Source organism: Megalobrama amblycephala, linkage group LG1 (assembly GCF_018812025.1).
Source record: "Megalobrama amblycephala isolate DHTTF-2021 linkage group LG1, ASM1881202v1, whole genome shotgun sequence".
Taxonomy (NCBI): domain Eukaryota; kingdom Metazoa; phylum Chordata; class Actinopteri; order Cypriniformes; family Xenocyprididae; genus Megalobrama; species Megalobrama amblycephala.
The window spans coordinates 49220269-49292357 of NC_063044.1; the positions used below are offsets into that span (position 1 = coordinate 49220269).

General features: G+C 36.0%; 4 protein-coding genes and 1 long non-coding RNA gene across 8 annotated transcripts; 2 read left to right on the forward strand and 3 right to left on the reverse strand.

Annotated features, from left to right (window-relative positions):
- Positions 1-695: 695 nt before the first annotated feature.
- Positions 696-9229, reverse strand: ube2z (ubiquitin-conjugating enzyme E2Z). The gene is made up of 7 exons (XM_048198259.1): positions 8492-9229; positions 6832-6904; positions 5708-5895; positions 5027-5138; positions 4795-4907; positions 3437-3527; positions 696-2503 (listed from the first exon to the last, which is right to left on the reverse strand). Exons 1-7 carry the CDS (start codon positions 8878-8880, stop codon positions 2327-2329), a joined length of 1143 nt encoding a protein of 380 aa, XP_048054216.1. The 5' UTR covers positions 8881-9229; the 3' UTR covers positions 696-2326.
- Positions 9230-10514: 1285 nt separating this feature from the next.
- Positions 10515-14751, reverse strand: atp5mc1 (ATP synthase membrane subunit c locus 1). Its single transcript, XM_048198272.1, has 5 exons — positions 14619-14751; positions 13218-13265; positions 11202-11276; positions 10920-11107; positions 10515-10834 (listed from the first exon to the last, which is right to left on the reverse strand). Exons 2-5 carry the CDS (start codon positions 13254-13256, stop codon positions 10720-10722), a joined length of 417 nt encoding a protein of 138 aa, XP_048054229.1. The 5' UTR covers positions 13257-13265; positions 14619-14751; the 3' UTR covers positions 10515-10719.
- Positions 14752-14754: 3 nt separating this feature from the next.
- LOC125273035 lies at positions 14755-50998 on the forward strand. 4 transcript variants are annotated; one of them, XR_007185994.1, is made up of 4 exons: positions 14755-15181; positions 17257-17313; positions 44262-44387; positions 50886-50998. It is a non-coding gene; the product is annotated as an uncharacterized LOC125273035 (long non-coding RNA). The 4 variants fall into 4 exon arrangements; XR_007185989.1 differs by lacking the exon at positions 50886-50998 and adding an exon at positions 44628-45223 and having other exon boundaries at positions 14763-15181; XR_007185992.1 differs by lacking the exons at positions 44262-44387; positions 50886-50998 and adding an exon at positions 28492-29305 and having other exon boundaries at positions 14775-15181.
- A 3202-nt stretch (positions 50999-54200) lies between these two features.
- eve1 (even-skipped-like1) lies at positions 54201-56373 on the reverse strand. Its single transcript, XM_048162434.1, has 3 exons — positions 55854-56373; positions 55362-55603; positions 54201-55014 (listed from the first exon to the last, which is right to left on the reverse strand). The coding sequence occupies exons 1-3, from the start codon at positions 55855-55857 to the stop codon at positions 54586-54588; spliced, it is 675 nt and encodes a 224-aa protein (XP_048018391.1). The 5' UTR covers positions 55858-56373; the 3' UTR covers positions 54201-54585.
- Positions 56374-65193: 8820 nt separating this feature from the next.
- On the forward strand, positions 65194-67193 carry hoxb13a (homeobox B13a). The gene is made up of 2 exons (XM_048162447.1): positions 65194-66051; positions 66519-67193. The coding sequence occupies exons 1-2, from the start codon at positions 65388-65390 to the stop codon at positions 66764-66766; spliced, it is 912 nt and encodes a 303-aa protein (XP_048018404.1). The 5' UTR covers positions 65194-65387; the 3' UTR covers positions 66767-67193.
- Positions 67194-72089: the final 4896 nt, after the last annotated feature.

Consider the following 72089-nt stretch of genomic DNA (forward strand, 5'->3'; position numbering starts at 1 on the left):
TAAATTAAATTAACATTCTTGTGCGCTGAAACTAAAATGCAACTATTATTTTGTCTTGATCTGATGTGCACTGAACATTTCAACTCAAGCAAGGCATTTTAATTAAAATCCTAATTGTCCAAATCAGTCACAGTTCAACATGTTTTAGAAATATATGAATATGTGAATTGTGTTTTCACAAACTCTGCATAAAACTGATTGAAAGACAAGGAATGGCAAGGGATATTTCAATGTGTCATATGACCTAAAAACACTGAAACCTGATGACATTTTGAAATATATGCACTGAATTACTAAAATTAAGCATGATTTTTATACACTACCTTTCAAAAGTTTGGGGTCACAAGTCTCTTATGTTCACCAAGGCTGCATTTATTTAACCAGAAATACAGTAAAAAGATATATTAAATATTAGTTTAAAATGTTTTCTATGCTAATATATTTTAAAATGTAATTTATTCCTGTGACAGCAAAGCTGAATTTTCAGCATCAGTCTTCAGTGTCACATGATCCTTAAGAAATCATTCTAATATGATTTGCTGCTCAAGAAACATTTCCTGTTATTATCAATATTGAAACAGTTGTGCTGCTTAATATTTTTGTGGAAACCATGATACTTTTTTTTAGTGATCCCAAAAAACTCACAGTGAAAACAGTGCATCAATGAAACAAATGTAATCAAACAGAGGCACAAGTAATCAGAATCAGTTTTATATATATTTTTTCTTATAGTTGCAATTGATACATTAATTATTTACATAATTCATTCTCATTTCGCTAACAAGGGAAAAGCATTAGTACATCACAAAGTCAAACTCACAGTTAAGGAACTGTTTCCTGTTGCAGGGCGTTCTAGAAGACACATAGACTTAATAGTCAAACGATCAAGCAACCTAACAAGTGCTGTCTTATCAAAATATGATGCCCTAGACCAGAATATATTCTCTATTGCTTAAGAGAAATCAACTGCATCAAAATGATAGCACATGCAAAAACCTCAGAACTGTACTTGGGCCCATTTGAGAAAATAAAACTTTGCTAAAGGATTTTTGTGTGTGTGTGGTTAATCACTCAAAAGAGAACCAAGAGTATCTGCTTTTCCATGGATAAAATGCATTATAAGTGTACATGTATACAGAATAGTAAAGGCTGCCAGTTTGGTTGGTTCATCATGCTGTGGGAAACTATATTTAAAGGGATGGATTGCAATAGATAGTTGTAAAATATGTAGGTGCACTCTCATGAAAACTATAATTGGAGCATAGATAGAACCATGGTGTCAAGAAATGGTTAAATATTATCCCATTCCTCTTCTCCAAATCTGTACTACGCAGCCTAATCCTGTTGCATATGAGGACACCAGTGACCACAGTATCCCCGGTAAAGAGAAGGACATTTGTAGCAGTATCGAGGCTGGTGTGGAACTGCTGTCTAAGCAACAAAAAGCATGTAAAAGTATGTTTCTGCATTGTTGAAAATTCAGGATTATTCCCAGAACAACAACAGAAGAACAGATGTCTCTTTTGACACTCAACAGCTTCACGATTAGAGACAGACTTAAGATCACCAAACGAAACTGTATTTCCAACGAGTCGACGACACTCAAAAGGCAACCTTTCCCATTAGTGCTTGGCAGGCTGCTGATACTTTCACCAGTTCAATAGCATTTTAAGAACATTGAACATTAAAATAAAACTTCTCTATATAATTATATGTACATTTCTTTAAAGTTGCATCCGTTTTTCTTGCTCTTAAAGTGTGGTGTTCAATTCATTGTGAATTTGTATCTCTGATTTCATTAGTGAAAAACAAACGTTCTGATTAGACTAAACAGTGGAACAAAAAGAAATGTGTGCATTTGCAAGTAAACAGGTTTGTTTTAGGAGTGATTTTATTATCTTTATGAATTATTTGACTTCATATGTCTTCTTTTTTCTGTTTAGCTCTACAATGGATGCAGCAAGAGACAGAGAAACATGGACTCAAAAGGTAGAGGCTGTGGTGACCTGCTGAGGAGCCGGCGTATACATCTCTGTCACTTACAAATGTACACACGCACACATACATCTATATGCAAGGCCCTCATTCCCCCTCCTGCCTGAACCTCTTCTCCATCAAGGAAAAAAATAAACAGCAAAACAAAAGGCAGTCATTGGCCAGCACACAAGAGCAAAAAAAAAAAAAATTAACTCTGTTCTCCATGAGCGGATTCTCCAGGGGTTTTTTTTCCAGCTCTTCTTGCATCTGTGCTCGCTTGAGGAGTCCGGAGCTGCAGGTAAAGGGAAACGATCTAACCTTTGTTTGCTTCACACCCCTAGAGGGCACTCTAAGGCTGTGAGCTACCCTGACTGTCCGGATCGGTGCCGGACGAGCTGGTATCCGAGTCAGAGTCGCCGTCGTTGTCCTCTGGCGGGCACTTTTCCCGCAGTCGCCTCTGGATGGCTCTGAGACGAGTCAACAGACCTTGGTAGTCAAAACGACCTCTCTTCTCCCCAAAAGGATCCTGCAAGACATGCATCAAAATACACACATTTGACAGGGATCAAAAAGGACAGAATAAAATGTTTAAGATATTTAACTACTTTAAGGTAACGATTGTAAAGTTGTAAAACACCAAAAAAAAAAAAAAAACTATTTACGTTAAACTATATAATACACTACCATACAAAAGTTTGGGGTCAGTACTTTATTTTTTGGGTAAGAAATTAATACTTTTATTTAGCAAGGAATGCATTAGATTGATCAAGAGTGACAATAAAGAATTATTATTTTACAAAAACATTCCATTTCAAATAAATGCTGTTTTTTTTTTTTTTTTTTTTTTTAACTTTCTATTCATCAAAGAATCCTGAAAAAAATCCACAAAAATATTAAGCATGATAATAATAAGAACTGTTTCTTGAGCAGCAAATCAGCATGTGAGTAATTAAGCTGAAAAGCTTTGGCATCAAAGCTTTGACAACCAAAATACCCCCAAAAATTATATATATTTTACAACACAAAATCATACCACTATAGAAAAAGTAAGCACAAATTAAACAAAAACAATACAATTCAACCACAGTCTGTGCAACAGTTCCACTTAACTACATGTGACACGACTACAAAATGCCTGAAAACTGATTCATAGCAGGACTTGAGAACAATAACAACTCTGAAAATCCCACAGAAATGGCTGCAGGCGAATGGAGGCTGTACTCAGTGATTCAGCTCAACTCAAGTTCTCTTGACTACGAGGTGTGATTGAACGTCACATTCTTTGTTCTTTTTGGTCTTCTGTAAATGCTGACATGAATGACTCACCACAGCTAATAGGAACATTTGTAAAATCACAATGCTAAATGTTTGCATAAGGTTGTATTTCTAATGTTATGACGACAATTGAAATGACATCACATGGCACAACATGAAATGTAGCAAAGTACGTTTGCATTACCTGCATGTTCTGCCCTTGGAGATGCAGACGTTCTTTGCAGACCCCCTCATAGAAATCATAGTACTCCAGGAAGGATTTCTCCATCACGCTCCTAGGAACAGAAAAACAATGCTCTTAAAAGGGTGTGTTGGCCATTTAAAAACCTATACAAGTATTAAAAAATTCTAATGGATTCAAGGTTGACGATTTACAAATTCTTGTTTTTGATAACTAATATAATTTCCAAAGAAAACTTTAACCATTTAATAATTGGCAATACTAATTCACATTTATTTGTATAGCGCTTTTCACAATACATATCGTTTCAAAGCAGCTTTACAGAGAATGCATGTCAAAATTACAATTTAAGAAGAATGCAGTTAGCTAATAATGTAATAATCTGGGCAATTAAAAGTGCTAAAGAGGTTCTTTTTGTCGACTGAGTTTTTGAAATGAGCGCATGGGTAAGAACAACCCCCCTCCTTCACAGCTCATTTAGAGGGAACGCCTCCCAAAACTCGTGCACGAGTATCGGAACACGAGTGTTTACCACCGGCATTCGCTGTGTTATTAAGCCGGGCACACTTAACGACTAGCTAAAACATTCTGACTATGCTCAACATACAGCGATTGTTTCCTGCTCCTGAAGCAGATTTATATACTTTCACATGGAATTTGAACACCAAGTGTAATCGCAGACTGAAAGCAACTGGCTCTGACTGGACGCGTTTGAGCGCGATCAGTCATAAGTATCAATTTACATTCATAATCGGCCTAACAATCGTTAAGTGTGTGCGCGACTTAAAGCCGTGGATTCATTATGTCGGACTCACCGCAGGTAACTCATAATCTGCAGTTGTTACTCCTGTCTCCTGACAAAAACATTGCATGCAGCGCCTGTGGAGTGTGGAAAGTACTGGAGCGCGCAGCCGCGCGTCTCTCACATGGATCGTCATGTCAGTGATTGACAAGCCAGAGGGTCAATCCGCGCACGTCTCTCACAAGGAACGTCACGGCAGTGATTGACAAGCCAGAGGGCCAATCGTTTACGCGATGATCTCGTAAACGATTGGCTGATGTTTTTAAGGCCCTACCACGTGCACAGATGATGTATATTAATATTATTACTTTCAGTGCACCTAATAAATAGTCTTTTATCAGTTAGTAAAGACCGTTTCAAGTAATATTGCAAAAATGTATAAAACAAAACATCCTCTTTAGCACCTTTAATTTACAAACACTGTTAGCATTTAAAGGTAGAAGCAATGAGCTCCTGGAAAAATGAATAAATAGTAATAAATAATAAATAGTTTAGTTCGGGCTACAAGCCTTTAAAACGGACCCAGATTATGCGAAATGGCGAAGGGATCATCACTCACCACAAAGCCTCAGGACACGGCACTTTACCCTCTAGCATATCGCACACAGCTACTCGCATGGTTTCGTGGCGGATACACTCGTTGTAGTTTTTGCTGTCACCTGGATGCCTTTCCTAGCAAATAGATGACATTGCAGAATAAACTATAGCTTTCACTGTGAACCAAATAAAACACAGATTACAGGAGGACCGCATAGGGACCTTCTAAAGCAAGAATGTGGGAGAAGTAGTACCTGCTCAAAGCCTGGCTCATTGTGGTAAGGGTTCTCTGTCATTAGGGACTGTATGGATATGAGAACAGAGGAGATGCTCTGGGCGGGACTCCACGCTGGACCAGTCCAAGTGCTGTAGAAAGAAACAGCTGGGATCTGAGTAAAAGCTCATTCATACCAAGAATGATAACTATAAATCTAACTCTATTAGCATCTACTATGGATAACAATAGATTGATACATCGAAATAAATAATATATATATATATATATATATATATATATAAAAATAAAATGTGTGTGTGTATCAGTAAGATTTTTTAATGTTTTTGAAACAGAAGTTTTTGGTGTACATTTAAAAATGTTTTGCTGATTAAGATAAATTATATCAGGTTGTATTGTGCTGAAGCGTTTAATTGTTTTTTTTTTATCATCAGAAATTGATTCCAACAATTCTGATTTTATTGTTTTTATCATTTATCAGCTGGAAAAAAAATAACTCAAAGTGATTCCAACGATATTGATCCTCTGTGTCATTATTGTTACAGTTGTGGTGTGACAACCTACTCTCAAAGAATTAGAATGATTAAAACTTTATAGTTATCGTCCTTGGTGTGAACAGGCCTTAACTCTGGAACTAAAAGTGGCTAAGTAAAATATCTGTGAGAATCCAATAAAAGCCTAAACAAGAAATGTGTCTTACCCGAGGATGCTCAGGCAAACTTTGCCGTTGCGGTAGAAGTTGGGGTTGAAACGAACAGTATTGTGCCCTGTAGTGATTAGTTTGACGCGTGGAGGGTGGATGGGATAGTCAGGGGGACAGCGGAACAGGAAGAGGAAGAAGCCACCCTCATATGGTGTGTCGAAGGGGCCGGTGATGAGGGCATGAATCTGTGGAGACAAGAGGAGGAAGAGGGTTTATTTGAAGGGTTTCACCTTTCTAGGCCACAACAGAAAAAAAATAACCTGATACATTCATACACTACAGCAATTTTCATGACTTTTTAAAACACTTTTACAGCATTTCTTAATTTAGTATAGTGTTAAAATATACTATTGTTCATTAATTGATGCTTGAACATGATACTTTAACACATAATATACACAATATTAAAATATACAACTTGTTTAAATATTAATACAAAGTGTTAAAAATATATTTTAATGTTTTTTTTTTTTTAAAGAAGTCTCTCTCATGCTCATCAAAGCTGTATTTGTTAGAAATATTACAATTTAAAATAACAGTTTTTACTATGTTTTAAAATATAATTTAATCCTGTGATGGTAAAGCTGAATTTTCAGCATCATTACTCCAGTCTTCAGTGTCACATGATCCTTCAGAAATCATTCTAATATGCTGATTTACTGCTCAAGAATCATTTATTATTATTATCAATGTTGAAAACATTTGTGCTGCTTAACATTTTTGTGGACACGATAATGCATTTTTTCCAAGATTCTTTGATGAATATAAAGTTCAAAAGAACAGCATTTATTTGGAATAGATTTTTTTAACATTGTAAACGTATTAAGTGTCAATTTAATGCATCCTTGCTGAATAAAAGTATTTGTTTTAAAAACCCAAACCTTTGAACACTAGTGTATATGTAGAAATGAACATTAACCTAGAATAATAAATGCTGTAAAAGTATTGTTCATTGTTAGTTCATGAAACCTAATGCATTAACTTTGCATGTGCAATCAAAGCATTCATTGTATAGTAAGAATATAACAATACAAGGAAGGATTGAGGGAGGGAACACAGGAGAGCGAGCGAAATGCTCAAATATCATCATAATTGTGAGGGAAATGTCTGCTGATGCTTACCTTGGTCATGTCGTGAGGATCAGGAACCACAAACATACCCGGAGGAGGTTCTTTATAGATGGACATAATGTCTCTAAAAAGAGGAAAGAAGAGGAGAATATGTTCACAGAATCATTAAAAACAAACAGGCATCACTCACATGAAGAAATATCAGTGGCAGCGTGCACCATTTTTCTCAAAGCACGAGAAGGAAGCAGAAGCCACATACAGACCCTGCCAAGAAAATCATCAGATCACTGAATGCCTGTAATACAAAGCCAAACTACACAAACATAACTGACTCATTGTAACCGAGTGCTTTCATTTTCGTGTCCACATTTCCATTATTAGTCCTCTGGGGAAGTCTGATCAAATTATGCCCAGGCCAAAGTCACTGCCAAGTGATAATTTCCTTAGAGTGTCAACATTGTACCTTATAAATGCGGTCGCCTATAACAGATTAATCTGCGGGCACGCTTGTAACATTTGGCTGGAAAATGTTTCAGAATGCCAGGCTAGTAGAGATTGACAGGTCATTAGTTTGAGCAATATTTTTATTGAGAACTACTTAAAAGGTTCATGCCATTATTTGGTAGATGTCTAAAGAATGATACCTAACTGCACAATTACAGCACTGTGCATTCATCAGAAAATAATAATGCTCACAGGTGAATAAAGTGCATAATTTGAACATAAATTACTCAAATTTGTATGCATCATTCTCAAGCAAGAAATGCATACCTAAGATGAAAATAAATTAGAATGAAACAACTTTGCATTAATGTAATAAAGATAATGAATTCTATAGGCTCTAATTACACTTGAGCAATAGCCAGAAATTGGCTCTCTTAAACCTAAATGGGATGGAAAAGGACTGGAAGGCCAAGAAAACTTTCAAAATCTGATGAGAAGGTTCTCAGATTTTCTTCTTTGAGAAACTGGAAGAAGACCAGGAGGTCACACTTAAAGAAGCCATTTTGTTCTGGTATTTTTTATTTTTTACATTTTGTATACATATTTCTTGTTTGTATCACAATAAAGACCAAAAAATAAATATGGATGGTCATTAAAACGCAACAAAGTTGGTGGTGGCTTAAGACATATTTTATTATATGTGAAGACTTCAGATGCAAAGCCTCTAAGTGCCGTCTGAAATTTTCTTCTAACTTAAGCATTTTTTAATCAAGCTCCTATGTTTAGGTTCAGTAATTCCACTTTAATGGCAATTAATAGGTCCTTTTCATTGCAATTAAAGTGAGATAACTGAAAATAAACATACAAGCTTGATAAAAATGCTCATTTTAGAAGATAATTCCAGACGGCACTTAGAGGCTTTTGCATCTGAAGTCTTCATATATAAAAAAATATAATACTTATGCTTATATGCATGATATGATACACACACACACACATATATATATATATATATATATATATATATACATGTATATATATTTCATAGATTTATAATATTTATATTTTTGTAGTGTGATATTTATTATTGTGCCAAAAGGAAACAATTACCAGTTAAATGTAAATGTGTTATCTGAAGTTCATTCAGCATTCTGACATATGTTTGGATGGGACAGTAAATTAACAATGCAGCACGCAGGCGAACTTAAAAAAGTTGTCTTACACTTCCTAAAACAAACACAGACCATATAGGATAGTCCATCATTACCTTTTTATCCGGAGAATACACTGCTGAGACGCCTTTTCGTTGTCCCAGTCGGTGCTTAACGTGGGATCCCAGGAGGTGGCGTGAATTTGGGACAGGAGGCCCGCTCCGGCCGGGACTCCTGATCCGATACCGGGCGGCAGGGATGGAGGAACGGCCACGGGGACCGTGGAGTCGAGCGCATGGGTCAGAACACCGAGTCCGCTCTCCACGGCCGGAGTGATGGTATGCGCGATCCCGGGAGCGACCACAGACAGGCCGGTCTCTGCCGGAGGCGAGGAGGCTGATGAATGCCCCGGTATAGAATTACCCAAACTCGCGGAGAACTGCGCTCCGTGGTCCTGCGCCATCCCCACCGATCCGTTGGCCTCCTCCCCAACGCTATCCGCCATCGTCGACGAGACAGAAGAAGCCACAAACTGTCTGAACAGCTGTCAAATCAATCAGTTTCTTCTGCAGTTTCTGTTTCTCCTCGCTCGGAGGCAAGTAGAGGAGGGCAGGAAGAGAGAAATGACTCCTACATGTTCTCCCTTTCCCCTCTTCTGACCTCAACTATAACAACCTATGTCGAAAGCAGCGCTGAATTTAGTGTATTACCCGAATTAGCTGAGCATTTAACATTCGCATCAATGAGCAGCTGAGTTTAAGGTCCAAACGCACGTAAACGTAGTTGCCCCTCGTTCGGCCTGGCCTGTTTATCAGTGTTGTTTCATTTCTCTCCACTTCCTCCTCATTCAGAAGGAAATAGTGCCATCTAGCTGTGCACTCCTGGAGGAGGTTCAAGCCGAATGGGAGTTGTGAGGAAACGATTCTGGTTCCATTAAAGATTCTTTTAGAATATTTGGATAACAGAAATGCAGTTCCACTCAAAATGTGTTTTAAAAGTACAGTAAGCGAATTATTAGTGTTTGATTCACTAAAAATAACTGGGAATCAGAAATTTTTGGTCGCGCTGCATGTTTTTGATTCACTAAAAAAGAACCGGCTCATAAGAGTCAATATTCGCTCAGAGGTCGACCAAGCGGTGCTCACTGCAGAGCCAAATGACGTCCAGCTCACACCTCTCTGGACGTCCTGGGTTGAGCCTGACCTAGTCGAGCTACACCTCTGTGGATCTCATGGGTGGAGGGATAGTTTTGGGTAGGGTTAGGGTGTGATTGGACTTTCTACATCTAGAGAGACTTCACACTCCACTCATGACTCTGCAGTGAGCAACCTGGACTTCACTGGCCTCCCAATTAAACCACCTGCGCACCAGCTTGACCAATCAGCAGCTGGTTCTGAAAAAGTTTAAATCAACCCACCAAGGCTGGTTTAAGCTTCTTTTTTTTTTCCTCTCCAGCAGAGTTAGTGGGGCTGAGATAAGAGAAATATATAATTTTTGTCATTTTGTTCTGTAAGATGAAGTCAGGAACTCACTGCACCTTCAAACTAGTTGAAATGAGGTGCATAGACAAAAATTGCAAATTTGTCATTGACAAAGGTCACGTTTGCCCTTTTTTCAGTCAAGTATTGATTTAATTTCACACTTTGATGACTACTTAGAGCATGCAGACTCTTGAAGTGTTTCACATTCTGTAAGATGAACCATGAATGCAGTCACATTCTTGTGTGAACTTTTTAGTACTACTTGCTTCTGCACTGCCCTAATTTTAAAAGAGGTTTCATAGCAAGCTAGTAAATGATAGGTGAATAAATGGGAAGACAAATCAAAAGCAAGAAATATTTTTAAATCTGTTAGATTTCAATACAAATCTCTACAATGAGTCTTAGAACATTTAGATTGACTTTGGGCAGCCTAAAGAGGTTTTGAATAAAAGTTAGTCAATCCAAATCCAATATATAGTAGTCAACATTTGAAGTGGATCAAAAAAAAGGTTCAAAGTTGTCCTAAAAAGAAGGTTTTAGGACAACTTTGAAAGGTTTTGATCCACTTCAAATGTAGTTTTCAAAAACACCAGGCTAGTCTGCATTCCCTCAACAGACTCTACATTCTTATAGCATAAACAACAAACACAAAAGCAAACAGATTTCAACCATTTATTCAGATGGTCTTATGTGAATTGAGTTCTTACATAAAACGTTCAGAGAGAAAAACGGTACAGGGGAACATAAAAAGGGAGAGTTTCTTGTAGTTTTGTTGGAATGGCGGTGCCACGGCCTAAGCTGCGCATCAGAGTTCCAATCTCCGGATCAAGGGAGTCGAACTGCTTGAAGAAAAGACATCCAAGTTACATGGCGAACAGGATGAGGAACGCCACCATCAGACAGAACAGACCCATGGCCTCAGACAAAGCGAAGCCCAAAATGGCGTAGGAAAACAGCTGCTGTTTCAGGGAGGGATTCCTGTAAATGAAGAAAAAGCGATTAGGCATAAGCTACATACAAGAAATAAACCAAGTTTAAGAGCCTAATTTTAAAGACTGATTACCTGGCATAGCCAATAATAAGGCTGCCGAACACTGTCCCGATTCCAGCTCCGGATCCGGCCACACCCACCGTGGCAGCACCAGCACCAATGAACTTGGCCGCTGTGTCGATATCTCTGGATACAGCGCTGGTCTGGAAGCCCCGGGTTACATTAAGAAGGGTCGCTTCACTGACTGGCAACAGAGCTGCCTGAAAGAGAGGGAAAGACATTTGAGCATGTGCAAGAGAAGCTGCAAAGTATTTCAGGGCATTCACATGGAAGTGCCTTTTTTTTTTTTTTTACCTGTTCAGTTCTTGCTTCAGGTCTATTGAACAGGACTGAAACAGGCCGGGCCAAAACCCTGGATCCTCCGCGGACCTGATGGGAAGAAAGAAACTTTCAGAATGAGAAAAATGCTTTTCGATTACCTAATCTTAACATTAAGCATATTTCTGATTGAAACATTTTATGAGAGTGCAAAGATCCAGGGTACATCAATTTAATTTCAACTAATAATCTTAAAACAAATGAACACTATACTATGGATATTGCTGGCTCCGTGAGGAATTGACCTGTCGCTGGGAGTTTGATTGGCAAGCGATCTTACCAGTCATAACCAGTCATAACCAGTCATAACCAGTCATAACCAGTCATAACCAGTCATAACCAGTCATAACGTCTGCGAATCTGCCATTTTGTCTGACAAAGCAGTCAGGAGTTAGAAGATTAACCTCGGTGGACTTGAACTTGAAAAATGGTATGTACAGTCGGGCTGTGACGGTTGTCATGGGTTTTTTTTAGCAGTGACGGAAAAAATCTGCAGCCCTTCCTTCATTTTGACAGATTATGTAGCTTGTGACTGTAATTCCCACCCCTGTCCAGTTGGTGGTGAGTGCACTCCAGTGTGGCAGCAGAGGACGAGTTCAGTCTCCAGAATAAAATGAAAATGCGCTTGATTACTCACAGACGAGCACCCTAGTTTGTCAGTTTTATAATAATAAAAAGTTACTTATGCTTACATAATTTTTTTAAAGTTATTTTTCTTGGTGACTATGAGTTTATGGTCAACGAATGGCTTTTCTGAAGTATAATGTTATGTGACATTGTTTGCAACACTGTTGACTGACGTGATACAGATTTTGGTAAGCTACTGTATCTTTCAACTTATTTTATATTTTCATACATGTTTATTTCGTTCTGTACAGTAGTAAAGAGGCAAGGATGATCGCATTCACTCACGATCCGTGACAAGTGTTCAAGATGAAAAGTGACGCAGTCTTTGTACAACTTTCTTCTCATAATATAAATAAATGCATAGCCTATGCCTATTTGCTTATCCTGTAAGTTCGTGAATAAAAATGAAAATGTGGACGAAATCAGAAGCTATTAAATGTCTTATTAAAATATAAAGATTAAAATGACAGGTAATTACTGATGATGGATTTTTTTTTTTTTAAGATCCTGTCCATCAAAATGACGGCGAAACGCAAGTCTAACGCAACCTCTGATTTTTATATATATATATATATATATATATATATATATATATATATATATATATATATATATATATATATATATATATATATATATATATATATATATATATATATATATATATATATATATATATATATATATATATATATATAGCACCCTAGTTTGAATAAAAACCAAACCCCACCCCCTTTCGGACCCCACCACCGCAACACCGGCGGTTGTTGCCGATTTACCACCGCAGTAGTAAAAATTTGCCACCGTCACAGCCCTAATGTACTGACAACATTCCTTCTGATGTTCATTCATGTTTATTTGATGCTATAAATTAACTAGTATGAAGAGATGATCGGTTCACGAGCCGCTTGAGCTGAGGTGCTACAGCAATGTCACGACATTACAGAGCCACAAAATTGTTTTTAATGTTCGAATTTCTTAAAATTACACAATTTGAAAGCTGGGACTTTAATATCAGAAGTAACCCGCTCTGTCTTGTCTGTCGACATGTCAGTGACCTCTTTGCTCCCCGATGTATTTTTCACTTGTCGGACAACGCAACAGTAACTAAGGGCCGTGGGTCTTTGCGAAGGGTCAGTTGCTTATTATCCTCTTTTATAAGTTGTTTTGGATAAACACTTATGCTTTTAGCAGATGCTTAAGTTTAAAAGCAGCATTTAAATGCATGATTATAAACATGGTTAGAACTATATGTAGACAATTTCCATAGACACTAGAAAATACAATACACTAAAAAGAATGGCATTAAGGTAATTTTCTGAAACGGTCAATGGAATGTGACAGTATTTGAGCCTGAATACATACCACAGCAGGTGAGGTGACGAACTTAGCACATGCGTACATGTTTGAAGCCTGTGGAGAAGAAAGATGTTAGACAGGTGTAAGAAAAGGGCACCAGTGTCATCAACATAGGATGTCATTCCCTTACACATAGTGAAGCAATGTCGGCAACAAAACGTGTTTTGTGCCATAACACTTAAGTTATCAATTAAAGATGACTACAACTCAATGGCAACTGAAGGGACTTTCAATTTAAATCAAGTCAAGCCATCAGTACATTTCAAAAACCCCACAAACAGTTCAAAGAAAGCTAATATTAAGTGTTCCAAAATTTCTGTAGCATCCAAAGCAAATGACAGATGGTCTGTATATATAAAGGACCTAGACCTGCTTTGACAAGGGAACCTCCAACCAAAACTTTCTTAGGCCGAGGGCACATCCCCTCTAAGTCAGTGGTCAAACATATGGCAGCATAAAGGTCATTATGTACTACTGTACTCAAAACACCCAACACAAGGTTTCACCCACTCAAGACACAGAGACTTAAGAGATAGAGATGGAGTCAGCCATCAAACCTGAGGTTATTAGAGCCTGTTAAAACAGCATTGAGACACTGACACCAGCAGTAACTAAGTCCATCAAAAAAATAAATTCTGTACCCAATTTGCAAAGTGAGAGAAAGGTTATGCAAGTTTTTCATATATTATAAATATATATTTGTTACATTGACTTCACTCATTTCAGGTCACCCTTTGGACAACCTTTTGAACAGCCTGAGCATAATGCCCGTGCTTCTTGCCTTAAACACATTATTAAGCAGAAAATGACAGTAATAATCGGTTCTAAGGTTAATTTGAGTCTTAAGCTTGAGGCGTTTAACTTACCAGCAAAACGAGCGCGCGGATAGTCTGGAGACTGAAGGTCACCAACAGCTTTGAATGGTACTTACGTAAAACATAAACGCATATGAACTGCCTTATAACATGCATACAACAGACATAAAATATATGTAAATGTCATTACAGTATTAAAACACTTGCACTTGAAGGTGCAAGCGCAGCGCGAGCTTTCAGGCTGATGCGGGCCCAGTCAGACATCTTGCAAGTGTCACGAGCAATACGAGAATAAAACGTCCGTGCATTTAAAATGCACTAATAAATCGTGAATCTGAGGAGCTTTGGCGTTATTTACCGGTTGCTCTTCGGGTTGAGGTCTCGAGACCTAATCGCAAAGGGACTCATTCATTCATTCGAGATGACTTTGACAAGCAGCTAGCGGAGCTTTAGCAACGCGCTTCTCTGAATGGCACCGGAAAACTGCAGTTATTTTAGCCGGATCAGAAACGTCCGCACATTTCCATAGCTTTAAAAAGCGAGGTTCCCCTACTATGTGTATTTATATGAATGCAGAGAATACCTGACTCACCGATTAGATACAGCACACAAGGGCCCGGGGTTACAGGGACAAGCTTGCAGCTAGAGGCAATGAGTACACCGTGAAAACTGTCACCTTGTCATTTATAAGCTTCGGAAGTACGTCCTCGTTTGTGATTGGGCAGAGGGTCACGCTTTCCCCCTCTGATTTGCTACGAGGTATGTCAATACATGAAACATACCCAAAGATGTGCTTTGTCAAGAAGGCGGGATCTCTTTGATTGGTTTAAACGATTTAAGGAAGAACGCCGGGAAAGTCAGGAATCGCATCCCGTGTCCCCTGTTTCTATTGGATGCTTTGGGTGGAAATCCCGCCTTATAGATTTTAGAGGACGGGGTGACTGCAATTGAATTGCAATGGCTGTTGGATATCTCCAGAGGGCGACCTGTGCTTTCTTTCCTGAGTGAATTGTGAGGATAAGTAGCATAAGTCTGTGGTTATGATGGCCTGAACTTATTAGATTTTACCACCCGTAATCACAGCTTCAAAACCCACTGGATTAAAGCACAACAATATCTATCTTGAATATTATATCTCACTTTATCTTTCCACAGGTTGGTGGTTTTCAGTTCCTTTTGCTCTGTGACTACATCATTACCAAACTTCCTTTTAAACTATTTAATTTTCAAAAAAAGAGATGCTTTTTTTCTTGGAATCTATAAACTCAAATACTCACCAAACAAGTGTTTTATCTAGAATAATAAGCATATTTTATATGATTTAAGTTTTTATTTCTTGAGAAATAGTATTGTAATGATGATATAGTTGCAGGACTGACCTATTCTGAATTTCTCTCTAAATATATAATTCCAGTCACTCCTTAAGATTATGCTGTAGTTATGGATGCTGCCCCCTCTGGTGTAAAAATGCTTCTTAAAAATACACCCATCAGGCATAACATTATGACCCCTGTGAAGTGAATAACACTGATTATCTCTTCATCACGGCACCTGTTAGTGGGTGGGATATATTAGGCAGCAAGTGAACATTTTGTCCTGAAAGTTGATGTGTTAGAAGCAGGAAAAATGGGCAAGCGTAAAGATTTGAGCGAGTTTGACAAGGGCCAAATTGTGATGGCTAAACGAATGGGTCAGAGCATCTCCAAAACTGCAGCTCTTGTGGGGTGTTCCCGGTCTGCAGCGGTCAGTATCTATCAAAAGTGGTCCAAGGAAGGAACAGTGGTGAACCGGCGACAGGGTCATGAGTGGTCAAGGCTCATTGATGCACGTGGGGAGCGAAGGCTGGCCCGTGTGGTCCGATCCAACAGATGAGCTACTATAGCTCAAACTGCTCAAGAAGTTAATGCTGGTTCTGATAGAAAGGTGTCAGAATACACAGTGCATCACAGTTTGTTGCATATATTCGGCTGCATAACCACAGACAGGTCAGGGTGCCCGTGCTGACCCCTGTCCACCGCCGAAAGCACCAACAGTGGGCACGTGAGCATCAGAACTGGACCACGGAGCAATGGAAGAAAGTGGCCTGGTGATGAATCACGTTTTCTTTTACATCACATGGATGGCTGGGTACGTGTGTGTCGCTTACCTGGGAAACACATGGCACCACAATGCACTATGGGAAGAAGACAAGCCAGCCGAAGCAGTGTGATGCTTTGGGCAATGTTCTGCTGGGAATCCTTGGGTCCTGACATCCATGTGGATGTTACTTTGACACGTACCACCTACCTAAGCATTGTTGCAGACCATGTACACCCTTTCATGGAAACAGTATTCCCTGGTGGCTGTGGCCTCTTTTAGCAGGATAATGGACCCTGCCATTGGTTTGAGAAACACAACAATGAGTTTGAGGTGTTGACTTGGCCTCCAAATTCACTCAATCCAATCGAGCATCTGTGGGATTTGCTGAACAAACAAGTCCGATCCATGGAGGCTCCAACTCGCAACTTACAGGACTTAAAGGATCTGCTGCTAACATCTTGGTGCAGATACCACTGCACACCTTCAGGGGTCTAGAGGAGTCCATGACTCGACGGGTCAGGGCTGTTTTGGCAGCAAAAGCGGGACCAATGCAATATTAGGAAGGTGGTCATAATGTTATGCTTGATCAGTGTACCTGTCCTCAGCTCTCTCTACATTCATACTGGATCCTGCTGATACTCTAGTTGGTTTTCCCCCATTAGGTATAATAATCGTTGTGTTATGTTCTTTGTTTTTAAAGGGATATTAATATTGTCTCCAGTCCTATCATTTTGGAATGGCTGTGTTGATGTTCTTTTGTGGAGTAAAATTGGGAATTTCCTCAATATTTCCTCACACATAAAATTACTATCATGTAAACAGATATAATTGTGATATATTTTGTACATTTTGTGGTTTACATGCAGAAACATGCTTTCATTTATTTTGTAGTTGTCCTCATTCAGCTTGTTTTTGGTCAGATCCTGTTCCTTTATCATGCCCAGCCTTAACTGTGTTTTGAAAACATCTTATTTGGTTATGTCTCCTATGACATGCCTTATCATAAGGAATATTATCTAATTAATCTACTTCTTTTAACCAAATTTAGTATTCATACATGTAAATTTGTCAGTCAAGGTAAAAATGAATTATTAGTTAATTAGATTGACTAATCTATAGTCTGTGTTTTCTTCATGTACCGGTTTCTGCAGAACATGCACAGGACACACATTGCCACTGGTCTAAAGGAAGCGGTTACATTTGTTCAGGTAGGAACAATGCAGATTTTTCTGAATATTGGTACTACATTGGGCTCAGAAACCCCTCCCCAAAAATCATATTCAAGTTTTGAAAGATATATAACTGCTTAAAATAATGTATTTAATCTTGTGACAACTCTAAAACATTTCAAAATAAAAACAACGATATTTGCATTCAGCAATATACAGTCAATATCTACTTAACTTATTAAGGTTCAAATGAATTAAATCCTATTTTTACATGAAATTTATATTGACAAATTCACTCGTGTAATAGAATGTATTCTATTACAGTTCACTAGAGAAAGATTCAGATATAACCTGGCCATGCCCCATACGTTTGTTTCTTTCTCCATTCATGTGATGTGCAGTATATATCTGACAGCTTCTTTTAGTGGTTGAGACTTGCATACCTTTGTCTGGTGTGAACTTCACCTTTCTCTATATAACTTTCCTTTATCCTCTACCTGTGCGTCTATATCATTTTAACTGCCTGTCTGAACAAGACCTTTTATGGATTATGGGCATTATAAATCAAATCAAAATCTTTCGCTAAACCCCATCTCAAAGTTGGAAAAGAAAACAAAAAATATTCTCCTAACATTTTTCACCTGGTCTCTGTATATGAATTGTGAATTCTTGGAAACCTGCCTTCAGAAACATGTTTATGGTACACAATAACATAAACTGATTTATGATGATGAATGAATGATGATGAAAATGAATATGCGGTTTATTAGCCTATTTGATATCTAAATCTTTAATGCATAGATGTTCATGCATATAAAAATTTAATTTTTGCTTTACTGCAGTCATTTATTTCAGTTTTAGTTATAGCTGACAAGTTATATCAAATTTCTCGGATTTCCATTATGTGCCTGTGTTGTGAATTATGTTAATAACCAAAATAGCCTTACACACTCACACAATGTAGCCCTTGTGTCACTGATTAAGCAGAAAATGAGGCAGAACACATCCCTCTAATATATGTGTTTCACTGCACAATAATTCATCCAAAGCTTCCACAGATTTTTACCATACTTTGAAGACATTAGATTCAGTTCGCAGTTCATCAAAGTTGTGTAGCGTACAGACCCTAAAAGGATTTAAACAGAAGGGTTATTTCATAAAAGTCTTAATTACATACAATTTGCACTGAAACTCATTTAATGTTGTAAATGAGTAATTTATTTTTCCTGTTTGAATTTAAACATGAGTCTATACTATTGAATATATTTGTTGAGAAAAAATATAAATGAAAGAAGTCGTCTAATAGAATATTCCAGAAACAGACCCTTTCTAAGAGTTTAGCCGCTCTCTCTCAGCAGGAGGTAGATTTGATAAGTTTTACAGATGACAGGAGGAATAAATTACAGAACTTTACAAGCTAAAGCTGGCAAGGTTTTCCACAAAGAGTAGCAACTGAAGCACAGGCATAGAGTTATGTTCAAGATCTGCCACTGGGCACATTCAGAATGACATCCATAAGTGATTGTAATTACACACTTCACTTATTTCAAGTGCTTTACAAACAAACAAACAAACATAACAATACATGTACAAAATGAAAAAAAATGAAAAAAATCTCACTATGTGAATAAGCTTTATACTATACTTTGCCTAGCTAATACACTTGCTAAATCAACAAAATATTGTAACTGATTATTATATTGACAAACAAAACAAAACAACTAAACAGCCAAAAAACAGTTATTTTGTACTGGTAAATACTATGGCTCTTGTGATTAATCTCATGATTTTTGACCAGTTTTTAGAGAGAAGAATGAAATGTTAATAATATTAAATTCAGCAAACGTTAAAAATATGTAAACAACAGTTAGTTCTGGTTCTCGAATCTGATTGGCTGAGAGGCTTTTCCAGCCATGCAATATTACTAACATCACACAGACTGCTTCACAATTTGTATTACTCTGTTTTGTTCTGTTGGATCTATGGCAGCATTTCTCACAGCATTTCTCTTATACACTCTTAGGCAAAATGATTGTAAACAGTAACAAATTAGGGTTCTTCTGCTTGTGCAATAGCAGAACCCTTTTTGGTGATAAATAGAACAATTTGGCTTTGAAAGAGATTGGACCTTAATGGTATTATAAATAACTTTTTTAATAATAGTTGATTTTCATTAATATTAGTATTATTAATTAAAATTGTTTTTTTACCCCTCTATCTGACTGCTCTTATAATATGTAGTCTTTGGGTTTAACATAAAAACAACAAAACAGCACATTGTCAATTAGGTACTTTTATTTTTATAAATAAATGCTTTATATTTATCTCTAACAACAGTTATTAGCTGAATACATTAATAAATAACAATTGACATTGAATGTGGAAGGGGCAGCATCTGAAATACACAACTGAGTTTAAAGTTACAGTGTGTCTTTTCCATTTGTTTATGTAAAAACAATTATATTTATGAAGCCCAAAATGAGAAAAAAATGGACAGTATGTGAGCCCTTTACAATGTTAAAAGGAAAAAGTGAAAAAGTTCATAGATGTGAGCTCCATATCTTCCTGATATCTTCCTGAGCCATATGGCACCCCTCCTACTCATGTGTTATTGCTCATACTGGGCTGTTATATGCTTGATTTTGATTTGTTGACGATCGTTCTAAGACGTGCAATTTTGTTTTCAGGAAACACACAGCTAAAAGTATTTTCAAATGTCCTTACAAATGTCCCAAAGTTATGTCAGATGTCCTTTCAGCCTACACTGTAAAAAAATGACCGTGATTTTAACAGTAAAAGACTGTAAAAATGCTGCGGTGAAAAACTGTCAATTGGTTTACAGAAAGTTTCCGTACTATATACGGTGAATAACTGTAATAGATCTAACGGTACATTTAATGTAATTTTACGGTAAAATACCGTTAAATTCACAGTTTTTGGAAGTGAAAAATAACAATTCATTGTAAAATTTACAGTGAAAAACCGTAAATTGACATTCCCACAATTCCCTGCATGACACTTCACATTTGATATATTTTTGTTGAAATAACTCTGTTTCTTCTTAGTTTTTCTCATTTTTTTCTAATCAGTTATGTACATTAGGGTTTTATGTTACATCTAATGTTGTTAAATTAATGTTTATTGCATTTTTAAAATGTCATGCATGTTACCATGATGGTGTTTAGTGTGTGTGTGAATGACACTGTGTGCACCTTCTATATATTAGTGTTGTCCTTCTCAGCTTGTGGAAAAGCTGCTTGTGATGAACTTTGATTAATCATGTGACTCTTATCACCACTGTGTTTGGTGACTGTCAGTGTATTATAAAGGTACAAAACAGATATTAGTACTTCATTAGGTTGGTAAATTAACATTATATCAGTTAATGAAATACGTTATTTTACCGTAAATTTAACAGATTTTTTTTTTACGTTGCTACTGTATTTTTTACGGTAAAGTTCTGGCAACCACAGCTGCCGTTTTTTTACCGTAAATTTTACTGGGATTTTTTTTACAGTGTACAGCAAAAGAAGCAAAACTAACAAAGACATTGACCATATATAAATATAAATATATTTATTTACATTTATAATAAATATAACAAACCATTTCCATGTTTTTCCCATTAAGCTCTATCTATGGAAAAGTATGCTCTCTCTCGCTCTCTCGCTCTCTCTCACACACTCACACTGTGAATTGTGGGGACTCTCCATAGGCGTAATGTTTTTTATACTGTACAAACCGTATTTTCTATCGCCCTACACTACCCCTACCCCTAAACCTACCCATCACAGGAAACTGTGCACATTTTTACTTTCTCAAAAAAACTCATTCTGTGTGATTTATAAGCCTTTTGAAAAATGGGGACATGGGGTAATGTCCTTATAAGTCACCCTCTCCTTGTAATACCTATGTCATACCCATGTCATTATACACATTTGTGTCCTGATATCACACACAGACACACACATTTGATTGCTTTTATTTGGATCTGAAAGACATTACAATGAAAACAAGATCCAATACTCTGGGAAGGGTCTTTGGCAAGGTGACAGATCTACAATTCATGGATCACATACTTGTACAGGTTTTTCCATTTATAATTCTCAACACATTAAGGATAAACAAAACATCTCCGTCTCCATATTTGCATGCTCCTTATGATGGCTGAAACAGAGCAGAATTTTGCAAGCCTTTTTGCTTCCTTTTTTTTTTGCAGCCCCCCTAACTGCATCCCCCTGATCACATTCTTATGGACATGACCTAAACTTCCAAATACCAGAATTATTAATAAACAATATCCAAGTTGGTAAATGACATCTACCAGTGGATGATATTTCAATAGTTTAGAATGGAAACAAGTATCCATATACAGGTCAAAACAGCAGCCCACCTCAAAGATACATATAGATTTCATAACCTCATTTACTATTACAATGTCAAGAGTATTTGGAATATTTTTAAAGTAATCACTGTCAGATGTGTTATGATGAAACCAGTTAGATCGCACAGTGCTATGCTTGTAAATCATACTATCATGTCCACAGATACACAGACACACACACACACACACACACACACACACACACACACACACACACACACACACACACACACACACACACACACACACAGAGTGAACAGTGACAGCTAGAATCCTTGATCTGGATCAGTTCCCTACTTCTGCCAGTAAGGGGCGCCTCTGTAATACTATATGATTGTTTAGTGACATGCTTTGCTATAGGCTCGAAAACCATTTAAAAGCAGCTTGGAGGCCTAAACATTTTCATGTGGTATTTTCATAGGCTGTTGTCCACATATGTAGATATCTAGAACAATGTGGGTAAAAAGCTTGATTTTGAAGAGGTGCTAGACACAAACATTAAAGAATTTATTTATCTCAGAAGGGGGAGTTACTGAGATCAGAGACCTCACCATTTTGTCCTTGAGGACGGTACTCAATCCCTGTTTGCAGTACCTGGATTAAACTAAATCACTTTGATCAGAAAGCTTCACTAATTAAATATAATATGCACACAGCATGTTAATGAGTTTGCATATGACTACATTCTTGCGGATCTGTTTCTGAATGACTGACAGCTGACACAAACAGGACATTCCGGTGAACCAAAAGGTGTGCCATCTTGGTCAAGGGGTGTTAGGTTCCCTTCAGCCCACCCTGACAGTAATTCATATGGAACAGCAGAGTTAAAGAGGCTCTTGCTGAACACTTTTGTTGAAGAGCAACTGGAGCAGCACACATGCATGAAATATACCATATAAAGGATATTCTTATTTTATTGAGTACTTAACTTTGTCACATAATTATTACACTTCTCCCATGCATCATCTTGAACATGATAAATAGCAAGACTGATTCACCCGTGTGTGACTTATTTAAAAATGAGCAAAACAAACAGTACACATGCAGAATGGCTCATATAAAAACAAATATTTCCATATAAATTATCTATATTGTATATAGACGTTAAAATATATTTATATAGACTAGAATTAAAAAAAAAAAAAGTTGCCTGTTTCACTACAGAAAATTACTTTAAATGTACTTTGTACCTGTTTTGGCATGGGCTTTTTGTAAGTTTTGAAAAAAGCTTAAAAATCCTTTAGATGGATGGATGGCAAACTTCATTCTTCTTTTTGTTTTACTGCTCTGGCAAATTCATCACTTTATAAAGTACAAGGTAAAAGTAAGTGAAAAACACTTACATTCAAGATGTAAACAATCAAAACAAGTCTTAATGTGTTATGCATTGTTGCTTCTCAAGTACATTTATCATACTTTAAGGTCTTTTGAAAACTGGAAAAGAAGACTTTTTTTTTTTTTTTTTTTTGCAGTGTTGGGATAAATACATTCTATGTGTCTATGGGCATGTGCATATTGCTATAATTCACATCCCAAATAAGAAACAGAGTGAATATAATTATATGAGGAAGTAAATAGTTACAATAGAAGATTGGGATAGTGAAAAATTAGCACCGCAAGGTCAAAGGGCAGTTTTTTTCAAGGCACAGATGGATTGTGGTGACCATAGAAAGATGATGTGGTGAACTGATTGGGTGGTACTAAGTGTGAAGTGGGTGTGGTTCATCTATGCAGTATGTCATGCCTATTAATTGCAAAACATATATTTTATTTTACAAAAAAATAATTAAAAGCAATGTTATTCTTGCCTGATGCTGTAGACACCTCCCATATATTACTTTTTTAAAATATCACTGACAGTATGACAGTTATTGGACTTTTTGCAAGTTTCAATTTTGTGTTAATTTTTGACCAGCAGTACTTTTACACTCAATCGTTTGTCACAAAACTGGTCTCAAATCTGCTGCAAATGCTACACTGTTAGACACTGTACGTTCTGCTCTTGCACTAGTATCCTCTGACTGTAGGCAGTGTAAAATCAATAGGCTCTTAACAGGCCAGCTAGGCTTATTTCCCAGCCTCAACCTTGACAAAAGAGGCAGTGTGCTAATTGATTGGCACAGCCTTCCCAATGTTCTCTGTGTGATACGATGTGAAAACTATCCTTTAACACGGCCCGTGAGTATGTAGGGTTGATCACTACATCTGCAGCACTGAGCCAGCTCTTAGCACATCAAATCATGTCCATGAATCATCTTCATGAGACAAACTGTCGATACTGAAGATGGTAAATGGGAGGCAGATCATTATGACAGAGTAGTTGGTGATGGAGAGATGCACAGGCTAATTTTAGTACAAGTCTCAGCTAGTCACGTGAATCTTTTACTGTAACACGGACATGTTGCATGACAAAGGAATTGTGACTGAGTGGATGAGGTCTATATAAAGTTTGCTAAGGTTTTATGAAGAACCACCAGTCATTTGAGTTCCCTGACTTAATTTACCATCATATTGTGTAATATATAACTAACGTCCATAAACAACATCAAAAGTAAATGAAAGAGAGCAGATTTTACTTGAATCACTTTCCATATAATGTTAGCAAACAGCAGGGTTGTGCTACATTCAGAAGTGGTCACCTTTTCCCATCCATCCATCCATCCATCCATCCTCAAGGATTTTTAAACATTTTTCAAAACTTACAAAAAAAAAAACATTCCAAAATAAATTAGAAGTTTTGCTGTTTTAGTTTTTTTTTTTTTTTTTTTTTTTTTTTAATTCACTTTGGTACTATTCAGTAAGGTGTATATTTTCAAAACTCTTAGTACAAAACTCCAAAATGAACACACTTTTAACGCAGCTAGTCATTCTTTCACATCCTGATCTCATGCTTTCATTCTAGTTGTACAAATTTGTATTCTACATAATTACTGTTTCAAAACACAAGATCATTCTGATATGTAATGAGAACATTTAATCACCGAAACAACAGTATGGTCTTCTTTCAGTTTAGTACTTTTAACAATCAGTTAATTCAATAGCAAACACTGCAAGATACATGTTTCAAATCACCCTTGTTGCTGAAATAATAACAGTTACACAGGCTACAGATGCCACATTAGAAAATACACTTATTAACTAAATCATATAATTGACATAAAATCCATAATGTTTGTAATAGTATCTATTCAGTGTTATCAAAAGGTGTGATGAAGTATGACACAGTCATGAGGTTTTGTGTAGTTTTGTTGCCAATACAGTAATTGTTCTCACTGTACCATATGACTGAATCTATACTGTAGTAAACCTTTACAGATAAAGAGTGAGTTACAATAATGTATCAGTCTCTATACCATAATAATGCCTCTGTTTGCCTCTGTTGGTATGTGGTTTACGGGGACTCACCATAGGTGTAATGGTTTTTATACTGTACAAACTGTATATTCTATCCCCTACAACTAAACCTACCCATCACAAGAAACTTTCTGCATTTTTACATTTTATAAAAATATAATTTCATATGATTTATGAGCTGTTTTTTTTTTTTTTTTTGCAAATAATTTCTATAGAAACTATATCAGTGTCTATAGAAATCTATAGGTGTACCAAATGATTCGTTGATTAACCATTAAGTTCAGTTGCATTAAATAATAGACAGATGTATTAAACTGAATGAGAAAAGATGCAAATCAAAGGTTTGATAGTAATAGCATTATGGAAGGCAGTTACTGTGAATGAAACATTTATATAGATGAAACACTTATTCTGTGTATTGAAAAGGATACTTTGATTTTGTGTATTGTACTAACACAATTGAAAGTATGCTGAAATGTTTGAAAAAAGTGCACTTTTGATGATCTGTTGTGATATTAGTACTAAGAGTTTTGAAAAATTACCAGTTGCTTGTGAAAATTGCACCAAAGCAATTAAAAAAAAATGTATGAAATTGCCACGAGGTTTTGTGCGAGGAGAGAGTTTGCCGCCAATACAGTAAATGTTCTCACTGTGTGTCTCAGTGTTGGGTTTCCATGTTTTATGGAGACATTCCATAGACCTAATGGTTTTTATACTGTACAAACTGTATATTCCATCACCTTACACCAACCCTACCCATCACAGAAAACTTTCTGATATTTTAGATTTTCAAAAAAGATCATTCTGTATGATTTATAAGCTTGTCTTCTCATGAGCACCAAAAAAATGTCCCCGCAAGGTCAGAATTTACTGGTATTACTATACTGGTGGGGACATTTGTTCCCCATAACATAGGGAATACCATGACCACACACACACACACACACACACACACACACACACACACACACACACACACACACACACACACACACACACACACACATACATACTTTGAACCTATAGTTGTTATAATCAAAGATAAATCGCTTATAATGTAAAATAAAAATTCAGTACTTTGGATTTTCTGTATCGGAACAAAGTAGAAACTTTATCTATACAGTCTGTATCTATAGAAATCTAGAGATGTACCAAATGATTAATTGATTAACCATTAAGATCATTTGGATTAAATAATAGACAAATGTATTAAATTGAACAAAAAGAGATGCAAATGAAAACTTTGATAGTAAGAACTTTATGGAAGGCACCTACTGTGAATGAAACATTTATATAGATGAAACATTTATTTTGCATAGTGAAAAGGATACTTTGTGATTTTGTGTATTGTACTAACACAATTGAAAATATGCAGAAATGTTTGAAAAAAGTGCACTTTTGATGATCTGATATTAGTACTAAGAGTTTTGAAAAATTACCAATTGCTTGTGAAAATTGCACCAAAGCAATTAAAAATCAACAACTGTAAACTGTTACATGAATTTCTGCTTCCTTAAACATTCAAATTGCAATTCTGCATCTTGCATCAATACACTGTAAAAAAAATCCCGTTGTTTCTACGGAAAAATACCGGCAGCTGTGGTTACCAGAACAATACTGTAAAAATGACATCAAACCGTAAACATACTTACGGAGTTACATGTGAATTTTACATTTTAAATCTGTTAAATTTACGGTAAAATAACGTATTTCATTAACTGATATAATGTTAATTTACCAACCTAATGAAGTACTAATATCTGTTTTGTACCTTTATAATACACTGACAGTCACCAAACACAGTGGTGATGAAAGTCACATGATGAATCAAAGTTCATTACAAGCAGCTTTTCCACAAGCTGAGAAGCACAATACTAATATATACACTGTAAAAAAAATCCCGTTGTTTCTACGGAAAAATACCGGCAGCTGTGGTTACCAGAACAATACTGTAAAAATGACATCAAACCGTAAACATACTTACGGAGTTACATGTGAATTTTACATTTTAAATCTGTTAAATTTACGGTAAAATAACGTATTTCATTAACTGATATAATGTTAATTTACCAACCTAATGAAGTACTAATATCTGTTTTGTACCTTTATAATACACTGACAGTCACCAAACACAGTGGTGATGAAAGTCACATGATGAATCAAAGTTCATTACAAGCAGCTTTTCCACAAGCTGAGAAGCACAATACTAATATATAGAAGGTGCACACAGTGTCATTCACACACACACTAAACACCATCGTGGTAACATGCATGAAATTTTAAAAATGCAATAAACATTAATTTAACAACATTAGATGTAACATAAAACCCTAATGTACATAACTGATTAGAAAAAAATGAGAAAAACTAAGAAGAAACAGAGTTATTTCAACGAAAATATATCAAATGTGAAGTATCACGCAGGGAATTGTGGGAATGTCAATATACGGTTTTTCACTGTAAATTTTACAATGAATTGTTATTTTTCACTTCCAAAAACTGTCAATTTAACGGTATTTTACCGTAAAATTACATTAAATGTACCATTAGATCTATTACAGTTATTCACCGTATATAGTACGGAAACTTTCTGTAAACCAATCAACAGTTTTTCACCGCAGCATTTTTACAGTCTTTTACTGTTAAAATCACGGTCATTTTTTACAGTGTAGCATCAAATATCTATGCAAACATTACAATTTAAAAGCCATTCTCAATTAAATTCAGAATAGTGTATACTTATATCATATTCTTTCATCTTAGCAGGTATCTGCACTTTGTGATACCCAAAAAGCACTTAAATTTTCCCATATTATGAATGAAGAGGTCTTTATATTATATCCTTGGAGGAACAATGAAAGTGTTATGTTTCCATACAGATGTGGGATACATTCCTATTTGTCGTACTTCTAGTAATAGACTTGTAGACAGGTTTGATTTGATGGATCAGATTTATGATTGTTCTGTTGTTGTACCTCTCCTTATAGATAACAGAGCAGACAATGACTAGCTCTGAGTATGTGTGTGTGTGTGTGTGTGTGTGTGTGTGTGTGTGTGTGTGTGTGTGTGTGTGTGTGTGTGTGTGTGTGTGTTTTGGCTTTAGAAAAAGAAAACCTTTTGAGTCCACAGACCAGCTGCTCATTTTTGGCTCGAGATGGAGAGAGAAAAAGAGACAGATGGGGGAGGGAAACACTTGGTTACAGCTTCTTGTAAATAAGGCTCATCCCGTCCTTTTGATGTTGCACATTCACACACGCACGGACACACAGACATATGAACATTAGATACACTCACTTACATGAACGAATCTCTAATGCTGGACCCAAGTGACAGCAGCTTAAAACCTCCCAACTGCTGCATTCAGGAAGTATTCAGCCACTCCATAATAGCACAATAATAATACAGAAAAGCCACATAATCAATAGAACTAATGCCTCTGATTCTTTTCTCAACCATCCCCCACAAACCTTTTCTCACAGACATCAGCTTCATCCACGTCAGAGCAGTGAGCAAGTGCTTTCCCGAGGAGCTGCTGCTGTTTTTTTAATGGGCTGAGAGGGATGTGAAGAGCCCGAGCAGTCATTCAAAGTATTATTACACTCCTGGGCTGCGCACTGCCTGCTTGGCCCCTTGCTGAGGTCGTGGAAGATGGATGGCTCGCTGGAGCAGCAATTAATAATGTTTTTACAAGAGCAATGGAGGCGTGCGCAAGCCACGGACGGATTGGGCAGAGTATTGAAATGTGCAGGTGAATTGATTGGCCCTTCGGATTTCCTGTAGAAATCATTTGGATTAATTGAAAGCACTGGGAGGGAGGAGGGAAGGTGCAGGGCGTGTATTGATTTATAGGTCTCACTCAGAAGAAAAAGAAGAAAAGAAAATGGCCACCTTGCTCATGGAGACGTGATGAGGTGGTTTCAGGTTGGCTGCCACTCAGCAATCATTGGACTATAGTATTGTTAGTATGGACAAGCAAAACTCATCTATTGCAATATAGATTCAATATAGATTAAAAAAAAATACTGCTAGGAAAAAATTACTGTAAGGATGGTCCACTCAAATGCTGCATAAACATAAAGTTTGCTCCTTATTTTCATAATCTTTTCAATTCCCATCATTTGCACACACATTTGCACACTGAGGCCAATGCTGACCTTCTGAATGTACCATCTGAAAACACAAGAGAGCTGTTTTGGACAATTTTTTTGTTAGTTACTCAATACTGCCCCCTGTGGTGTCTGTGTTACTAAGAGTCTCATACTGTATGTTGGCAAATGTCAATGTGTAATTTATTTAATGCCTTAATTGCATTACCTTTACATTTTATAATATAGACAAATAAAAAAGATATTAAAAATGTAAATAATATACTGTAATAAAATATTTTATTTCTAGTAAATAAGTAAAGAAAAAAAAAAACAATTTTTTTTTTTAATCATATGGGGTATACATATTAATAGAACTTTTAAAAATACTTAACTTCATGATTTGTACAAGATTAATCCATCAAAGTGGGTTTTATTGAATTCCACTATATATACAAAACCAGATTGTTTTGTTGTTGTTCATCTGGAAAACACAACTGCAAAAAAAAATCTCTTGCCGACGAATAAAGGTTTTGATCTGCTGATAACATTTACTTCTACTCTGTACAGCAAACATGAGTGAATCTTTATTGCCATCTCTAGCTGTCTGATTGCAGACAATGTGATGAGGCAAGTTAAAGAATAAACTACAGTGGCACCAGCTTTTGTTATTACATGTGTCGAATGTTTGCTCATTAAGATGAATGCAAAGAGGGATCTGCCTATTCATCCTGTTCTTTTGGAGATAAGAATGTTCCATTTAGGTCCTGAAAATCAACAAACATCAAACAAGTCTATTTTTTATAGATGTTATAAATATGTTATTATAAGTATGTTTAAGGCTTTGCTTGTTTCCATTTCTCAGCTTTGGAAATGAGAGACCTCTTGATCCAGGGGGCAGCATTGCCTCCTAAATAAACCAACAACAAACCCTCTTTTTAGGCTCATCACAATTCATAACAACATAAAACTAAGTGCAACTGGTTTTTGAAATAAAGAATGCACATATGTGAAATTTTGTTTTATCATATTTATTATAAGTTTAATTATTAAAAGATTAAATTAATTTTGAGTTTATTTAATTATGAGTTTATTTTTGTAGGGAGAGTATAAAAAACACCAAGAAAACACCAATCTAAAACACCAAGAAAAGATTACATATAGCGAAGGTCCCTAGAAAGGCTTTAAAGATAGAAAATAATAATAGAAAATAATATTCTTAAGGAAAATTAATACTTTTATTCATCAAGGAATGCATTCAATTGATTGAAAATTACAATACAGACATTTATATTTCGACAAAATGTTTAAAAACGTATCATGGTTTCCACAAAAAGTATTAAGCACAACCATTTTCAGTGATAATAATAAAATATTTGATGAAATAAATGCAGCATTGGTGAGCAGAAGAGACGTTTTTCAAAATACTTTAAAAAAAATATTACCTACCCCAAAATACTGTGCATTGCAATTTATTAAATCATTTTCTTTTACTATGCAGTAACTTTTTTTTTTCATCACTCAAGGCCTAGGCAAGCTCTCATCTTCACGGGGTGCTACTGACTGGGCTGGGCTGATCTCAATTAGATTTTAGAAAACTATGGGAAAGATGTAATTTAAGTAACTTAGAAGTATTTATTGAAACTGATCATGGTTTGTTTTGATTATTCAGAATGTATTTGGATTTGTCTGTGATAAGTCACTAGACTTTTATACATGCCTTTGTGTTGTCCTCATTTTTCTGAAAAATATATCAACACACAAACTATATACACTGTAAACCCTAACGCTCAAAATAATTAATTCGTTTGAGTAGGGCAAACTTAAATTAGCTGAATGAACTTGTTTCTTTTAATTTAGAGGAACTTCAAAAACTGGGCTGGGGATTTCTGTTGTGTTTGCCAGCATATAAGTCTAAGTGAAATATATAAGTGTTACATAATGTTTTGTGCAAGATTAATGGTCAGTGGTAATTCCAGTAGTGTTTAATGTTTTGTGAAGCACTTTTCACAATACATATTTCAAAGCAGCTTTACAGAAAATGCATGTGTCTACATTACAATTTAGAGTGATCTGTTATTAGAGGTCACTGTGTGTCCATTTCAGAAATGTACAGTTCAAGATAATAGAAACCATGCAGTTAGGAAGTATTCATTTTAGGCAGAAACAATGAGCATGTTAAAGCTATTCAGAGTAAATGTTAAATGTTCTATATTGCTTTACTCATTCAGCATTTGCTATGCTATTCAAAGTATTGTGTTACCAATTAGCATTGGCTGAATTAGCTAGTTAAAAAGCTATTTAAGTTCCAACTACTAAAAATATTGAAGTTGAGAACTTGAGATTACATGATAATTTAAAGTTAAATGTATGAGGCTGGGCCACACTATAAGATTTCTAAAATCTTTTCAGATTTTCAAAACGTGAGAGACCACAAACATGAAAAAAAAATCATAGATTTAACAGTTTTGTAGTGTTTGGAGTGCTGTGACCAATACAGCACACCACACACACTAACAGATTCTATTCACTGTTCGCCAAAGCTAGTTATAAAGTTTAAATTTAAAGTTTTAAATATGGATATTTTTCTTACAAAAACCCATTGCTTCTCTTCAGAAGGCCTTTATTAACCCCCTGGAGCCATATGGATTATTTTTATGATGGATGGGTGCACTTTTTTGGGGGCTTCAAAAAACAACACACCATTCACTACCATTATAAAGCTTGGAAGAGTCAAGATATATTTTTAATATAACTCTGATTGTGTTCATCTGAAACAAGATAGTCATGGATGGCTTGAAGGTGAGTAAATCATGGGATTATTTTCATTTTTGGGTTAACTATTCCTTTAACATACCTCACACGACAGGAAAGTCTGATAAGATAATCTGTAGAACCATCAAAATAATCAGGACTTTACCTAGTCGGAAGGGGAAAAATTGGTCCAAAATCGTCCCGATTATCTTGTAATGTGTGGGTGCCTTTAGTTAAGTCAAATATTTCAAGTTAAGAGCAATCAACATGTATGAATACAAAATAAAAATGTGACAATTCTGCCAACTTAAAGGTGCCATAGAACGTCTTTTTAAAAGATGTAATATAAGTCTAAGGTGTCCCCTGAATGTGTCTGTGAAGTTTCAGCTCAAAATACCCCATAGATTTTTTTTAATTAATTTTTTTAACTGCCTATTTTGGGGCATCATTAAATATGAGCCGATTTAGGCTGCGGCCCCTTTAAAGGCTCACGCTCCCCGCCCATGGAGCTCGCGACTGCCTTTAACAGCATAAACAAAGTTCACACAGCTAATATAACCCTCAAAATGGATCTTTACAAAGTGTTCGTCATGCAACATGTCTAATCGCGTAAGTATGGTATTTATTTGGATGTTTACATTTGATTCTGAATGAGTTTGAGGCTGTGCTCCGTGGCTAAAGCTAACATTACACACTGTTGGAGAGATTTATAAAGAATGAAGTTGTGTTTATGAATTATACAGACTGCAAGTGTTTAAAAAATGAAAATAACTTGTCTCCGTGAATACAGTAAGAAACTATGGCAGCTTTAACCACATTTAACAGTACATTAGTACATTATTCACAAATATCACTAAAAATATAATGATATCATGGATCATGTCAGTTATTATCGCTCCATCTGCCATTTTTCGCTATTGTTCTTGCTTGCTTACCTAGTCTGTTGATTTAGCTGTGCACAAATCCAGACGTTAATACTGGCTGCCCTTGTCTAATGCCTTGAACATGAGCTGGCATATGCAAATATTGGGAGCGTACATTTTAATGATCCCGACTGTTACGTAACAGTCGGTGTTATGTTGAGATTCGCCTGTTCTTCGGAGGTCGTTTAAACAAATGAGATTTATATAAGGAGGAGGAAACAATGGAGTTTGAGACTAACTGTATGTCATTTCCATGTAGTGAACTCTTGTTATTCAACTATGCCAAGATAAATTCAATTTTTAATTCTAGGGCACCTTTAAACTTTTAATTTCTTTTTGATTAAGAAATTTTGATGATTACTTATTTGGGTTTACAGTGTATTGATCCAGTGGTCAAAATCACCATCTATTCCTGCTTTCACCAAACCTAGGGACAGTGAGTCCGTGAACGAGGGAGGTTGTGAGCAGAGAGGGTGGTGGGACAAGATGCCCGGAGGCAGGCACTTATGGCCAGCTGCCTGTCTGTAAAGAAAGCGGGTGACGCTGAAGCAGGCAGAAGCAGCGCTCTCCGGTTACAGTACCTGTCTATAAAAACCACTCCCGTGTCCAGCATCCCTCTCCTTCCAGACCCCCCAGGGTTCCCCCGAATAGTACCAACGATGAAAGCCATGTCTTGGGTTGCAGCCTCTACAAACCCAGCCTGTTTATGAGCCCTCGTTTGATGTCTGCGCCTGGTTAAGGGGCGCTCGCACCCAAAAAAATGGGTGAGTTGCACCTGGGTGGTGCATGGAAATTTGCACAGAGATGCTTTAACTCACGGGAGGGCCCTTTAAACATATCACTCACCATTACAATAGCACTGTTTTTCGGTATTTATCTATTTGATGTTCAAGGTCTGATCAGAAGGTGAATTATATGGATATAATCTTCCTTTCAGAAATGGTCTAATGTCATCATACCGTGCAGCTATGAATTATAGTATAAGCAGGTCTTTAACAGAAGCTACAGGCTAATCCGTGCGATGTAATCACAGATGCATGTTTGTCTCCTAAGGGTTAAGATCATCCCTTTGCACTCAGTGCACCAGCTCAGGCCCTGTTAAAATATCTCACATTCCCCATGACATTCAAGAGGCTGCTGAAGGACTCCGAGCCAGTGGAGTTAAAGATCGGGCTCTTGTGTAGTTCCAGTGAAGGCGGTTTATTGCAGATTTCTTTACTGCATACTGGTGCACACCTTTTTTTACAACGCAGAGAGAAGGCTTAACGGTTGGGGAACGAGTAATAAGTGGCATGTGAATGATGCAGGTCGGTCTGAATGAGCTCCCTCTGATGCTGTTTACAAGAGCTGAGCCTTTTTAAGACTCTTCCCCAACCACAAAAAGTCAGATCGCCCTCTTGCTTAATTACTATCAGGGTGTATGATTTTTATGGCCAGGCCAATCACAATTCAATTCAATCCTGCCTCTTTTATTTTGACAGTTTTAGGAAAGCATAGCAGGATTATTTATTTATTTACTTAGTTGGTGTTTTTAAATGTATTAATTTATTCTGTAAGATCTTCACCAGTGAGGACAACACATCTGTGTTGCATATTTATTGTCTTTGTATTATTTTGTACTCTTTTTCTGTATCTTTTATCCAAAGCAACAATCAAATCAGGAAGATCACAAACAATTTGTCATCAATATTTTCAGTATACAAAACAAGTTTCAAGTACAAGCTAGATTGGTACACAATCAAAAGCAGATGTGAAATGCAGATAAGAGAAATTATTTAAAGGTGCCGAAGAACATGTTTTCAAAAGATGTAATATAAGTCTTATGTGTCCCCTGAATGTGTCTGTGAAGTTTCAGCTCAAAATACCCCATAGTTTTTTTTTTTATTAATTTTTTTAACTGCCTATTTTGGGGCATCATTATAAATGTGCCGATTCAGGGTACGCGGCCCCTTTAATTCTCGTGCTCCACGTCCCAAGAGCTCGCGCTTGCCTAACAACATAAACATTCACACAGCTAATATAACCCTCAAAATGGATCTTTACAAAGTGTTCGTCATGCAGCATGTCTAATCGCGTAAGTACAGTGTTTATTTGGATGTTTACATTTGATTCTGAATGAGTTTGAGGCTATGCTCCGTGGCTAATGGCTAATGCTACACTATTGGAGAGATTTATAAAGAATGAAGTTGTGTTTATGCATTATAAAGACTGCAAGTGTTTAAAATATGAAAATAACAATAGTCTTGTCTCCGTGAATACAGTAATAAACGATGGTAACTTTAACCACATTTAACAGTACATTAGCAACATGCTAACGAAACATTTAGAAAGACAATTTACAAACATCGCTAAAAATATCATGATATCAATGATCATGTCAGTTATTATTGCTCCATCTGCCATTTTTCGCTATTGTTCTTGCTTGCTTACCTAGTCTGATGATTCGGCTGTGCACATCCAGACGTTTTGCCCTTGTGTAATGCTTGCTCATGGGCTGGCATATGCAAATATTGGGGGCGTACACCCTGACTGTTACGTAACAGTCGGTGTTATGTTGAGATTCGCCTGTTCTTCGGAGGTCGTTTAAACAAATGAGATTTATATAAGAAGGAGGAAACAATGGAGTTTGAGACTAACTGTATGTCATTTCCATGTAGTGAACTCTTGTTATTCAACTATGCTGAGGTAAATTCAATTTTTGAATCTAGGGCACCTTTAAAGCAGAACTAAGTAACTTTTTTTTTACCTTCATAAATAGTTTTCTAAGTCCTTACGATGGTTAATTGACTTGTAGTGGTGTGTTTGAGGCGTGCACTAACCCCCTCTGGCACGTCCAGGGCCGCGTTATCCTAATGGGCTGCAGCCCAGGGCCCCGAACACTGGGGGGCCCCCGAGACAATCCTCTTTTGCGTTTTAAATCGCATCGTCGCAGGCGCAGTGGACACGCACGCAGGAATACAACCAGGACAGTGGCGTAGCGTCTGGGTATGCACGTGCATATGGGCCTGGTGGATTGGTGGCCCGCTATTACAGACTTAACACCAAGGTATACTTCAGGCGTTCACATCGCGTAATTTTCGTCTGAGTTCGTTAGCCCAGAGCCCCGCGAAGGCTTAACGCGGCACTGGGCACGTCTACGCCAGAATACATCACTTGCAAGTTGAGCTGCACTGACCTGAAACAATCTCGCCTCATGTTCACATTCACGCGAGAGTGACAAAATGCTTTACGGTAATTCAAAAACAATGTATATATTATGACTTTATAAGACAATTTCGAAAATTACTCACCTCCATCGAGTGTACTGTATTTGCAAATTACCCACCTCCATCAAGATTTCTTGTACTGTATTTGCAAAACTACTGCGCTGGTGAGCGTTGTAGTCGTTGTAGTCCAGAGCTGCGCTTGGAGTATTTACGACAGTGTGATTCACTGAAGGAAACTGTAGGGGAGCTTCGCAAATCTTACTGAGTTCCGCTTTAATAGAGACAATGGCTGTGTCCGAAAACTGGAAAATGCTGCCTTCCGAGGACACATTTCAAGGTAGTAAGGCATCAAGGCACGTCCGAATCCAATGTTAGCTTCACTTCCTCTCTCATGAGATACCTTCCTCAGATCGATTTTTGAAGGAAGCATAGATGCATCCTTAGCTGCCTTTGATATCCCACAATCCTGTGCTTTCCATTCTGTGACAGTTGAGCTAGAAAAATAAAGATGGCGTCCGAAAGTTGCGTTTGCTGCTCAGTTTGTGTATAAATGTACGATTTTGATCAACATATTTCAATTTTGATATCATTTCTATCGAGAAATTACTACTGTAGTAATTAAATATTTGTTTAGTTCTCACCAAAGCTCGCGCTATATTGCTGTAGATCATTAAACTGTTACGCTGCCTCAGAAGTCTGTCCGAAATCAATTTCGTGAGGTACCTTCATGCACAAATGCTGCCGTATAAGTCATTCTCTTATAAGATAGCGAGGCAGCAAGACAGCTACCTAGAGGACACATTTCAAGGTAGTAAGGCATCAAGGCACGTCCGAATCCAATGTTAGCTTCACTTCCTCTCTCATGAGATACCTTCCTCAGATCGATTTTTGAAGTAAGCATAGATGTATCCTTAGCTGCCTTTGATATCCCACAATCCTGTGCTTTCCATTCTGTGACAGTTGAGCTAGAAAAATAAAGATGGCGTCCGGAGGTTGCGTTTGCTGCTCAGTGTGTGTATAAATGTACGATTTTGACCAACATATTTCAATTTTGATATCATTTCTATCGAGAAATTACTACTGTAGTAATTAAATATTTGTTTAGTTCTCACCAAAGCTCACGCTATATTGCTGTAGATCATTAAACTGTTACGCTGCCTCAGAAGTCTGTCCGATATCAATTTTCGTGAGGTGCCTTCACGCACAAATGCTGCCGTATAAGTCATTCTCTTATAAGACAGCGAGGCAGCAAGACAGCTACCTAGGTTTTCGGATGCCGCCATAAACTCGCCCTCTTGTCTTTCCAAACCTGTATGACTTTCTTTCGTCTGCGGAACATAGTTAAAACTGTTGGTAGTTAACAGTTTTGGTTATGATTAACTTCCATTGGATGGCAAAAGCCAATTTCTCAAATGATCTGCTTTTATATTCTGCAGAAGAAAGAAAGTCATACAGGTTTGGAACTAAATGCGGGTGAATAAATGATGACAGAATTTTCATTTTTGAGTGAACTGTCTATTTAAAACATAATTTCTTGCACTAGCACTAGTCCTTGCCTTGCACTAGTTTTAAAAAGCCTTGCACTTTTAAAAACTAAAGGTTCCATTTAGAATCAAAAAGGTTTTACAGTCTGATGTCACAGGAGCAACAGTATTCACTTGTTCCATTGGTGAAACAACCATTAATAGAACTGAATGTCATGTAAATAATTTGGTTTCAGTGTTTTTTATGGAGCCCTATAGGCATTGATTGTGCTGTTCTGATTGTTATGATTTCTAAGACATCAAATGCATGGAATGAAACCAAAGATACACTGTTCAAGTCTCAGGAAAACTTCCTGTATAATGATAATGATGTATTTTGATATTGGTGTCAAATATGCTTGCAAGGCAGAATGTGTTGACCAGTAGGTGGCATGAGAGACAGCATGCATAATGAACAGGGCTTCTGGGTTTGCCGTTTGTTTAAAGCAGCATCATACACTAGAGAATTCAGTGATTTATGTCATTTGACTGTAGGTGAAATGAGGTTTAGACAGCAGAGTATACTGTTTAAAAAACTGTTTAAAAATCAGCACTTCATGAAGCTTTGACCTGGCAGTAAATGCACTAAAAGAAAAAAACTTTAAGATCGTTCTATAGTAATTCTTGTCACATTCCTATCACATTAGTATTATTATTTAATATTACTATTATACCTGTTCAAAGAAGAATGAATGCAGGACTTAAACAGGCAGATTCCACTATCAGTTTCTTCAGACCAGCACTGCTGAATAAACCAAATCAAAATCAACCAAATCAGCATATTTGGACTATTTGAAAAATGAAAGTAAAAACAAATGTGAATTTATTTATTAAGTTCTTATGAGTAAATATGATCTGGGTGAATATATCTTCACTGTATGAGATACAACCAGAGACAACTCCTAACCAAATTCATAAGCCCATGTCTAAAAAAAAAAAAGATGCCTGCAAAATAGGCTTCCAAAGGGTTACAGAGTCTATGGTCACAGTAGGATCCATACAAGACAAACTGTATTCTTCACCGTAAAAAAAATGGAAGACATATATCTCACAAAAAAGTCTAAAACCTCTTTCCACAGTTTCTTAAACAGTCTGAAATTAAATCCAGGTGTTTCTGGAGGAGGACAGTCAAGCATTTATCACAGCAATATTTAGTGTCTTTACGTCTACTTTGCTGAAAGTCAGTTTTGTTCAGCTCTATTGTACATACATAACATCCATACATATATATGCGGGTACTACAGGCTACAGAATATCTTAGCAAAAATGCCAGTTATGCACTTGGACAATGTGAGACTTTTTTTAAATGCATTTTTTAATAGCAGTTTTCATAATGGACCTGCCAACAACATAACAGCAGCCATTTAATTTCATATATTTACGTAGGCTATGTATAAAATACAAATATATACATTTTTATGGATTTATTAAGCCTATGTGATCCAATATGCTTCAAATCTGCTTTACAAATTTCATTTTATATACCTGCACTCTCAAAATTGTATATGCATGCTTTTAGTCCCAAAGGTATAAATAAGATCACTAAGTAGTTCTTCCGAGGTTAAACAGAATCCATTTAAAAAACTAAAATTAATTTAACCGAAAACGTTAAGTTGAAATAAACCTTTTAAGACAGAGGTCATTATGATATATGCCCCTGAAGAAGCCATAAATTAGAGTAATTTCAACGTAATGAAGAAAAAAGTGTTTAATTGCGAATCCCTGATGAAATTGGTTGCAGCCGAAACGGGAATCGCTGCAACAATCGTGACCGCCCTAAAGCATGGCTTCCGGAAGTTTAATTACCCCAATAATTTTCTCCAGATATTGCTGAAAATTCTTCAATAAAGTGTTGAAGGTCTTGAACTGAACTATCCAACTCCAAAATTAAATTACAACATTTTTTTTTTTTCAAACAGGAATAGTCTTGCCCTATAAAGTATTGCCAATTAATCATGTGCTTTGACTGCGTGTTCCGAATTTTTGCGCATTTCAGTGGCACTGCGATAAGGCGGTAACTATCCGGACAAAAGAAAGTAAGCAACCGAACACTTTAACGACTTTATTTGATATGCAACCTGGGCTTTAAATTTAACACGAATTCATATGTGTTTGTTTTACCAAAACCACGCGAAGATACAAACAAATAAGTTGAAATTTGACATCTGAATGAAAGGAATAAAGGAGTTAGGCCTACCTATTTGATGCAAAATGTAAATAAGGTACAAGTCCGATTCTATTCGTGGAGCAACACTGACAAAAAAATCACTCAGAAATTGCTAGTAAATTTCACAAATAATTACAAAGAAATTGCACATTGATTTTAACATGAAATTCTTTAGTAACGTTAGCCTGAAATAGTATTTTCTTAAAACATAGGTTAATCTTTGTCTTATTTTGGCCTACAGTATTGTAATATTGTAAAATGTTATTTTACAGTGTACCAAATGTACCATGTACCAATAGTTTATTGTTATAGTCAGTCTAGATAGGCCTATTAATCTACAACATTCTGTTATCTTTTTGTTGTTGTCCTTATAATGTTACTTTTGTTTTTTAGTTTAGTTAGTTAGTTTAAAGCCTTGTAAAATTTAATTGTAAAATGTCAATTCTTAATGTTTACATTCCTTTTTTTGGTTAGATAAACTAAGCATGCATGCCATACAGCTTGTGTGTGTGTGTGTGTGTGTGTGTGTGTGTGTGTGTGTGTGTTTTATAGAGCAAATCTACACTGGGTGCTAAAAATATATATTTTATATAATGATAAATGTTAATGACATTATTGTATGATGATATCATTAAAATAATGATATAGGTACATTATATATTATACATTTGCCTGTTATTTTCACATGTTTCTGTTTAATAAAACGTGCGTTTGATCTGAATCAGGGGCTAAACTCGGTCCTGGAGAGCCACAGTCCTGCAGAGTTCAGCTCCAACTCTAATCAAACACACCTGAATAAGCTAATCAAGGTCTGAAAGGTTGCTAGAAAGCTATAGGCAGGTGAGTTTTTATCAGGGTTAGAGCTAAACTCTGCAGGACTGAGGCTCTCCAGGACCGGAGTTCGCCACCCCTGATCTGAATGATCAAGGGGACATCAGGGCTTTCATCTTTAAAGTTTTCTTGTGATTACACAACATAATTTCATTGAATGTTTATTTGTAGAAAATGCTGGTGTTCTTGCTACAGGTGTCACTCTATTTGATCTGATTTCTGATTTGTGAGACTGTGGAACTGAGCACATGCTTTTATGTAATACATTATATATATTAAATCTAAAAATGCATAGTGTCTACTATATTTGTTTGAAGCGTGCATTTGAAGGAATCCATAACTTGGCATGAACATAAGAAATTGTCAAAAAACAAAAACAAGAATCCCTAAATGATGAGTGAATCAGATCATGGCCTGTCAAATCAACAGCTGGCTTAGTAAAGGTCATTGAAAGGCATCCAGAACAAGAGTCAAATGATCTTTTTAAAGAAGCTGGTCTTGACAGATGTGTAGTCTAAAATGATAAAATGCACACAAAAGAGCTTGGACCAGAAACAGTGGACAGTTGAGACTTAAAGGGTTAGTTCACCCAAAAATAAAAAATGATGTCATTATTCACTCACCCTCATGTCGTTACAAACCCGAAAGACTTTTGTTCATCTTTGGAACACAAATGAAGATATTTTCAATGAAATCTGAGCAATTTCTTTCACTCTATAGACAGCTATGCAACTACTTTGTTTTAAAGAGAACTAATCCAGGGTGAATTCAGGGTGACTGGGACACTTTTTGCCATTGAGATGACTTGGAAAAAGTGCCTCAATCAACCTGAATTCACCCCATATGAATCGAGCGGTTTAGTCCAGATTTTCTGAAGAGACGTGATTGCTGTACATGATGAATAGATTGAATTTAGGCTTTTATTCACATATAAACATTCATCAACTCACACATCAGTTATGGTAAACAGAAGCTCAAGCATGTTTGCTTGACACATGCAAGAACCAATGAGGTTCATTCTCGTGTGTTAAAGAATTACTCCACTTTCAAATAAATAGTGGACTTCAATGGTCTCCAAACGGTTGAAGGTCAAAATGACAGTTTCAGTGCAGCTTCAAAGGGCTTTAAAGGATACCAGATGAGGAATAAGGGTCGTATTTAGCGAAACGGTCGGTCATTTTCGAAAAAAAAAAAAACAACAACAACTGTATATGCTTTATAAACACAAATGATCGCCTTGCAAGTGCTTCCGCCTTCCGTATTCTTCAAAAAGCTTCCACTGTATGTCCTACGCCTTCCCTATTCAACTTATGGAGCGAACGCGGCGCCAGTTCCATTTTTCCGTAAGTTGAATAAGGAAGGCGTAGGACATACAGCGGAAGCTTTTTGAAGAATACGGAAGGCGGAAGCACTTGCAAGGCGATCATTTGTGTTTATAAAGCATATACAGTTGTATTTTTTTTTTTCGAAAATGACCGACCGTTTTGCTAGATAAGACTCTTATTCCTCGTCTGCTATCATTTAAAGCTCTTTGAAGCTGCTCTGAAACTGTAATTTTGACCTTCAACCGTTTGGAGGCCATTGAAGTCCACTATATGGAGAAAAATCCTGGAATGTTTTCATAAAAATCCTTAATTTCTTTTCGACTGAAGAAAGAAGGACATGGACATCTTGGATGACATGGGGGTGAGTAAATTATCAGGAAAATTTTATTTGAAAGTAGACTTTAAAGCATGTACGGTTGCACTTCTGTTTATGTTCGCTGATCAATGTTTATATGTGAATAAAAGCCTAAATTCAATCTGTTAAGCGATCGAGTGTCTTTAGAAAATTTGGACTAAACCACTCGATTCATATGTATTAGTTTCTTTGTTTGTGTTATCAACAAATGTCTTATGGGTTTGGAACTACATCAGGGTGAGTAAATGATGAAAGAAGTTAAATAAAGTTTTCTAGTAGTTATATAAGGCAATGTTATTATCACTTACATCATAGGCACAGCAAGAATGACTTTTCCACCGCTACAAAGAGTAGATCATGCATAGCTTCTGACTCTAGGACCCTGGGAGATCTTCGTGTTCTGTGAAGGCCCATAAAATTGTGGCATGTCTCATTGGCAGGCTCAGTGTACAAGCAGTTTGTGTGATTCCAGCTTACCAGTTCGTAGCACACACTGATAACTCTGAAACCATTGCTTTTTAACACACATCAACAACTCTAGTGTACAACCACATCAGTTGGCCTATAGCATTCCAGACTGCAAAAAATCCCACTGACATGCATATCTTGCCATTTATATGGGATCATGGACATTTTAACAGACACAGATAAGGTTGCGGCTGCACGTTAACAGGTCGACAGAAGTCAGACATAGCTTTGAGGCATACGCTGTCAACCACAGGACACAACCACGACTGTATGCACATTAACCCACAGATTTATTGTAAAAGGATGCTAGCAGTTATATTAACAAATACATGAATTTAAACTTGTTTCCCAACCATTAATCAGCTCAGCATGAAACTAGACACACAAACAAACATTTGGGACTTAACGTTAATAACATCCTACTGTAGGTTAACCCTATAAAGTCTGTTATTTTTGAATATCAGCATGTATGATTGTACACAATCATGCTTTATTTTGTCAGATTAATAGTTTTATACTTTTTTTTTTTTTTTTTTTTTTTTTTAGCAAATAAAAGGCTTTTTAGTGTAATTCTAAAAAAATGTCCCCCTTCAGGTTATGTTACACATGTTCAATTGCTGTGAAATCCTTAATGATTTTTATGAAGCAAACGTGAGAAATAACTTTTTTATTGTTAGTAATTTTACCAGATGAACGCTTATGGGACTGAAGCAAATTAGGTTTATTTAATTAAACATATTTTTTAATGAAAAATCATGTTAAAATTTGAGTACCAATGGCTTTTGAGGAACATTTATTTGTTTATCCCTCAATCATCATTGTATTGCATTGCATTATATGTTTTGCCCCCACAATAAAAACTAAAGAGCTTTGATTATAAAACTAAGCATTAAATATTATCTACTAAGACAAATTATTCTCAGAAATAGAGTGACAACTGATATTTTATATGCATTTTATGTAAGTAGTCTGCTATAAAGATCTTACTGATTTACATTATAAGCTATCTCAATTTAATTTTCCTTTTTGGTCATATAAATATCAGCAAATGCACCAAATTGCATATTTTTAGGCCTTTGAAAATTGATATTTTTTCCCTCTTTGAGTATGAGCTCATGTTTAATGAGCCATAAAAGCTTGACATATCAAACATGAAAATCAACAAAAAAAACTTGTATGTACACTTTGTTTTTAAAGATTAAAAAAAAAAAAATGTCTAAAGGTTCAAATAACTTTTCCATTTCCAAAAAAAATCTAATTTTCTTACTGTTATTTCATACATCAGGGTTAAAGAGTCACTTTGATTAATAAAAAAATTCAAATAGATAATTCTGTTGAAACTAGAAGGTAAATTGTTCTAATTTTGAACCAGTCTATATGATAATATTTTGATGAATAGCTAGATTGACCATATTCAAAGCAATGATGAAAGTGCGTCCTTCAAACATATTATTTCACATTATGTTGTGGAAAACATGAGAACCATACAAAATAAGTCTGATCTAGCAGAAACCATTCAGTCATGCTCTTCTTTGAAAAACTGGGACAATAAGATGTTTCTAATTTGCATGCATGAACATGACCATTCTGTTTTTTTTTTTTTTATCAACAGTGTGGTGCAAAAATACAGTAAATGGCCTGAAGGAGGCACTAGATGGAAATAACTGGACCAATGAAAATGATTCAGGACCAACCTGTCCTGTCCCTGGAGTACCAGATTAACATACACTGCTATCAGGTTAGTCAACCTGATATGGATCCACTACTGCGCTGGTACATTTCCCTAAAGCTATGCAATACAGCTGTGAAAATGATCAGCTCACTGATTTAATCAGGCTGCAGGGACTCAGTGATACAGTTTATTTTTATTTGATTGTTTACATCTTTGTTCCACAGTTTTAATATTGCCCTGAAAGCTGAGCAAATAAAATCCTCCCCTTACTTGCAATTGTTACAACCTGTTTTATTCTCCCTCTAGCAGAAAATTTTAATTGAACTGATGTCTGAAGTTGTACCTGATGTTGTGCCCATCCCTACTGAAAATTATCCATTTCCTCATAATGACTGACATATGTTGCTGGTCCAAAACATTTAAATGTTGGAACATTTCCCTAAAGAATATCATATCTTCCCAAGACCTGGTATGCTGGTATGCATATATTATGCAAGTTTATTGTTTTCTCTCCACATATTTGTCTTTTTCTTCAGATGTTTCACCATATAAAACTATTTGTAGCATTGCCAAAGTTCACCATGTTATGAGCTTCAATGAGTTAATGTTTGAAAGTACTGTATCTTTATAAAAAATATTACATTGTGTGTTATAAAAATGTTGCATTGTGCATTCCATCAGCATCCACTCAAAAATGTCAGTAATATGAGTTTTGATGCAGCAGTTTTAGTAGTAGTCTGGCTGCTGTGACCTTAGCATTTTTTCCAACAGGTCTAGAAATTACATTTCTGAAGGTTAGCAGGTTTCCCAAACTTTCAAGCTTTTGTGCGAAACATAATATTTTAGTATGTCCCCCTTTTTAAAGGATTAGTTCACCCAAAAATGAAAATAATGCCATTTATTACTCACCCTCGTGTCGTTCTACACCCGTAAGACCTTCGTTCGTCTTCAGAACACAGTTTAAGATATTGTAGATTTAGTCCGAGAGCTTTCTGTCCCTCCATTGAAAGTGTTTGTACGGTAGACTGTCCATGTCCAGAAAGGTAATAAAAACATCATCAAAGTAGTCCATGTGACATCAGAGGGTCAGTTAGAATTTGTTGAAGCATCGAAAATACATTTTGGTCCAAAAATAACAAAAACTATGACTTTATTCAGCATTGTCTTCTCTTCCGGGTCTGTTGTCAATCCGCGTTCACGACTCCACAGTGACGCTGCTGACGTAAGATGCTGCTGACGTGTTATCTGGTGAGCCCGAGCTTCGTTTACAGTCTGAGGGAGACACATGCTGTAAACAAAACAACCTTACGGTTGACAAAACAATACACAGACGAAGAACTAAGAGTGATGGAAGAAGCTCCTACAAGCAGCAACCGCTGTCACAAGCAGCGTCACTGCGGAGTCGTGAACCCGGATTGACAACAGACCCGGAAGAGAAGACAATGCTGAATAAAGTCGTAGTTTTTGTTATTTTTGGACCAAAATGTATTTTTGATGCTTCAAAAGTAACCCACTGATGTCACATGGACTACTTTGATGATGTCTTTATTACCTTTCTGGACATGGACAGTGCACCGTGCAAACATCTACAATGGAGGGACAGAAAGCTCTCGGACTAAATCTAAAATATCTTAAACTGTGTTCCGAAGATGAACGGAATGTTACGGGTTTGGAACAACATGAGGGCGAGTCATTAATGACATAATTTTCATTTTTGGGTGAACTAACCCTTTAAGTTTATTTTAGTTTAGTTATAGATATCTTACCTTAGACTTGTGGATAATTGCAATTGCATGGCATTTTGTTACTGTACAGGTCTGCAGGCATCGTTGCAGATGGCAGAGAAAGTAATTGGTGCTTTGTGCAGTTGAGTGTAAAAAATATATTTATTAAAATAGCTATTTGTTCTGATACAGTAGTGCAAAGTCGTCTTGTTATTATCAGTGCAACAGTTCAGTCTTTCTCTTCGAAGAAGGTGTCAGGGCTTTGAGGAGCCTTATAGTCTGAGGGAGTAAAAATAGTCTGAGGGCCAAAAAACTGCAACAGTCTGTTGTCTAAGAGTGGGTGGGGTCTAATGTGATGCTGTGGGCCATTTAATGGTAAATATCTGATTGGAGGTAATGAGGCTTCAAGAACTTGACCTGGTGTTTGATTGTTCTGTCAATCATAATATATAAAAACTGTAGACAAAGTAATAACTAGAAGAAGGACCTTTTTTATGAGAATAAACTAGTTTTGAGAATTAAAATGTTTTTTCCACTAATGCAAGCGTTTTTCTTTTTCAAATTTAAATCTGCTTGCATGACTGTTTACAGCAGACAAATAGTGTAAAATGAATTATTATTTTTGCTCCTGTATTGACATATACTGTACATGCAATGATGTGATTGTATGTTTCTGCATGTCTTGCATAAAATACAGTGTCTTTCAGTCAATAACTTTATGGACATATGTTTTGCCCTTTGTATTTACTTGTTCAAAAATAATTAGTAAAAATATACCCTTAATATTCAACAATATTATTGATTTGACTGCACTGGCACTATTGGATGAGAACTGAACTGAGCTGGATGATGAAATCACTGTTTTCTGCAGAACTGCTTTATGAAATGATCTAATGTAATAATTAATGATCTTTAAAATGGAACTGAATCAGCACTGAACTGACTTCAGCTCAACAATGACACTATTTGCTTTTAGAGCTGCTGTACAGTCATAATTAACTCCGTATCATTGAATCATTTTCCTGTTATTAAAATCTGTATTGTATAAAGCGCTACATAAATAAATGTGACTTGACTAGTCACCATGAAATCAAATCACAATGGAATGATTATTTATTATAAAAGATGCATCCATGCACATCATTATTTATTTAAAATGAATGTGCCCTCATAATCTTAATCAAAATAACTTCCCCTCACTCTTGCAGCATCATTCCTTCTCTTCTCTGATGATGTGTTTACTGGCGTGAGGGCGGGACAACCTGTCACTCACATGACATCACAGCAATAGCAAACCACAACCATCCAATCAATTCTCAATGGACAAAATCAAGTTCAACCCTACATTTTTTTTTCTTGTTCGAGAAGCTGTTTCACTCAAATATGTCACAATAAGAAAGAAAAGTTTCTTGCCAACTTTAAACTTTGAGGCCACAAGTCTTCAAAAGCTTCTCTGAGAAAATATTCTGACTGAATGATCTTCACTATTTAAATTTTTACTCACTTTAAAAAGACAGTTAAAAAAAGACAGACAACTTGACACAGACACATTTCATCACTTCGTCTCTATATCTGAGTTTTACAGTATTTAAATAGCTTCAGTTGACACAGGCCAAGCCTGTAGTTTTTACTGCTGCAATAAAGCTTTGTCCTAGCAACAATATAGATACATCATATGTACTCATAACTCTCTTGCTTGCTTTCCTTTGCTTTTTCTATCTTAGAAGTATGTCAGCATGCATATGACTAATTATGCTATCAACAAACAGTACAAGATTACAGAACTAAGAACAATACTGAGGCTATCCTGCAGTATTATGTAAGGAGAGACAAGGTCAGATTTTCATTTGTTCAAGGACATGGTGGTGATAGAGGATGATGCAGTGATGATGCATGTAAACTGTGTTTTCTGGTATTTGTTTGGGGAACATAAGCAGTTTACCTGAATGAATATTGAATTAGCTGGATAGACAATTATTGTAAACCATGGAGAAATTCAAATATAGGATGACATAGTTTAGTGATTAAAGAGGACCTATTGTGCCTTTTTTCTATTTTTTTCCCTTTTTTTACATTTTCAACTTTCTTTAGTGTGTAATATTGCTGTTTGAGCATGAAAAGGGTCTGAAAAGTTGCAAAGCAAAAACGTCAACTCCAAAGGGAGTTATTCTATATATCAGGAAGCACTGTTTCTCAACTCCCTGAAAAGCCTTAAAGGGTTAGTTCACCCAAAAATCTAATTACTGTCATTAATTACTCACCCTCATGTCATTCCACACCCATAAGACCTTCGTTCATCTTCAGAACACAAATTAAGATATTTTAGTTGAAATCCAAGAGGGTTCTGATCCCCAAAAGAAAATGACGTAGTTACCGTAACATTAAGGTTGAACCACTGTAGTCACGTTGACTATTTTAACTATATCTTTACTACTTTTCTGGACCTTGAATGTGGTAATTTCATTGCTTTCAATAGAGGATAAAAAAACTCTCGGATTTCATCAAAAATATCTTAATTTGTGTTCTGAAGATGAACGAAGGTCTTATGGGTGTGGAACGACATGAGGGTGAGTAATTAATTAATGACAGAAATTTCATTTTTGGGCAAACTAACCCTTTAAAGGTGCCCAAGAATGTTTTTTCACAAGATGTAATATAAGTCTAAGGTGTCTCCTGAATGTGTCTGTGACGTTTCAGCTCAAAATACCCCATAGATTTTTTTAAATTATTTTTTTTAACTGCCTATTTTGGGGCATCATTAACTATACACTGATTTTGGCAGCGCCGCCCCTTTAAATCACGTGCTCCCTGCCACACGAGCTCTCGACTATATTACAGTGCATTTACAAAGTTCACACAGCTAATATAACCCTCAAATGGATCTTTACAAGATGTTCGTCATGCATGCTATATGCATGCTTCAAATTATGTGAGTAAAGTATTTATTTTGATGTTTACGTTTGATACTGTATGAGTTTGAGGCTATATACTCTGTGGCTAACGGCTAATGCTACACTGTTGGAGAGATTTATAAAGAATGAAGTTGTGTTTATGAATTATACAGACTGCAAGTGTTTAATAATGAAAATAGCGACGGCTCTTGTCTCCATGAATACAGTAAGAAACGATGGTAACTTTAACCACATTTAACAGTACATTAACAACATGCTAACGAAGCATTTATAAAGACAATTTACAAATATCACTAAAAATATCATGATATCATGGATTATATCAGTTATTATTGCTCCATCTGCCATTTTTCGCTGTTGTTCTTGCTGGCTTACCTTGTCTGTGCACAGATCCAGACGTTAATACTGCCTTTCCTTGTCTAATGCCTTGAACATGGGCTGGCATATATGCAAATATTGGGGTCATACATATTAATGATCCCGACTGTTACGTAACAGTTGGTGTTATGTTGAGATCCGCGTGTTTTCCAGAAATCTTTGGAGGAAGCAATGGGGTTTGAAACTCAATGTATGTCTTTTCCATGTACTGAACTCTTGTTATTCAACTATGCCAAGATAAATTCAATTTTTGATTCTAGGGCACCTTTAATTGTAGTCTTACATTTTCGTCCTGGAATGTACACATCACAATATTCCTATTTTAACTAATTCCTGCCCAAGGCATACACAAAATAAAGGTGGCAAGGTCTGATTGAGTTGTGTTAGTGTTATCGCCATGTCCAAGAGAGTCAGTTTTTAACTCCCCGGATCTAACATGATTATGGTAAAAGGGTATGACATTTCTGAGACACATTTCAAGTGGTTTACCAATCACAACACACTGATCCAGCTGACCAATCAGAGCACATTGTGCTTTTTGGAAGGAGGGGCTTTAGAGAGAGATGGGAACTAAACAGACTGGGAAGAGAGGAATAATATGTGGAAAAATAAGAAATGTTTATGAACATTTAAGCATGTAAACCTATTCTAGTGCCCAAAACAAAATTAAGACTTCGTAAAAGGGCATTATAGGTCTCTTCATGGAAGCATACTGTAAGATACTTTGGCTAAAAGTAAATAGCTAAATGTTAAATAACAATAAATATTGAACAATAATTCTGTTAATTTAAGCGATTGTCACAACCTTAAGGTTTTTTTCTCTGTACAGGGAAGTTCTTTATTGGGACAAATGCTTGCATGTTCATTTGGTAATTGCTTTAGGCAGCTTCAGGCGATCATTCAGCCATAAGACGATGCAGCTGTGGTTGTTGGCAAACACAGCTGCTTCAGTGTGGCTTCCACATGAACCAAACAAAGCTTTCTGTACCCCATAACAATATGTGAAGCTCAGTGCACATTAGATTGTATGAGACCCATGGAAATGTTACACTTAGGAGATTTGTATCTTACAGTTGTTTTAACAATACATCTGTTTCCCTGTATAGGATAGACTTCTGGTTTCCCTGAAGTGCTAATGTGTCTCTCAGAGTTCATTTTCCCTAATTGACTTCACAATTAACTTAATTTCCTTTTAAACTTATTGTGGTTTTTCCTCATCTTGTTTCTTTATTTAGGGATGAAGTGTGTGACCCACATGGTCTAGAGTATGTTGTAAAGTATTCTTTACAGTCACTCCTTTTTCTTCCTTTCTGGTTGCTTTGGGCCTCTTGAAGTGAATAGCCTAGACTTGTTGTCTGAGCTGAGGGAACGAGAATGTGAATATGTGGATTTCTTATGCATGCTGAATTCAATTTTAGGTCTCCCATGTTCAACTCCCAGATGAGCATGTTTGCTGTTGTTTTATAAACAAAATAACAGTATGTTGTTGAGTTTTATTTGTGTGATAAACTTGTACTTGTGCCGTTCGATACAATTCATTCCTTTTGCAGTTTTTTTTCATGTGCAGGAAAAAGCAGCAAAATCAAGATGGGTGGCCAGTGAAAGTGTGGGAAGTCCAGCACTGGAAGATGTCTGGAAAAAGCTAATTTTCAGGCGCTGGAGGGACAATGAGTAAGTATGCTACTGTTTAAATGTTTGGATTGGTACTATTTTTTTCCATGTTTTGAAAGAAGTCTTTTATATTCACCAAGACTAAGTTACTCTAAAAAAGTAATTAATTACTACAAATTGCAGATTTAACAGATAACAGTACTAATTACTCTCTCTAAAAAGTATTGCATTACTTATTACTGATTACTAAGCTTAAGAAATCATACTAATATACTACTGATTTGGTGATCACAAAACATTTCTTATTATTATCAATTCTGAAAACAGTTGTGCTGCTAAATATTTTTATGCAAAATGTGATACTTTTTTTTCCAGGACTTCTCTAGCTTCTGAACTTCCCAATATTAAAAATAAAACAAACTGACTGATCTGTGTATGATGCATTTTAAAGCAGCTTCCTTAAATTATAATAAATTAATTTTAAAAAATGTTGATGTGTGGCTGCATTTATTAAATATATAGACTACGATGTTCTTTAAAATGTTTCAAATAACAAATAATAATTTTTAATTATTATATTTATACAGTGAGGCTGGATGAGGAAGGTTTATGGAGAACTTGCAGTCATGTCAACCTGTCCACCTCTGACTTCCCTCAGGGCCGAGGCAGTATTAAGAGCAGGAAGTTGTAAAAATCACACGGTAGTGCTCTCCAGACAAAAGAGGATCCGCTGCTGTGTGCTCAATCGGTGTTCCCACAGTCACCATAGAGCAGAATCTCTTTACAGTCTATTCCAATTTACCACATCTCTCTCAATTCACAGGAGCAGTCGTTTTTTTCTTTACTGTCATTTCCCACCTATTGCCAGGGCTTTACTGCAGACGTCACCCATTGAGTTATTGTCAGACTCAGACAAGGGTACTGCTGATGTCTCTAATGATCTAAGCATCCAAAGTGTTGTTTTTTACACCTCTAAACATGCATAGATGTGTTACATGCACCCAGATTAAGGATACATTTTACTATGTAGGCTAACTGTTATAATTATTTTACAAATACCAAGTTTTGAAATGCATTCTGTCTAAAGTAATGCTTTGATATTACTTACAAATACATGCATTTTAATAATTCATCCATATGAAACAGCCCTGTAGTTTTTACATCACAGAAATTGTTTTGGTAGCTACAAATAAATTTGAATGTAGAGCATTCAGCTCATGTTCTCATAAGGGTTATCATGACACAAGCCAGACGAGGTTAATTTACACTGAGACACAGATTGAGAAGCCTTTCAACTAGAATCCACCTGTAGCAGGTGGAGGTAAAATAAGCCAAAACACCTGGATATTCAGCAGGTGCCTCATTCATTCACATAACCATGGCTGTATCACTGTTCACCTTCCTAATTTCTAGTGGAGTGTGTTGAAAGCTGGGGTGTCTGTCCCTGTTTGGTTGTGTGTATGTGTGTATTTTCAGTATATTCTTAAATGTCATGTGCCATAATTTCGTGGACAATGGTAGCAGTGAATTAAACAATAAATACACTGTAAAAATATTGTTGAGAAAACTTAAAAATCCAAGACAACTTATGTGTTCAGATTTTTAAGCTTTCTCAGCTATTGTCTTAATAATTGTACTAACTTTTTTTGTCAATTCGAATTTGTTCGTTCACTAAATGCAAAATGAATTCATCATGAATTCTTCATTTCTTGTTCAGCAAATTTTCATTTAGTAACACAACTAATTAACATAATGTTATAGTCGTATACTTTATATGTTAAGTGAACTATGCTATCTTTATTTGTAAATGAACAATCATCCCATAAAGCAGAGATATATATCCAGGATATAGTTTTAAATAGTTGAACACAATGTAGGCCTCAACACAAACCTCAAAAATGGTGACAATGAACAAATGTAAAAAGATGAGCTCTTTACATCACAACACAACAAATAACTAACAAAAATTACAAAAAATTTGTCAGCAAAACAGGAAAATAATAATCCAATAATAGTAAATGCATAATTTATTCATGCTGCAATGCATTCTGGGAGCTCACAAACCCTTAACATTTCAGCAATATTAAGTTCTTTGTTCAGACAACTGTGTTTGACTTTGGGAAAACATTTGGGGGAATTGGGTTTTTATGTATTTTTATTTTTTTTTTCCATATTTGAGAGTAAAAAGGTTTTGTAAACTGGAAAATATGTGGTTGCTTTATTTTACAGTGTATATACTTGGGCACACTCTACCGTTCAAAACGTTGGGGTTGGTGGGATTTATGCTTGCCAAGGCTTCATTTATTTGATCAAAAATAAACAGTAATATGATGAAATATTATTACAGTTTAAAATAAACGTTTCCTATTTTTGTATGATTTAAAATGTTTTTTCTTTTTTCTGTGATGGCAAAGCTGAATATCCAGCATCATTATTTCAGTCTTCAGTGTCACATGATCCTTCAGAAATCATACTAATATGATGATTTGCTGCTCAAGAAACATTTCTGATTATTATCAATGTTGAAAACAGTTGCTTAATGTTTTTTTTGTGTGTGTGTGTGTGTGGAAATGTGATTTTGATGAATAGGAAGTTCATAAGAACAACATTTTTAAAAAATCTAAATCTTTTGTAACATTATAAATATATTTCCTGCCACTTTTGATTAATTGAATGCATCCTTGCTGAGTAAAAGTTTCATTAAAAAAAAATCCTACTGACTCCAAACTTTTGAACTGTATATGTGTGTATATATACAATTATGTGTATTCATAAATTCAAGACAGTCAGCGTGGCTTAAGTCCATTTTGCTGCCACTGTATGTCATTTTATGCATTAATTCAGGCTTTTTACTTCCACACTTGCAGACATTGTATATTAAATCAAGATCTGTGAGGCCCTGGAGTCTCAGACACCTCTGTCCACCTGTTGATGTTTTGTCTGGTTACAGGCTGTTTGATTTTAGATTTTCAAGATCATAATTCAGCAGGTTGTGTCTAGCAAGGAGTATAATGACAGGAGCTTTGTGTCTGTAAGTTGATAAGTAGTCTTTAAGATTACAGTGCTGTTTGGTCAACAGGTTGGTGTTAAACAATGACAAAAGTCTTGGTGTGAATTACAAGAGCCGTGTTCAGCTTGAGGATGTAACGAGTAGAGCATTAATTGTTCTCTGTCCATGAATAGTATTATTATTTTAAGAAAAAGGCAGAAATACATTAAGTAAAATGTTTCCATAAATATTTTTAATAGTCAATTTTGTCATATATATTTTTGGAAAGCATATATGTACACAGTGTTCAGGTGCAAAAATGTCAATAGATGAAAAAAAAATGTTCGAAAGTTCAAGTATTTTAAGAAAGTAAACAAAACTTATCTATATTACAGTAAGATAAACAACAAAATAGTTCTTCATGAGTAACATTTTCTAGATTTTGAATAACTGTACAGGTGCATAAATACAAAACAGCCTTAAACTTTCATTGTATGGGCAAAAAAAATCTTCAGAATGTATTCTTTTGTATCTCAGAAATAATGTCATGCAGGTTTAGATCAACATGAGCATGAGTAAACAATGATAGAATTTTCTTTTTTGGGGGGGTGAACTACTCCTTTTATCATGGTAAATGCACCACTGTCCTATTATCCTGAAGCACTGCCAAAGGTTTTGGGCTGCGGGCCTGTCCTAGCTCCCCCTCTAGGCTTAAGCAGGTGGTCCGGTCTCCATTGTAGGCAATGTGGACAGTGGCATCCTGCGGGATGGTGCATTGTCTGGACAGGGGAATAGAGAGCCGGCTGTGGAAGTCCACCAAGCCAGGGGTAGGTCGAGGGAGGGAGATGCAAAGTGTCCAGTGGCCTTGTGGTGGCGCTGTAAGGGTTTGAGTAACCGGAGAGGCTCCCCATGCCGAGATGAGAGTATAGATGAAGGGGTAAGCGGGGCAGCAGTGGGTAGGGGAGAGCAGCAGCCGCCTGACTCACCATGAAGGCACACAGGTTTGGGTCCAGTGGGTTAGGCCAGTGCAGACTGTGACGCTGCCTCTTGTCCTTCATCCTCCTGTTCTGGAACCAGACCTATAATGAAATAGGGTGATAAAGGGTCTTAGTGACGGACACAGCATGTTGGTGGGATTAGGTAATGGTAGATGTACAATAAAATTTTCGGTTTCAGCAGGGATGGAGATCCGGTGTCTGGTTTTAAGGCTTCTTGGCTTGACTGTATCCCTCAGTCTCACAAAACACAAACAATCCTCTCTTAAGCGAGCTAAAAAATTAAACTTTCATCATGGATAGCAGAAGTTAGTCATTAAATTAATTCTTAAATGAACACTTTTTAATAGCAAACTTTTAATGCTCTTTAAATGCTTGCCTGTTGGGCCAGAGGTTGAGTGTGGCGTGAAAAGGTCTGCTCTGTGAATTACCTTTATTGTGGTCTCGGGCAAGTTAAGCGCTGCCGCCAGTTCGCATCGTCTGGGTCGAGACACGTAAGTTTCTTTGCAGTATTCTTGCTCAAGACGGGTCAGCTGCTCCCTCGTGAAAGCAGTCCGGTGCCGCCGACTGTGGTCTATCCCATTCAGTAGTGAAATACGAGGGCACTCTTCCTCTCCTTGATCACTGTCAGCATGAGCAACAGTAGACACTGGCGACTCCCTGCCCTCTGCTACTGAAAAGTTTACCTCACATTAGGCATTCGTTTGCTTTGCGTTTAACACATTTACAGTCAGAAAGAACTGGGTTTCAATAACCCCCCAACGTTCATTTCCTAATTAAATGAACTCGCTACACAGATGTTGATTTTGTACTGAAGACTTCAATGTTAAACGACATGATGTACGGTGAGCATTTTCCTTTAAAAAAAGAAGTGTACATTCCTCTCAGCTTGCTGCTGAATATGGACGTTGTAGGCTACTTACACATTTTATCGTTGATATCCACGTCCGCAATCCAGATATTCCCCAAATGGATTTTCACAAACTTCTCATAGTCCTCAAAACAGTGCCAGACCAGGCCCTACCCCAAAAAAAGGAATTCTCTCTCGTCACTGCTTGTCTTCCAAGCCAAGTTCGTTTATGAAGGAAAGATGAGTTGTTTTTGTAGTCGCTGTCCACCCCCCTCCTCCCTCACCTCTGCATCTTTCAGGTCGTCCCATCTTGTGTCCTAATGAGAGACGCGCTCTATCCGCTGAGGCGCCGCCGGGGCGCGCGGACAGAGGGAGGTGTTAAATTGTCTTTGGTCTCCGACCGGCCTTTGTACTTTTTTGTTATGGAGAATTAAGAACGACCTCCCTTTGCATACTGTCACAGTGGCTTCCCCGTTGAGATAGGCCAACCCTGATTGTTCCTTGGTGTTTGATGTTTGTATTTTTGGAAGTCAATCATTAGAATCCTTATGTCCCCAAATTGCAGAGGTCTACAGTTTCTAATAGAGATGAAAGCGTTTCAGGAGCCGTATAAATATGTGAGGAAAATGTATTTAATTGTAAAAACACAATTAATTGGAAAATTGTCAGAGAATTTGAACATTAAGTAATTTTATAATAAACAATCAACGTTGCCTGATAACGTGCTGATATTGCTTAATATGCGCGTCGCATCATGGTCGCTGAGAGCTCAGAGGGAAATGAAGGTTCTGTCATCTTTTACACATCCTCATGTCATTCCAAATTTGAATGCATTTCTGTCTTCTGTGGCACAAAAAAAGTGTAGCCTACTTTTTTGAATGTCAATGTTGTTTTGGAACTGTGTTTTGACAAATGAGGGTTTAAAAAGTGTTGAAACATTCTTCACACTGTCTTCTTTTGTGTTCTGCAAAATAAGTACATTCATACTGGTTTGGAACAACATGAGGGTAAGAAAATGATGACAGTATTGTCATATTTGGGTGAATCATCGCTTTAAGTGCATTGGAGCTGTCAGGCTCAAAGGTGCTGAACGAAAATTGAAACGAAATAGTGCGATTGAATAGTAAGCCTGCTGAATGTTTTAAATTTTAATTTGTATTATAATGGCTTTCAGACTTTTTTAAAGAAACAGCAATGATACAGTGATGTAGCTACACCAAAAATGTCACGTGACTTTACGCCATGTTGTTCACTAAGGGCTATGCAGTTATCACTGTGTATGTGGTTGAGCTTGTTTGGACAGAATGGACACTAATCTTAAATTAAGGTCATATGTAGATCTAATCATACTCAGATCTAATGTTTTAACATTAATGTGTGTATGTATGTATTTATTTATTTATTTATTTAAAGTTTTATAGGCTATTTCTTGTGAGTTATAGGCTACAAAAGTATATATGTCCATGAAGTTATTGTCTGCCATTTAGCATTCAGTTCCTGTTTTAGAATAGCAGTTTTGGATTATGAATAAGGTCCGTTATTAACATTACTTGAGTCTTTCATGTTTTGTTTTACGGTGCGCAGTATTTATTTAGCAACAAAAAGAGCTAAATAAAGTATATCTCAGTATATCTCGAGCATATGCTCCCATCCGTGGCGCTTCAGATTAGCCTGATATCAAACTGACCAGTGGTTGTATTGTTATACACCAGTCTTTGATCACTTGTCAGTTAAGGGAAAGGCTCCACTAAGGCTGCAGCCTGTATCTGGAGAGAGACTGGCGCAGATATCACGTAAGGGTGACAGAAATTACGCTTCCATGAACAGACAAACCTATGTGTTGTGTAGGCTACTCATTTTGGCTGTACTGAAATGACACTGTCTGCATTGATAATTGTTGATAAATACGCCCCCTTAACTGATCAGTACATAAAGATCACGAAATGCACTGTTTGTGGGCGTGTCCGTTTGGGTCCTTTGCATAAAACTGCAAGAATATATAGGCTACATAATGTCAGCAGACTATGTTCTCCTGGTAATTTATACTTTTGTTTTCATAGAATATATATATATATATATATATATATATATATATATATATATATTTTTGTTACTGTTTTTAAACCATTTTTATTTCGATTGTAGTTTTATATTAGTGCTCTTTATGCAGACCTTCATTGTATAAAACACATTAATTTATGAAAGTGACTGATTTAATTTTCCACCATAAAGGCCAAGAAACTAAAAAAAAAAAAAATAAGTAAATAAAATTATTATATGCTAAGCATAAGAAAACCTAAAGATATTTAAGTGAGGATCTGTTATGCGTTTCATTGCTCTGCAGTCTCCCTATCCTTTTGCTTTCACTCCTCTTCGTCTTCATCTTCTTCCTTGCAGGTTTAAATCTGTTCCTTACGCGCAGCAATGCAACCACACAATATTATAAAGCTGTATTTTATTGGGGCAGATCAGGTGCACCTGAACAAACCGTTAACGGATCCTATTAGCGTTCAACACAACCTTGGCTGCATAGCCTACATTTTTTATCTGTATTGCTCTGACGCTTTCGTCCAAAATGCATGATCTACTTTCAACGTGACGTTCTTTAAAAATGGTTTAATGTTATAATTATTAGGGTTAGTTACTAATAGACAGTATAGTAGCACGTTCATATTTCTTATTTCAGAAAATAGGGCTCCTTACATCACCTACCTCCTTAACCCGCTTATAGAGTGCTATATGAACTCTCATTTGTAGACATTCATATACAGTGATCCATAAGGCTTTACATTTACCTGGAATTTCAACGTACCGCAAGGGAACTCAGTTATGATGATCTGCACAGTATACAACACACCTGGCTGTAATGTTCAAGGAAAGATCCTGATGCGCTGGTTCAGGTGTGTCTGATTATAACGAAAATTTAAACTGTACAGGAGCAGGATAGAGTAGTAACCTACAGCGTAGATCTTTCATGCTTGTTTTTTCAGAAGATAGATTAATTACCAACGATTATTATTCATAATAATTAATATTATTATTATTATACGAGTAATATTTGAGTTATTAAAATAAGATAAGTTAAATTGTATTTGAGTGCAGATTCATTTTTTTATTCCACAATGATCGAAAATGCTTATAACTTTAGTTTAAACTTCTCTAGGACCTCTTGTCCGGTGAACATCAGAAATAAGACATTTACCTGGTTAATGAAATCGGTCACAATTTATATTAGGTGGTTTTAACTAATATGTACTTACATAAAAAAAAAAAAAATAATAAATAAGTACAATGTACTTATTGTGTTCATATTGTATTGTAAAACACTTTTGTTGCTTTTGAGGTTGGGGTAAGGTTAGGGACATTTGGTGGTATGGGTAGGTTTAAGAGTGGGTTAAAGAGTAAGGGAAGAGTCAACAGTGATGTAATTACAGAAATTAATTACATGTAATTATATGCAGGTATTTTTTTAAACATAAGTACAATGTAAAAACATGTATGCACATAATAAGTGCATAGTATCAAAGATTAATTTAAATATAAGTACATAGTATTTAAGGACACCTAATATAAAGTGGGACCAAGTGGGAATAAAAAATCACTATCCTCCTGCATTATCCTCTGGAAATGTTAGTTTTCGGGTTTATTTGTTTGTTTGTCTGCAAATATCAGCCCTAATATGTCCTATTAAATGATTTTTAAAATTAAACATGATGATTGATGATTAGAAATAGATAGAAACCATCATATGAATCATTATACACTCTCAGAAAAAAAAAAAAAAAAAAAATGCAAAATTGCACCTTTAGAGTTACAACAGCTTTATCACAGGGCAAAACCCTCAAAAGGACATCTTATTTTCCCCTAAATGGGTTCGTACCTTAGTACTATTCTAATATACTAAATATGCATCTTTTAGGTATACATAAGATCTACCTAAAAGTTGACCCTTTAAGGCTTTCCCCATGTGACAAGCAGTTGTACCTCTGAGGGTAATTTATTTGCAAAAAAATAAATAAATAAATAAGAATTTCTGACAGTGCAAGGCTATTGTATTTGTCTTGTAATAGTTGTTTTAGGAAGGAAAGAATATGCACATAATGATAAAGATGATTAAGCTTATGTGACCCGCATATTTACATGTATTCATCCTAATGAAGTTACAGTGATGTGCTGTTTCATCAGGTATATCATGTCAACACATAATGAACAGACAGCATTCTTGCATCTTGTGCATGTAAAGAGCATTCTTGGGAAATGTGCATAAAGTTTGAACATTCATACACTCTCAGATTGATCAGTCATGATCATAAAGTTGTGACAGTTTTATTGCCTATAGGAACCTGTTTTGGAGGTATGTGATTTTATTATGTTGTCTAATTATGCATTCTGAAAGCCATGCAAGTGCAGCAGTCAGATTTGCTCTAAAAATGTACATTGTATGGAAACAAAGCATTCTGCACAGACATCAAAGGGCTTTAAGGCTTAAAATTCAGATAATTTGACACACAATATTTTATTTATTCATAAGGCAGATACCACTTCTTGGATCAGAGGCCATGACATTACATCGTGGTAAGATGGTGTTATAATTCACATAGATGTTATTGTCAAAAACTCCAGAACTATTCTGATTTAATTGACATGATACATTGTCTTCACATTATCATTACTTGTCTATTATTATTTCCTTGTCTCCTACATAATCACGCTGTCACAAGCTTTTAGTCCATGCATTTACCTTTTAGATCTGATTTCATTCTGACTAGGTGAATATATTAACTTAAATTCTGGCCATCTACATAGGCTACATTAAACGAATTGGCCTACAGAGATGCATATACATAATTTTTATAACTGTAAAAGGGAATGAATAGCAGCAATAACACCTTGACAACTGTTTTGTAAATCAGTGTTTTAAAATATAAAGTGTTCGGGGTTTAAACTTTTCATATTGATTTTTCCCCAGATCTTTGCTCACACTCACGCGGAAGACTGAAAGACGCGGCGGTCAGAGAAGGAATATATGATGTAACTGAATGAAATTCTTGGTGAATGGAGGCTTATTTCTAAAATGTGGGTCTATGAGCCCTTAATGGTGTTGCCAAAATACCAAAAGTAATAAGCGAAAGTGTTTCAACTGCTTTAAATTGAAAGTAGCTAAAATGTCACTAGATGACATCATAATGGCAAATTCATTGATCTATATAAATATGGATATCAGTGGGCAAAATAAGAATCTAAGATTTGTCCAAGAAGTTTCTAGATTTGTCCCTAAAATCTCCCTAAAAACTCACTAAATCTAGTGACAAAATCGCTAAATTGGCAACACTGTTAGGCAATATTAAATTTTTTGGTATTTCCAAATTTCCAATTTTATTGCCATCACAATATTTGGTTTATACGTGGATGCGTCATACCTTTTGTTATGTAGGCTACATTTTACTTTTTAACTTAGTGTATTTATAATGATCGGAAACTGGATTTAGGGACTAATTAAAACTTTAATTTTATAGTGATTAGCTGCTAACTTATTATTATTATTATTATTATTATAGTGGCGTTATTAGCCTAGTTGTGTAGTAATATATTTATGCGCACACCAACACCCGCATCCTCACTGCAGCGAAATACATGGAAATAGAGTGACTTTTCTTAGATTTGGTTTGAGTGGTCAAAGCATTGTTGAGACTGCCATTAAAAATATGCAATTTTGTGAATGCCTTTCAACAGAACTGGTTGCTGGGGAAGATTTGAACCTGCCATTAGTGTAATATGATGCGTGGAGTGGGAGCCTCTTATTTACATATAGGCCTATGTTACCCCACTCATTTATTTATACTATTGCAGGATTATATTTCATGTGAAATTACTATACTTTAACTGCAATAAAGTAAAATCTTAGGTATTGTGTACTTTGGTAATAATCACAATTCATTAATATCGAATATTTTATATTCTTTGTCTCTGTTTCTGATAAACTGTCAAAGTAATGATAAAGTTCCTTTTGATTTGCATACAAAATCAAGTGGGCTCTCCTTAATTTGCGCGTTGTTTTTATGCTTAGATGACATGCGATACCAACTTTTTGCTATGTGCTTAACCCCATAATAAAATCATATGAGTGAGATTACATTTCTCAGTTTTAAATATTCAAAATTACACTAACTGGTCAAAATGACATTTTATAAAATACCCTTTTCTGAATTAACAGGGTAATCACCAGAATTATTTACCATGTACTTCCTGTAGCATTTTAAACAGTTTAGACTAACATACAAAGATTGTTATTCATTTTTTTTTGTGTGTGTCAAATAATCTGCGTCTTTGTCCATACAATGTAAATCAATGGAGTCCAATGTCTTTTGGACCCCAGCTTTATTCAAATCTTTATTCAAATGTTTTATTTAAATCTCCAATCTTTATTCTGTGTTCCACAGAAAACCATAGAGGTTTGGAACAATATGAGTATGAGTAAACTGATAAAATGTTCAATTTTTCGATGAACTTTGAATTCGAGAGAGGATATAAAAGTACTGATAAAAGTACAGTATATAAGTGACAGTAACCATAATGTCTATTGTTTTTCTAAGATATGTAGGCTACTTTTACATATCTTAGCCGCCTGACTCACAAAGGGCAGAACGGCAAATTGCACAACGCAACTCTATACTTTTCACGGAGAGATCACGTTGTATAGCCTATATCTTCGCTTTATTGGAACATAATTGCTTCGTGTACAAAAGAAGAACGCAGAAAAACGTTTTGTAATAGGATTTAAATTACGAAAATAGAGGGTTTTTTTATCGTTTACCAGCTCATTAAACGGACGCAAACCAGTAATCTCGTGCATAAACAATGTTAAACTTAATGATAGCCTACTGAAGTTATTTACCATTTATTGTAGTGTGATATGTATCAAACGTGGGATTTAGAGAAATTAACTTGCACTTTTCTTGTCATTTCATTTGAAAATTTGCACCGAAATGTTCGTAATATTTTTGTATGTGTGCGCAACAACTCCTGTAGTTCTCGTTGCGTGAACCACCTCATTATGTAGGCGTTGTCTCCAGTGTAAACGTAAATTGTTTGCTAAAGAAAGGCTGAACACTTCCTTTTGTAGGGCTATCTTGCGTTTTACGTTTAAAATATATAATATATATATATATATATATATATATATATATATATATATATATATATATATATATATTCAATATTATAAACTCGTTTTACGTGAAACTTACAACGCAAAACTTAGCTATCAGCTTTCGCGTGGCGCCATTAGTTATCTTATATTCTTTAATCTATCATTTGAACTTTACTACTTCCATTACGTTTGAATTGTTTTAAATATTGTATTAATATGATGGTTATCAAACTTACCCTGTCCATAACGAATATGCGCCTGTCTTCTGAAGATAATTCATGCTGTACAGACTGTACACAGAGTTTCTTGTAAGACCCCTTGCATGTGGGCAGGGCGTTTTACAATTAAACCATTAAGGCATTTCCTGGGTACAGTAGCAGCCTTGCACAAGGACAACATGTGTTGTGAAGCTGCTTATAGCTCTGACTACAAACGCAGAAAGTCTGCTGTCTTGAACCCAGAGTATCAGCTGTTTAGTGGTCATGGGAATTCACTGATGATTCAGTTTAAACAACATGAAAAGCATGTAGTGAATCATTTTTGTCCAATTTAGGACAGATCTATTGAATTTCAAGTACATTACATTCTGAATATGATTGTTTGAGCCATTTCTTTGAAATCTGAGCAATTTTGTTTGCCTGTGGGCCTTTTTTTATGATTCCTGCTCCATTCAGAGACCTTGAACTTGGATAGTTTGCCTAAGGAGGGACTGCGTCTATCATTGCCTCCTAAACAGGCCCTTCAGGGAGGGCTATACTCATCCCTTTAAACTTGGCCTTGACCTTGAGGGCCTTGCCTGACCTTTATGTAAAGACAACAGTCTGGGGAGGTGTGTGTGTGGGAAGGAGGATTAAAGGGGAAGCATCTTGTTGTTCCCTGTACACAATTTTCAATATTCATTTTCCACACACAATGACCTGCATTAAGTTTTAGGCCTCTGAAAAATATTTACAAATATCATATATAAATGCATAATATCTAAGGGTATTTCTGGAAGGGAAAGGTACAAAAAACAAACAAACAACAACACTGATAACCTGGAGAATTTACACGTTAAATGTACATTGTATGTAACATTAAAATATGTGTGTATTTTTTACATGTTCATTATACATTTATTTGTCAATCAAATATCTTTATTTGCTCGTTTAGGGACATTTTTTCTTGTAGTATTAATAGTTTTACATTTTGCTTTCAGGCGAATCTCACTTGAGTTTGGATTAAATTCACAGGAATTTTGTTCTTGATTGTTTTATCGCCTTCACCGGATCACAGTTTTCAGAGGTAAAATACTGATATTGTGTCTAGTTTGAAGAAAAAAGGTTCACGGTTTTAGTCATTTGCATTTAAAAAAATGTTTTAGGGGTAACGTACATTCACTGATAGAATGTGACGCTAAAATAGGCGCACAACTCGTTTATCTAGAAAGCTTTAACCGCCTTGCAAACTCTATAATAATAACAATTTCTATATTTTGTGGTTTGTACAGCTGAAATTCTCATTCTATATTAGCGACAGAGACATTTGAATAAAAACTGAGGCAACCGTTTTGAAAGTAGCTATTTTGCCTCTATTTCAGCGGATTGTGTCAAGTATATGACATTTCATAAAATGGTTCGAGACGTTGTTCAAGCTTATGTATGAAAAAAGTTATGATTTTTCATTTTTTATGGTAATGATAAATAATTTATAAATCTGGCACTGCTGATTATGGGCCTTTAAAATGTCTGTAATGATTTAAAGGATTTCCAACGTGTGCTTGGCCAATGTGTAATTAAATCCTAAATAAAAAGTATGACCCATTTAAACATTTCTATTGCTTTTTGCAAAGAGATGTTGAGAGAAATCGTTATAGTATTTGATTATCAGCAAGGGAACGGCCATGAATATATCTATATAAATTATATTATTTTATGTAGCAAGTACGCGGAGCGCGTATAGGCATATTCAGTGCGAAAAATGACATGAACATGTATAAGAAATAAAAAAACAAAATCCCCTTTAATGTGTTATCAACAGCCTATGTGTGGCCATATTTGTTGAACAAATATTTAAAAATAAAATGTATCTTCTTTTAATTCTTTTCTTTTACTTAACATTAAAATATCAAATAGCAGTAGACAGCAGGCTACAGAAGTTATCTTCCACAAAACCGAAGATGCGATGAATTGCTCAGTGAGTTAAAGAACAAAAAGTGTATTAGAGGGAATTAATGCATAAAGGCAATGCAAGGCAGCATTTTTACACATTTAACTCGGTCTTGACAAAAAAAAATCTTTGACATTCTTCAGTCAAGGTTTATTTTATGCGTCACGTGGTACAGCTCTTATCCAATGAAGGCACTGCAATGCAGACCATAGTCCATTGCGTCAATGCAGCTGTACCAATGTAACTGAGTGTCCTGCTTCGGACTTGAGTCTTTGCAAAATAATTTTCCGTCCGAATGGTGAGCGTGCTATGACCACCTCCCTGGTCCTGAATCCTCGCTGGGCGGACACGGTTATGTTTGTGTATGAAAACAACTTGGATGAGCTGAAGAACATGGAGGGTCTGGTTGGAAGCGGCAATTTTGCGGCCAACCAGTGCAGGAATCTCATGGCCCACTCGGCTTTGAGTGGCCACCCGTCTAGCCTCGTCCACGGCTCCAGCTATTCCACTGTGGACGTATCGACTTCAAGTTCTGCAGAGTCTGGCAAGCAGTGCACACCATGCCCAACGGTTCCACAGGCCTCGTCCACCGGTCCCATCCCGTACGGCTACTTTGGCAACAGCTATTATCCTTGCAGAATGGGGCGGGGTTCCCTCAAATCCTGCACGCAGCCGAGTGCACTCAGCTACTCTGCAGAAAAATACATGGATACCCCGGTCACATCTGAAGAATATCCTAGCAGGGCTAAAGAGTTCGCCTTTTACCACAGCTACCCCAGTCCCTACCAGTCCATGGCCAGTTATTTGGACGTGTCGGTGGTACAGACGCTTGGAACGGGAGAGCCGCGACACGATAGTCTCCTACCTATGGACAGCTATCAACCTTGGGCTCTGGCTAACGGATGGGGTAGTCAGATGTATTGCTCCAAGGACCAGAGCCAGGCGGGTCATCTCTGGAAGTCTGCGTTAGCAGGTACGTTTTAAACTACATGTCGACTGAAATGAGAATGCTCAAAATAATATATATATATATATATATATATATATATATATATATATATATATATATATATATATATATATATATATATATTTTTTTTTTTTTTTTTTTTTTAAGTATAGCCAAAGCTCTCACAAACATCCAAGGAAATAGATGTCATTCTTCTGGTCAGACAGAAGACAGGTTTTATTTTATATATAGATTTTTGTGACTTCATGTGACTTCATGTGACCAATGTGACTTCATTTTATAAAGCACAAAAATACAACATTCTTACATAAAGGTAATAATTTACTAATTCAAATAACGTCTAAAACGAAGTCTACATTGTTCAATGGAATAAATCCGAAAATCTACAAATGCTAAATTTGTTGAAACGTAGTTTAGGTAGACAATGAATGAGCCCATTAATAATAAACCTTTTTTGTTATTCGTTCCAGATGTTGTGGCCCACCAACATGACGGGGGCTCATTCCGTCGAGGTAGAAAGAAGCGGATACCGTACACAAAAGTACAACTCAAGGAACTGGAGAAAGAATATGCAGCCAACAAATTCATCACAAAGGACAAGAGGAGAAAGATTTCAGCGGTAACCAACTTATCCGAGCGTCAAATCACGATTTGGTTTCAGAACAGGAGGGTTAAGGAAAAGAAATTCATTGCCAAAGTTAAGAACAGTGCGCCATAGAGCAAAGCTGAATTTGTGTTTTTCTCGGTGACTTCAAATTAAGGGAAGCAAAAAAGTCATCGCGAGGACGTTTCTTGGACTGGGGGCTGAATGTTTTCTTTTCTCAGCGCATTTACACCAAACAAATAAATGGATGGGACTCAAAAATGAATAATCTTAATAAAATTGAAAACAAGGACAATATAGATTGTATATAACGCACGTGCCTGACTATATGTAACTGTGTTCGTTTAAAGTCTTTTAGTCTTCTTTTAGCTTGCATTTAAATGTTAGGTATGTCAATTGTTGTCGTTGTTGTTGTTGTTCTTGTAGTATAGTCCTATACCTTATTATTCAATACTTGTCAGTACCTATATACTATGTTTATATCGCTTGTAAAACATAATAACATATATATCACAAACCTTAATAAATGTGTTAATTCCAATCAGTGTTTTCTAAGAAACATAGCAAAGTATACGTGTATTTATGGATTATTCTCATTAAGCCTCGCGTAATGACTCTTTTCAGTCCTCTTTTGCCAAATTACTGATCATTTGCTGACATTGTGAAACCAACAAACAGTTTCTGACATTTTTCCTGAAATTGTTTCCAGAAAAATTGCAGCCTTTTGTTATCGTTTTCTTGGCAGATGTGTGTAGACAACTTTTGTTTTATTTCAGTTTAAGATCGCGTTAATCTCTTGACATTTTACATAAAATGTGATCGTATATGATTCAGCAGAAATGTTGCTTGTTATTGGAGCCTTTGAGAATTTAAGGCCTTTATCGTTTTACAATGTGCAGCGTTTGAACTCAAAGCACCTTAGATTTTTTTTTTTTTTAAGATTTAAAAAAGTAAAGTTTATTACAAAAATGTTTATAACAATTTGGAGCACTTAATAGTCGCTGTATGTATCATAACAGTTTCATATACATTCATAAAGAATGAACACTGTTTTTAAAACTTGACTGTGGGATTTCCTCCTCACGGTTAGAGCTAGAGCGGGAGTGTTTTGATGTTGGCAGAGAAGGAGGGGGCGCTCGACTACAGAAGATGTAGGTACTAAATCAGCCCTTAACCTTGACCTTGAAAGTCACATGCTTAAAGATAAGAAATAGCTTTTGTCTTTCCTGAAACTATGAATATTCAAGAATTCCAGTCATACTGCAGTATATTCCCATCAGTTTGCCTGAGGGCTCTTCACGTTTGAATGCAATTGTCAGTCAATTCCCTCAAGCCAAATGAAACGCTAGTGATTTTATTCTGGTGCTGCATGCATTAATGAACATAGCATACTCTGGGTGTCTTCTTATAATTCTATATATTAAGTAATAGATAACATTAACTCTTGCGCTCAGAAATTTAAAGTTGCCTCTGTCCGCGCCATTCTCAGATTTATGCACGATGATCTAGTTTATAGTCTCCAGTAGGCCTAATTTACGTTTCTGCTCAAGTCCGAACAGTTTAATTGTCAGACAGTGAACAGATCCGCACCCTATTGCTTTTGCAACCTGCACTTAATGTCGGTCTAGATTAGTAAGGGTGTAAAAGGTCTGTCGTTACTCAGCGGCTTCACGTTGTCACCTTCGGCAAGCTCCAGTCCACTTTCAAGTTGTGTTTTTCCTTCTTTCTTTATTCAGTGTTCACCCGCAGCTGTTAAAGCTCGGCAGAAAGATCTTATATACCTGCATCAGTTTAAGTAAAAATCAACTGATACTGGCTCAATTTTAATTCTGGAATGAATGGATGGTAAAGTTCTGCGGTGGCTAGTTCTCGTGGTCACGGCACAAAATTTAAATGCACAATTTATAATTTACGTATCTCATCCATGTATGAGTAAATGCATAGTTGTATGCATTTTGAAAATATGTTTGAGCATTAAGATTGAACAATAACTTTCTGGTGACGTGAGTTGTTATAAATCTAAAATATCTAAGCTTCTCTCAAACTACACAATATGCACAGGCCATAGCTCCTAGTGTTATTTCCCGTCGATTTATTTATTTATTTTTTCAATTTTTGTTTTAATCAGATCATAGCATGTAGCTAATCACATGAAAGTTTAAAACATTCTGAATCAATAAAACACTGTAACTTCTGTTGGACGGCAGAAGCAGGCCTAAATTTAGTTCATGATAGTTTCTATGTTTTTGCCAAAGAAAGTAAAATGTAGGAATTCTTTTATTTTTCACACAAATTGATAAATATAACTTGTACCTTCCTCAGACAGCCCAGGGGGCCATAAAATGTCTAAGTCCTTCCTTCCACTTCTAGTTAACATTGAACTTGACAAAAGCATTCAAACAAACGGTGCGTCTGCTTTTGAGTTTACATTGTGATTTAATGGCGGCTCTATTTTCTCTTTTGAAAACGCACAAAGCGCAGAGCTCGCCCAATTTCAACACCAACAATAAAACTTCCACTTTTGTTGGGAACTAAAATTCTTTGTTTGTTGTCGCTCTAAATAAGAGAAAACTAAGAGAATTAGTTTTCTGTGAGGTCGACGTGGATCAAGAATCCAAACAATATACATGAGACACGAGTTTTCTGAATTCAGACGATGAAATGTCCCTGTATATATATATATATATATATATTACAGTCAAACCGAAAATTATTCAGACATTTTTGTTATTTTTGATATATTTTTACAAGTGGGTGCAGGACACTAGTTCATTTATGTAAGTGAGGATAGCAAAATAAAGTAAATTGTGACATATTATACCCAAAAATTCTTCATACAGTGGGCTACCAGTAAAACTGATAAAAATGTGGGACCAAAAATTATTCAGGCACTTTGACATGACCATGTTTTTCTTAAGTGTTATATGACATAATTAAGATTATTTTTTTTCCGACACAGTTTAACTCTGAGATCATTTCATATTTTTATTGCCATTTTTTTTTTTAAACTATAGTGAATAAACTGTATTAATGAATTAAATGTTCAAGGTTGCTGAATAAATTTTGGTTTGACTGTATTAGGCCTACTGCAATAAAACGTTTGTACAGGCCAATGTGTAGGTGAAAATAAAATGTTTAAAATATATATTGTTTTTCCAATTATTTTTCAAACTAAAAATTTGACAATACATAGACATTTTGAAGAGAAATTTTGCAGTTGCGGCGAGGCGACATATTTGGGTGAGGAATGTCAGACTCATCTCCCTCAAGTTCATGTCCAGCTCCCCTCCTCCACGTTATCTGTCGCCTCTATAGCCCCAAAACAACTCTTCCCCCACGTCTGCATTTCGGACAGGCTTTTGTTAGGCGACGGACTTCACAGTTGAACTTGAGACATCTTGTAAACAATAAGTAGTCTGGACCTTGTCTGGCCAGAGGTTGTCAATAGACCTGTAGAGGAACGCGAGGCCTCCGGAAAAAAGGGGAGAGGAAACGACTTCACACGAAAGGCCCCCAAAGACGGAGAAATGTTCATGGTCAAAGTTGATTGATATATTGTGTTGTCATGATACATTTTGTCAGCGCTTAAACGCTGGCGAGCATCTCTGCAGTAACGGTCAAGTTCAATGCCTCTCTCGATTTCTTAGCTTTTGAAATCAATGTAACTTATTGGCAGGCTTTCTCAACAAACTGGTGTTCAAAGTGGTCGTAAACACTGTAAGGAAATCCCTCTCTTTTCTTTGCTCTGCTCTAGTCTTCTCTTATGTCCTACCAAGTTTTTATGAAATTGATATTTTCAGGATGACTGAACGTAACATTTTTGAATCGGTTGTTTCAATACTTTCGTTGTAGGAATAGCAGCCTAATCTGTATGGATGGTTTTGATTATATCTTTTTGCATATAGTTTCATTTTTGAATAGATGCTCTCTTTTAACCTTTTTAGATACATGCATTTAATTACGCAAACACATCCTAAGGCAAACACATAAACACATCCATGATCCAAACACATGTTAATGCGAGCAGTAGAACTATAGGGTCTATAAATGGTTGACCATTATTATCGAGTCATCACGTCTGAGAAAGTGTAAAAATAGACAGAAAATGGTGAAAGGATAATAGGCATTTCATATCAAGAGAAATCAGTTTTATGGAATGAAAATTTAACTGTAATAAGAATAAAGATTTAAACATGTAGCAGTTCACTGAAAGGCACATATTCACCCCGAACAAATCACTCTCTAACCCAATTAACAGAGAAAATATTGCACTGGTTATGGAGTATTTCAAGTTAAGTGCATCTAACATGCTTGTGTAATACAAAATCTAAAATTCTGCTAAATGTATAATGGTATTTATTATTTATTTCGTGTTCGTATTTATTCTTTTGAGTTTTTCTGCTATACACCTTCTCTGCTATACACCGCGTAGATGCTTTTCACAATGAAGCAATGCGGTGTGAGAAGCCTATTTTGCTTAGGCAATATATATATACATATATATATATATATATATATATATATATATATATATATATATATAATCCTGAAAAAATTTTTAATGATAGGCTACCACTTTTATCTACCACTTTAAAGTTTATTATTTTATTTGTAGAACCGTTGAATCCGGACATTATTTGCCCGGGTTATAAGTTTATAAGTTTGGATTATTCTGACGCGAACAGATATTTTCAAATGGCTGTATGCATAAGGTTGACGAAACCAGTGTATTTAACAGACGTACTTGGGTAAATGTCAAGTTGTAACTACTGTCTGAGCCATTTTAAATGCTGAACCATTAGCAAACTATTTGTTTTCTTCATTTTTCATTATTCCGTGGAAAGCAATTAAAATTGCAATTCAAAGTCCCATAGATTTTCTTTCAATTTAATAAATTGATCCATCTGGCGAAACCAAAAGAAATCTGTTGCATTTGTAGTCGCTATTGAGCTCTCTTTAGTGTTGCCAACATTTCCATCTAATACGTAACTTAATTTTCTTGAAGTGATGTCAACAACAGAACCATTTACGAGCCTCCTTTTCCATTTATTCATTATCAATGCAGCTGGATATGACTTGGACCAATTAAGGTTAAAGCATTAAAATTCCGAGAAATGCTATCTCGCCTGAATAAAATCCAATACCTGTCATATAATAAATTAAATTTACAAACAAAAACAAATCAATTTACATTTTAGTTTTTGCTTATCTTAGAGAGTTCTGGGAACGGTTCTGTTGTGAAAACACGGACAGGTTATATTTGATCAAGAATGGGATGTTTGCGTGAAAAGGCAATGCCAATGCCCCAATGTCTCGTTTTATTTATTTATTTCATCTCCAAACCAAACTGTTTTATAATCATCCACACCTGCAATTACATGGCTGCAAAAACAATTGTTTAGGAGTCCATTCTTCATTTTAAGGCTATGAAAGAAAG

Excerpts from the sequence above, each read along its gene's own strand:
- ube2z (XM_048198259.1), bottom strand. The coding sequence starts at position 8,880 with ATGGCGGATAGCGTTGGGGAGGAGGCCAACGGATCGGTGGGGATGGCG. Across the intron at positions 6,905-8,491 it reads TGTATTCTCCGGATAAAAAG|AGACATTATGTCCATCTATA; the intron begins GTAATGATGGAC and ends TCCTCTTTTTAG. Across the intron at positions 4,908-5,026 it reads ATGAGCCAGGCTTTGAGCAG|GAAAGGCATCCAGGTGACAG; the intron begins GTACTACTTCTC and ends TCTATTTGCTAG.
- atp5mc1 (XM_048198272.1), bottom strand. The coding sequence starts at position 13,256 with ATGTACGCATGTGCTAAGTTCGTCACCTCACCTGCTGTG. Across the intron at positions 11,277-13,217 it reads TCGTCACCTCACCTGCTGTG|GTCCGCGGAGGATCCAGGGT; the intron begins GTATGTATTCAG and ends TCTTCCCATCAG. Across the intron at positions 11,108-11,201 it reads CTGAAGCAAGAACTGAACAG|GCAGCTCTGTTGCCAGTCAG; the intron begins GTAAAAAAAAAA and ends CCTCTCTTTCAG.
- eve1 (XM_048162434.1), bottom strand. Across the intron at positions 55,015-55,361 it reads TGCCCGAGACCACAATAAAG|GTCTGGTTCCAGAACAGGAG; the intron begins GTAATTCACAGA and ends ATTTCATTATAG.
- hoxb13a (XM_048162447.1), top strand. The coding sequence starts at position 65,388 with ATGACCACCTCCCTGGTCCTGAATCCTCGCTGGGCGGACACGGTTATG. Across the intron at positions 66,052-66,518 it reads CTGGAAGTCTGCGTTAGCAG|ATGTTGTGGCCCACCAACAT; the intron begins GTACGTTTTAAA and ends TATTCGTTCCAG.